This window comes from Telmatherina bonti (assembly GCF_933228915.1).
Source record: "Telmatherina bonti genome assembly, chromosome: 19".
In the NCBI taxonomy this organism is placed as follows: Eukaryota; Metazoa; Chordata; class Actinopteri; order Atheriniformes; family Telmatherinidae; genus Telmatherina; species Telmatherina bonti.
In genome coordinates, this window is record NC_136617.1 from 28,711,514 (window position 1) to 28,782,644 (window position 71,131).

General features: G+C 39.3%; 3 protein-coding genes across 3 annotated transcripts; 2 read left to right on the forward strand and 1 right to left on the reverse strand.

The window, feature by feature from the left end:
• Nucleotides 1–11,801: 11,801 nt before the first annotated feature.
• On the reverse strand, nt 11,802–14,584 carry srfbp1 (serum response factor binding protein 1; the record flags this gene model as incomplete). Its single annotated transcript, XM_079258769.1, has 3 exons — nt 11,802–13,496; nt 13,612–14,031; nt 14,576–14,584. The coding sequence occupies 3 exons, from the start codon at nt 14,582–14,584 to the stop codon at nt 12,276–12,278; spliced, it is 1,650 nt and encodes a 549-aa protein (XP_079114895.1). The 3' UTR covers nt 11,802–12,275.
• A 316-nt stretch (nt 14,585–14,900) lies between these two features.
• On the forward strand, nt 14,901–30,812 carry maco1a (macoilin 1a). Its single transcript, XM_079259316.1, has 11 exons — nt 14,901–15,033; nt 16,487–16,628; nt 16,752–16,878; nt 17,044–17,167; nt 17,347–17,525; nt 20,265–20,802; nt 21,015–21,173; nt 24,243–24,425; nt 24,517–24,637; nt 24,839–25,013; nt 28,776–30,812. The coding sequence occupies exons 1-11, from the start codon at nt 14,954–14,956 to the stop codon at nt 28,976–28,978; spliced, it is 2,031 nt and encodes a 676-aa protein (XP_079115442.1). The 5' UTR covers nt 14,901–14,953; the 3' UTR covers nt 28,979–30,812.
• A 1,271-nt stretch (nt 30,813–32,083) lies between these two features.
• On the forward strand, nt 32,084–50,367 carry ldlrap1a (low density lipoprotein receptor adaptor protein 1a; the record flags this gene model as incomplete). Its single annotated transcript, XM_079258349.1, has 9 exons — nt 32,084–32,168; nt 40,957–41,099; nt 44,336–44,448; nt 44,579–44,693; nt 47,567–47,639; nt 47,777–47,872; nt 48,100–48,227; nt 48,382–48,416; nt 50,223–50,367. The coding sequence occupies 9 exons, from the start codon at nt 32,084–32,086 to the stop codon at nt 50,365–50,367; spliced, it is 933 nt and encodes a 310-aa protein (XP_079114475.1).
• Nucleotides 50,368–71,131: the final 20,764 nt, after the last annotated feature.

Below are 71,131 nucleotides of genomic sequence, written 5' to 3' on the forward strand. Positions count from 1 at the left end.
ATTTGATTGGCCCCTTAACTCCCTGTGGCCCTGGGCTTCAACCCAGGTAAACCTGGTGGTGTGTGCAAAAGTACAGTTATTCAGAGTGTGATGGGTCAAGCAGTGAAGAACAGTCAGGCACAGATTTAGAGTTCAGTTTTTTTTGGGGGGGTTTTTTGTTATGACCCAAAAAAAGAAAGTTATTTTCACATAAGTGAATAAATCAGGCCTATAAATGAGGTCAACTTAACAAAACTATAATTAAAAAAACTTGTAACAGAAGTAACTCAAGCAACAAAATGAAACCAACTGACTTACAAGGCAAGTTGAAACTTGAGAAGGCGAAACTTGAATAGTAGCTGATCAGCCCAAACAAAATCAGACAAAGGGGATGACACACAAGAATCTAACTAAACAAACAAAAGAAAACCCTAAATTCCCCCTTCCCATCTGCCACTGGTCTGGTCCACTTCGCTGGTTCCACCCCCTGGCCACCAGCTGAAAAAATCATACCATCACAACATAAACTAAAGTGTGCATTATTTCAGAATTGTTGTGATCCTAAATAAAACTATTAATTTCTCTATAATCCTGGTGAAACAAAATAAAGTGCATGTGTGATGCATTTTAATATCACCCATGTGTGGCTGTAGGCACAGCCATCACAAGAGGAACAGGATGCCATTGGTCAATTTACTATTCATTTGTTTTTTTAATTGACATCATTCATTACCTGCTGTCATACAGTCAGTATTTATAGACACGCGTCTGCATGTCTCTTCTCTTTTATATGCAAAAGAGCCTGAATCCCACAGGTTTCTATGCATCCCTGGTCCAGCACATCCGATTAAAACCAAATAGATCCAACAGCTCATCAAGATCTGCACATTGATACAAATATATATCATAAATCTGGTGTGTTGGAACAGTGAGGCATCAAAAGTTTTCAGGAAAAGGATTCACCACCCCTGCTATGCAGCATACTGTGGGTGTGTCTACCTGTAAAATCTGTTCACAGCCCCTTCCTTATACTCGTTAGGACCTTTGCTGTTACCTGAGGTGCTAATAGAAGCTTGCATTGGTTTCCCTTTCCTGTGTCTCAAACACATGAAGTACATCATACTGTAGATGTGTCTATACAGTTGTTGGGACTAGTTGTGTGTGTAAGAATGGAATCATACACTGTCATGATGTGGTTTCATTCGGTGCCTTAGTTTCTGGTTTCCTGTTTTATTTTGTAGTTTTTTCTGTTTAGTTCTCTTGGTTCTTGTTTAGCTTCCTGGATTTTCTGTTGTAGTTCACCTGGGTTCATTTACTAGATTTGTTTCACCTGTTTCTTGTTTGGTTTTCCAGTGTATTTATACCCCTCTGTTTCATTCCTTGGTTGCTGGATCATTTTGTTGCACTACTTTGTTGTACTTGTTGTTAGTCTCCCTGAGTACCTCTGTTAATGAAACCTTCTGGAATCTACATCCCTGTTTCCCTGATCTCTGCATTTGGGTCCACACCCTCACCTTCCTCACCGCCACCCCATAACATGCACACAGCTCCCCAGATACAGTAATACAGAGTAATTAAAAGAAAAAATGTTACATTTAATGATCAGTCCATTGTCTTATTCGGTCTAGAATGGATATCAGCAATTAAGTGCAGTCACATAGGGATGCACATGTCTGTATATCTTCACTAACTGTGTGTTGCCAATGTACTCTCCAAGAAAAACTGCATGTAAATGCATTAAAAGTAATTAATCACTCAAATATTGGTAGAAACAGTAGAAAATTGGAAAATAATTTTGGTCAGTGATGCAAATCCCTACACTGCAAAAACTCAGCCTTAAAAAACAAGAAAAAAAATATACAAAAATTAGGTAAATGTTGCTTAAAATAAGAAATTATTCGCCAAGAGAACAGAAAGTTTGGCTTGTCAAGACTTCCCAAAACAAGTAAAAATACTCTTAAAACAAGAGGAATTCTCTGGCACAAAAACTAAGAATTATCTTACCTTTAAAAATATAAGCATATGTGTACTCAATTTAAGATTTTTAATCTTACTTAGATTTCAGTTTTTGCAGTGTAGCTGTATTACCTCAACCAGTTCTGAAGTAGCCTCAGTCTTTGAACTATGAAGCCCACTTCCCACAGGGTGCGGAGCGCCACTGCCACAGAGCTACTCAAAGTCTGAGCCGCCAGGAAGACCTTGATTGATTTTTTATAAAAGAAGATAGTTCAAATGAAAAGCACATTGGCACTGCAAGACACAAACATCCAACAAGTATAAAAACATAACCGCCCATTTGCATTGTTGCTCTTTACATATAAATCTTCACACACACACACACCTTCATCATCTGATTAGCGAATATTCACATGCATATCTGCAACTCAGACGGCAGCATGTAGTTCACTTTTCTTTCGGACATGGGCAGAGTGACAGACAGGGGAATGTGTAGAGCATCTCTCATGCAGATGCAGCTTAACGGCGAAAACACCCCGAGCCTTGGTTGTACTCAATGTCCTGCATGGACAGGAGATGAATGGGAAGATCTGAAATTCAACTAGCAAAAGTGATTATGAAGTTTTTTTTTTAAATAGTAACTAGGAATGCAACAGAGCACATCAGACACCAAATGTTTCATGTAATATTTTTTTTTTTCACGAGTAGCGTTCAAGCTCGTCTATCTCTTCGTATCTATCTCCTGCAGAAGTGCCTGCAATTTTTTTCTTTGCCCTCTTTTCTCTCCTCGAGGTGTTACTCTTCTCCAGTAAGGCTGGGCGATGAATCGGATTTTAATCTCAACTACAATCTGGGTTTTCAATGATCATAAAAATAAAAGGGCGGGATTATTTTTTGCCATTACAGTTTCCTCTCCTGCTGTCTTCATTTGCCAATCGAGTGTCTCTGGCATTGCAGCGCTGTGCTGTAAACTCCTCCCACAGCCGCTTTGCTTTCATTCAGACACTGTTCTGGCTAAATCTGGTAACTTTTTTTGTTAAAAGCGACAAATCTGGCAGCTTTTACTGGAGTTATTAGAGACTTTTCTGGTGTTTTGGCGACTGACTTGAAGGCACATATTGTTCTGCAGTTACTGTAAGGAAGGAGCAGCGGGAGCCTCTCCCGTCCTAAAGCACTCCCAGGCGGCCAGTCTCAGTCGGCTCCGGCTGCAGGTCGATGTAAAATAACTGCAGTAGGTTGTGGAAGTTCACCTAAACATAGTTTATACCGTTGTCAGTGACAACTGGCTGCATTATTTTCGTATAAACGCACACATAGTTCGGTGAGGTAAACACAGTAATATCCCTCCGTTACGGGGCGTTACCATAGCAACACGTTAATCAGCTGGTTCAGATCAGCTGACTTTTAACAGGTGAATGAGAGAAACGCGCTGCAGCCTGACAGCGGTTGTTTGGCATAAAACGTACATCGAGGCCAACGTAAAATAGTTCCTATATAAGCGGTAAAAGCAGATTAAACAACTTGGAAGCGTACATTAGACGGTTATAATGCACGACACTGAGTCTAGAACACCACGACGTGCAGCGTTGTTTAAAAATACTGGATAATTGTGTTAAATAAACGAGATCTCAATTTCAGTCAGAATAATTGTGATTATAATTTTTGTCATAATTGAGCCACCCTACCCTCCAGCTGCAGTTTTCTCACTCTCCAGTTTGGGGATTCTTCCAGTTTGGCCTTTATAACCTTCAGACCAGCAGGCAATGCGTGCAAGTGGTCAGTGGCTTGTTGCCTGCAACTCTTTCTGCTCTCTCCAGAGGCTCCATGTTGCTTTGGCATATATACCAATATATATTAATATGGAAATTAATCAGTAAACTTTTTAACAATACAGTGTTCACCTTTCAATCCTAAATGCAGGCCAGTCCTCTTATAGGGCAAAAATAAGTTTTGGCTCCTTTTTATTTTAAGTGTTTATTAAACCTGGATGTGGTTTTAATTTTCCCTCATGTTTATTCATTAAAGTGTTAGAGTAACAGAGCAAGTGTAACAGCCAAACGTTTTATTGATTACCATCTCATATGGGGATACGCGTACCCCTGGGGGAACTTCAAGGCATTCCAGGGGGTACGTGAAATTTTTGAAAACATATACCTTTTTGTGTTTAAAAAAAAAAATCCTTAAATAAAAAAAAATATAAATATAATATAAATATTTTACATATTTCAATAAATGTAAGTGTACATTCATAAATTGAATTTACATTTAGATTTACACTTCCTCCCAAAATCCCACATTCCAACATGAATTGAACCCCACAAGACAAATCATATCCTTTAGTCGCTGTCTCCTTGACAACGCAAACAATGGAGCCTTGGCTGAAGCGTAGTAGAGATGCGCAAAACAATGGCAAACGTTTTGCACTGTTAAAGTTTAATAAACCAAACACAAATGACAAAATGCTGTATTTTATGTTCCTTCTTTGCAATGGTTAGGGGGGGACTTGGCTGAAAAAATATTTGACAAAGGGTACTGTGTTGCAAAAGGGTTAAGAATCACCATTTTATAGGCAACCATACTTTAACACACCTGAATGAAATAAAGGGCTCATTAAGAGTCTGCAAAGAACTTAAGGAAGTTCAATAATCTGACTCAGGTGCTTTAGAGGAGGAAAATGTCTAAAACATGCAGGGCAGGGGGGGCTGAGGACCGGAACAGAGAAACACTGGACTAGTAACACCATCATAGACCTTTCTGAGTGTCACAAAGACAAGTATTTAATATGACAAGCCGCATACATACTCTCATTTGTTTGTGACATTACAAATACTCACATTAGGCTGAGGTGCATCTTGGAGACACGTCAGTTGACACGTTGTCTTTTGCTCTTCCAGAAGTGGCTGCACTTCTTGTTGCTCCAGACTGAAATAACACAAGTTTAGTCCAGCTTTATTTGTATGGTGCCACTTCATAGAAATACGTCAATGATGACAATACTGTCATGTGTTTCTACATGGAAGAGAAGGAGCAAAGAGATGAAATGAAAGTGCATCATGGAACGTCCCTCAGCAGCCGAGGCCGATAGCAGGATAACTAAGGGATGGTGAGACTATCAGTAACTATAAGATTTATCTAAAAGAAAGGTCTTAAGCTTGATCCTAAAAGGTAGAGAGGGTGTATGCCTCCCAAACCCAGACTGGGGGCTGATTCCATATGAGAGGGGCCTGGTAGCTGAAGGCCTTTCCTTCCGTTGTCCTCTGAGAGACCCTGGAACCACAAGTAAACCTACAGTCTGAGAGCAAAGTGCTCCATTTGGAATCTATGGAACTATTAGATCTTGATGTACAATAGAGCTTGGTCATGGAGAGCTTTATATGTGAGGAGAGTTTTAAACTCTATCCTGGATTTAACAGGGAGCCAGTGTATACAGTTGTGCTCATATGTATTCGTCCCCTTTCATTAAAGAAACGACTGAATTTACAACAATCACTCAAATAACTGGAGACTTAAAAAAGGAACAATAACTAAAAATTTGCAAAAATATAATTTAGTAATATAAGACACTGTTTTTTCATTTAATTTAGTTTAAGAAAAAAAAGAAAAAACAAACAAATTGGTTCTGGACAAATTAGAGCACTTTCCTGTATAACATAAAAATACCTGTCAACAGGTGCAGAAGTCTGACTGAGAGGAACAGAAAACACCTGACTGGAGCGGAAACATTGCTCAACTAAATATTAGTTTATGAGTGATGTAATATGTAATAAATTATCTTATTTGTTTGCTTTTTATAAAAAAAAAAAAAAAAAAAATTCTATTTAAACAGAATCAGAAAATAATGTAATGATTTTAATAAAAATTTTTATTTATTATAACTTTAGTCAATTTCAGCTTATTTTACAGGCAGCTGTTTTTTTCCTTCTTTAATGAAAAGGTATGAATAAATATGAGCACAACTGTAGAGGCTAAAACTGGGGAAATATGACCTCTCCAGCTAGTCCTCATCAGAACCTTCGCTGCAGCATTTTGGATCATGAAGTTTTGGGCGTCTAAAATGTGTTGTGATACACACCACATTTAATAACACACAGAAATAAAAACTGTGTGACATTTAATCTCATACGTGTATATTAAGATATCAAACTTTTACAGCTTGAATTGTTGTTCCCGTGCAGAAAGAGGAACATTTCCTTCCTTCTGCTACGATACAGCTGCCGTCACGTCAACAGCATGAGGCGGCCAGCCTATAAAAGGAGATGGCTGCTGCAGGTTCAGTGTGCAGACGACCACAAGTCTCCGTCGGCTTCCTGGTTTGCATCCCCTGAAAGTGCTGCAGCTTCATGTGTGATGGACTCTCTCTGGGAGACATGCTACCTCCTCCACCAGAAGCGAGAACTCTCGAGGCCGCAAGAGCAAGAAAAGAAAATCTTTTTCATCGGGTCCGCTCATATTCCACGAGAAGCTTTGTCTGCAACGGGCCGGGATCGCTGCAGGCAGGGATGTCTGCTTTTATGTGCAACGAACACGGTTATTTCATACTTACAGAGAGGCTTTGTCCGTGGCAGGGCGGGTTTTGGACACGGCAGGGTCAGTATGTTTCAATGCAACATGTAAAAATGTTCATACTTTCTCACCACCTTCATCAGATGTTTTAGCAAAACAATCTGTTTTACTTGCATGCATCAGCAAAAATGCGGAAGCGGCAACCATAGACTGTATATGAAGAGATGGACAGAGTCTCCGTGACGTCACCATAGGTTTCTGAAAAGCTGAATTGAAGTGCGGTGGGCGGTTCCTACTAGGGCTGGGCGATATGACCTTTTAGTAATATCCCGATATTTTTATGCCATGTCACGATATACGATATATATCTCGATATTTACCTTCGCCTTGAATGAATGCTTTGGTGCATACAATCACATCAGTAAGATGATTTTGTGTCTCCATTAAAACATAATTGTTCATACTGCATTAAGATATGCTGATTTTAAACATTCATGCCAAAAGGATGAAATTCTAACAAAGCAAACTGATCAAAACCGTATTTATTGAAAAGTTAAAGCAGTTGCACAAACATGTCATTTTAAAACAAAATAAAGTGCCTTTCCATGATGTAATAAATGCAACGTATGAAAATAGGTGCTCTAGGGGGGGACTTTTCAAATGATGAACTATTATAAGGCTTTGCTTTATGGATACGTTTTTGAGTTGCCGTGTATTTTTTTTTTATCGCAGAGTTTAGCATAGAAATCAGTCTAATAATACAGGCAGAATGTCCTCGTATCGTCTCCAATAAACGGCTTCAGACAGTTTTTAATTCAGGATTTGATTCCCACTGCTTTCTGTACTTTCTAGAGACATGACGAGCTAGGTAAATATGCTTGTGTCACACACACAGTGGATGAGGCGAGTAAGTGACAGAGGTTGTGAATGTAATCAAATATAATGAATTATTTTTGTGTAACGTGAAAAACTTTGCAATTTACATCCCACTCTGTAATCCGGAGCGGGATCAGTGGCGGATTTGGCTGTTCATTGTGACTGTAGGTGGAGTCGTGCAGGTGTCCTCTCTGCTCCTCTGACTGGCTGCAGCTGCAGCCGGAGCGACTGAGTGCTTTAGGACGGGAAGAGACTCTCTTTCTGACAATAACTTTACAATATGCGCTTTAAAGTCAGGAAAACACCAGGAAAGTTTCTAATAACTCTAGTAAAAATCGCTAGATTTGTCGCTTGTCGCTTTTCACAAAAAGTCGCCAGATTTAGCGTGTAAGTCACCAAGTTGGCAACAGTGGCTACACGCTGCCTCTCATGACGTAGCACGTAGCTCACGTTATGTATGTAACTAGATGCACTTGCTTTAACTCTCGAGTCGAGGAGGAGTGAGAAAACCCCGCCCACAGCTAAAAACACCTGTGTGACAACAGGATACTCGAATATGAGGAATATAGGCATTTTCTATATTCGCACAGGGGACTAGCAACGATATATCGAGTATATTCGATATATCGCCCAGCCCTAGTTCCTACCATCGCCATCTTGGCAGAGGCATGTGTGTCGTCTCGCCTGGAAAATACAAATATGGGCAAAGAGGTGGAGCTGAGAGGGGGGCTGTGAGCGTCATGGTGGATGATTGACATCGCGTGAACTCCGAGCTTTCTGTAGCTAACCAGCTAACGGAGGTAAGCGGGCTAAAGCTAAGTCGTGTTGTCAACCTGCTATAAATCGCGGTTGTTCTACGTTCCTCTGGCTTAAAGCCAGAGATTGGTACCTGTCAATCAAAAGGACACGCCCCTAAATATGCCGAACTTTGAGATTAAATTACTTTTAAACGGGAGAGTTAGAAATAAAAATTCACTCCCCCCACAGTTGTCATGAAGGTAAACCTGACCTATTAACCAAAAATGGATTTTTGAACCAGGCTGTAAACATGTTTATTTCTGCTGTTAAGTTGGTCTTTTTAACATGGGAGTCTATGGGGATTTGCTCTGTTTTGCAGCCCCTAGTGGATGAAGGGGGAACTGCAGTTTTATGCACTTCCACATAGGCTTTACTTTTAACCGCCATAGGCTCCGTCCATCTTTCACATACGGTCTATGGCGGCAACTTTTACGCTTTCTGCTTTTCCATGTTAACCACACCCCCCGCTAATGTCCAGCCAATCACACAATACTTCTTAGAGCCCAACAAGAAAAAAAACTTCTGCCACCCCGATGTGTTGAGAACTGTCTTCAACCATGTCAGCAAGAACAACATGATGTCATTTTCTTCTCGGGGCCACAAAAACGAGGAAAAAGTTCTCATTTCTTGTGGAGTATGTAGTAGATTTAAATGCTGGGAGAGGTTAGCTGAAGATCTCAAGCTGGTCATCTCTGTGTGGACACCATGAATGTTGACTGGGCCTGAAATAGACTTTCCCTGCCACCTTCCAAAAGCAGCTTACTGCTGCTACCGTGGCTAAGGCCTCGACAAATTCTGCTGTTTGTTTCAATTTGCCAGAATTTGAAATGAATCTTTTTGTTTTCTGCAGCTCTGCAGGAAGAAGTAGTTTAGCTCCCAAGCTGGACCTGGTTTGTAAGGAGCTGGTTTTAAATTGAGATTTTTAACTTTTGTCCTGAACTCATCCTGTTCGTGACAAACTTACAAATTATTGTTTAGAGAATCAGTTTTATTTTTAAAAATCATTTGTTTCTTTTTTTCTTCAGGTGCTGGAGGAGTGAGACAGTGGTGGCCCGGACCCTTAGTTGGTGGAATCCCTCCTTTTTGTGTAAATGTGCAGCGTAATCCTGCACTACTGAGCATGGGTTTTCCCCTTCTGTGTGCACATGGGTCTGAAACTTGTTGTGTGCTGGGGATGGCGCTCCTGACCTGCCAGTCTCCCCGTCGGTATGACTGCCAGCACTGAAGACATTGTTTTAATTTATTGGTTTCCTTTTATTTAATTTTTTGTAAATAAACCTTTTTAACCTGGATCCTGTCTCTTGCCATTTAAAGTTAACTGAACCAGAGTGTCTTTTTAAAGTCAATACTTCTTTGAGTTTAACTCCCAATGTGGCGTCGTCAGTTGGGATTAACTATCCACCCCACACTTGCCACAAATGACACACATACCTTTTGAAGATGAGCTGGAAAATTGATGGCACAACACCATCTTTAAGCCAGACAGTCCCTCCTGAGGTGCTCGCTGCAGAGCGGAGTCATGTCTGCGGCAACACCACCTTCCCTACTTAGGGCCACTTCCTCCACCTCGCTTTCGTTTTGGGAAACCTGAAAAATGTGGAGAAATGTAACCAGATATATTCCTTTTGTTTTTAGTTTGCAGAATACACACTGTAAATGTATTTAGAAATTATGTTCATCAATCGTGTTTCCAGAGGCGCCATATGGGGGGGAAGAGTTAGGAAGAGTCTAAGGGCCCCATGACTTGTTAGGGGCCCGAAAAGATGTACAAACTACACAAGAAAATCATTAAACCTTCATTTAAAATAATAAATACTTTTTTCAAAGGTTGCAGTAAAATATAAAAGTAATATAAACTGATAAACCATTTATATTAAAATAACCTAGTTAGATGTATGCACTGTGATTTAACCCTTCATAGGGCACTCCATGAAATGCCTTCAAATTAGAAATCTTAACCTAAAATTGTACTTCTGGTATGAACCAAGACCTCTGTTCTGTTGTTACATTCACAAAAAAAAAAAAAAAAAAAAAGTTTCATACTGTATATGAAAGAAAACAAAGTGATCAAAAATAGTCACTTGCCCCATAAAGGCTTAAACTCAGCCCTAGATCTTTATTATTCCAATGAAAAGTTTTTAGTTTTTTCAGCTTGAAGCAATTGAAGCAAAACCAAAAATCTAAAATTTGCGATCAAGTGGTGGGGTCTATGCCATTGTCTTTCATAGGGCCCAAAATTCCTGGCGACGCCCCTGCGCGTTTCTAAGTAAAACCCCTCTCAAGATAAAACATTTGAGGTGCCCAGTTATACCACTCAAGATTTGATCATTATAATCCACCTCGACCAAAGGTAACTAATGATTATCCTGACAAAAATCATAACATTGTCACACAAGGCCGGATTATCCAATGGGCATTATGAGCACGGGCCCACACCCATTGGGAGCCCATGTGGGAAAAACACCCGCAGTTTGAAAATTAAACAAAATGTATATAAAAGCCAGATAGTTACACCACAGTGTCTAGTGTATTGCTACTGGTACCAGTGGCTGAGAGATACACTTCACAGTGTGTCATTCACAAATTTTTACAATGTTATGGTGTGGAACGGGGCCCCTGGAACACTCTGGGCCCAGGGGCCTCTGCACTTTTAATCCGGCCCTGTTGTCACATTTTGCAAGTGAAAGTTATTCCCACGAGCGATTTGAGCATCAAGGCTGCACAGATGTCCTGCAACTTCAGCGGTCTTCTGTCAATGGGAAATAACATTACTATAACTGCATGCACAAAGACTGTAATTTAGACAAAAACATTACTTCATCAAATCATTATTGGTGTCAGTAAAATCTAACCTGAACAGTTGACATTGTGGTCTCAGACTTGATAACTTCTGTAAGGACGCTCGCTGTAGTAGTGCTGATACACAACTTTGCAGCAGGATTTATGTAGTTTTTCCAGAGACAAAAGCTTCAAATCCATCATGTTCCAGTGTCCTGAATTATAGCCACGTTAATAACTTTTATAGGAAGCAAGTCGTTTGTAAATCCTTCTGGATTTCAGCGAAATTTGAGTGTTTGCGTTTGTGACACTCACCGGATGTAACAACCTGCCTTTCAAAATAAAGTACGCAGTAAAATATTCTGTTCTGTTGTTGCGTTTCCCCCTTTCATATTCAGTTTATGTCTTTTTCTAAGTCTTTTTGCCCAGTTTCGAAAATTAATTGACATTGAAGTAGCGACCTTTTTTAAAGTCATAAATATTTCAACACTATCCTATCTAAAGTGGTAAAGAAATTATACAGAACAAAGTAGCAGTCTATTACGATATGCATGTATGGCCTATTACAATTTCCTTTAAAAACAATAAAAGAAAGTTGTGCTGATTTAGAACAGCAACCCTACATTACATGCTGCATTCACTTACACAAGTACCCGAGGTTTTCTCTAGCAAGAGTAACTTTACTCTTATTTGTCAGAATTTGGTTGTCAATTCTTGGGGTGGCTCCTCCAACACCACCTCGCCAACCCAAGTCTCCTGGAGAATTTCCATCATCATACTCAGTAAGAGTTACACCTTAAATTTTGAAAGAATGTTTATAACTTTTTAAAATCTGTACACATCACATGGCATCTGTAAATATAAATTCTGTTATTATTAAAATCACAATTACAAGGAAACTAAATAGGGAATGTTCGGTCACACTAGTTTTACATGCACTGAGTTATCTCTGGAAGCAAAAGTGTATAAAAGTAATGACAAACAAGCATTACACAATCTGGAAAAATTGTTTACAGGTCATATTAAAAAGAGAAAAAATAGATTATACCTTCCAAAGTTTAACTTACAAAGCTGTGAGGACATACTGGTACTTGCAAACAGAAGCCGTACTTGCCTTACTTATTAGTTATTAAATGAGTCATTTCTAAATGTGAATAACAGATTTCTGTGGGTATTTTGTAAATAAATAAAAAAAAAAAAAAATCAGGTTGATTAATCAATCCATTTTCTGTACAGTTTACTCCAGTTTGGGATTGCGAGGAAGCCGCAGCATGTCCCACCAACAAGTCACCAGTCTATTGCAGTTAACACATATATACACATATATATATATATATATACTTTACTGCAATGTAATACAAGATATGACACAAAAAGACATGCCTTCAGTCATCATCATCAAATTTAATCTTCTTCCCCTGGAAGGCCATGATCTGTCCTTGCTGCTCCTTCCTTCTCTTACTGGCCTCCCAGGATGGATGGAGAGCAGATTCACGGGAGATGAAACCTCCACCGGAGTGGCTCCGTTGAACCTTCCCTCGGCCATGTCCCCTCCCCCTCTCAGCGAATGCAGCGCCCCTCTCGTCAGACTGAGGACCTGTGGCCTCAGGAAATGGTTTGCTGTACTTGGACCCAAATTTTGAAGCTGCTTGCTCTTTGTTTTGAAACTTAACTTGTTTGCTAAAATCTCCGTCGAGACCAGTCTCACCTTTTGGTTTCCCGTGGTCCATAAATTTACCCCCACCTCTCCCTTTGCTGGAGCCCCTTCCCACCTTCGTCCCAGTCAGGGATGAACAGAAAACGGACTGAAGTGAGGTTGCTCTGGACTTCAGCCGGGACTCAAGCTCGTCGAGTTCACTCTGGAGTTTGTCAGAAGTTTTCAAATTGTCAGTCGAGTCCTTTTTCACTTCCTGTCCTTTCTCTTCCTTCTCCTTTTCGGCGCCTTTCTGTTTCTTCTTCTTGAATTTGCTCACTTTCCCTACAAAGAAGTCATCTCCGTCATCGCTCTCCTCGGACTGAGACGACTGCTTGTGGAACCGTTCCTCGGTGCTGTCATCAAAGTACTCTTTCTCTTCATCATCTGATGCCTCCACATCACTCTCATCCTCTGCTGCTCTTTCCCGGAGCGCCGCAGAGGCAGGCGGGAGAACTGGAATCTTCTCTGCCGCGTTACTTTCAGGTTTATTTTGCACAGCCTCCGTTACGCCGCTTCTTTTACCGCTTGCAGAATCTGGCTTTGCTTGCTTGTGAATATCGGCTGCAGCCTGAGAGCTTTCACTAACATGTGACCCCTCATCGTCCGCTGTTTCTTTCAAGTCCAAAGCACCATCTTTCTTTTTTTTCTCATTCTCCGTTTTCCTCTTCTTGTCTTTAGAAGGCGGCGTTTGCTTTTCAACCTGCTTTTGGACTTTTGCCTTTCCTTCCTGCTTTAAACCTGTCACACGCTCCTCTTTAAAGGCTTTTATAGCAGCTTTGATGCTTTCAATCTTCTTATTAAACTGTGGATGGGTGGCAATGCGTGCAACAGCGCGGTCAGATATGGTGGACTTGGGGTTTTTGCACACTTGCTCAAAATTAAGATTCTTTTGCAAGGCTGTTTTGGTCACCTGTAAACACAAAATAAATAAATTAGAGGACTTACAGGAAGACTACACATGAAAAGTTCAAAATCTTTTACTTTGAAATGACTGCATAGATTGTGGTTTGTTAGAAGAACCCTACCAGGTCTGGAGTGAGGTTCTTCATGCAGTGGACCTCCTCTAGCAGTCTCGCAGCTCTCCGCTGGTTCCGCTCAACCTCCTCCTCTTTGCCTTTCTTCTTCTTCAGTGAAGCAATGTTTCGTGTGAGTTTCCTGATTATCAAAACCCGAATTCTTTTCACCTCCTTCCTCATATTCACCACCTCGTTGTTGAGATTCAGGACGTTGGTCTGCAGATGTTTCTTCGTAGCTTCAGCAGGTACTGGAAGTTTTTCAGCTTGTGGCGTCACTTTTACTTTTCTTTCTGCGTCATCTCCGCCTTCCCCTTCTTCATCACTATCGCAGCTTTTTTCGTCTCTCTCATCATCATCATCTTCTTCTTCTTCTATCTCTTCCACTTGCTCCTCAAAAGATGGCACAATTTCTTCCTTTGTACTCATCATCTGTTTAAGAAAACATGTTTGCATCAGAAAATCAAAAACTGCACCCTTAACATAACTTTGTAAACAGAATAAATAAATAAATAAACAAATAAATGTTTTTTTTATTCATAAGAAAACACTGTTACATTAAAGAAAACATTAAACATTTTTCTCAGTAAAAAATTTAGATCATTCTGCTTTTTCTAAATTGAATATCTTTATACTCATGTTTAAGAAAACATGTTTGTATCAGAAAATCAAAAACTGCCCCATTAACATAACTTTGTAAACAGAATAAATAAATAACTTATTGGCATTTTGTTCTTAAGAAAATACTGCTACATTAAAGAAAACGTTAAATGTCGCCCTGATGCATTTTTCTCAGTAAAAATTCAGATCATTCTGCTTTTTCTAAATGGAATAATATATGAAATTGTGTTTTCATAGCTGATTAAAGCTGAAAACAGGAATTATGTGCTGTAACTAACTAAGAGAGCAAAAACAAACGTGGTTTGGGAAGCATGGGTACATTTGTCTGAATAAATTAGAGCTTAAATGTTCGTACCTTACGCATGTAGCGAAAACTGCAGCCCAGATTAGGAGAAAAAAAAACCTGTAGTGTGACAGTTTTCAATCACACTTATTGTTCAAGCGGGATTATAAATATAAACTGCTAAAAGTTAAAAGAAATGCCTCGACTAGCAGGGAGCAGCCATGCTTTCTGCGTCTAGAACGTGATTACGTCAGACGTTGGCAGGACGACGCAGCATGTCGTGAAAAGGGGAGGGCCTTCGGTGGACTGTTTTTATTTATTTCTTTGTTTCATGTGCATAAAACAACAACAACGATGGATAATTGAAGAAGTGCGAGTACAAGGATGAGCGGACGACATTCGCAGTTGCCGTAACCAGACCGATATTCCAGGTGAATCAACAGGGGGAGGATGAAGCGGCGCAATGCGGACTGCAGCAAACTCCGACGGCCGCTAAAACGGAACCGAATCACCGAGGGTATTTATAGCAGGTACAAGGGAAAAAAAAAAAAAAAAGAAGAGGGGCTGGAGGGTCGTTATTGTGTAACAATGGCTCCTTTGTGCATATGTCAAAACGCGGCTGCCTGGCTCTGTTGCATTCACATTGAAGCACGCTTTGGTTTTGAATGAACGTGCTGCTTATTGTCACATTTACAGGCCCAGGTTAACGGGACCACCGTGGCTTTTCCACACCGTCGTTTCCTCGTTTGCTTGGGAAATTAAAATTACGTCCAAATTTCAATTACAGCCGCTGTTTACACTGCCTACGTTAGCAATAACCCACATTACATACATACATACATATATATATATATATATATATATATATATATATATATATATCACAGTTGTGCTCATACCCTTTCATTGAAGAAGGAAAAAACAGCTGCCTGTAAAATAAGCTGAAATTGACTAAAGTAATAATAAATTAAAAAAAATTATGAAAATCATTACATTATTTTATAATTCGGGTTCAATGGAAATATTCTTTTTTTTTTTTTTTTTTTAAAAAGCAAACACATAAGATGATTTATTACGTATTACATCACTCATAAACTAATATTCAGTTGAACAATCCTTTAATGTTTCCGCTCCAGTCAGGTGTTTTCTGTTCCTCTCAGTCAGACTTCTGCACCTGTTGACAGGTATTTGTCCCACTGTTCAACAGAAAAGTGCTCTAATTTGTCCAGGACCAATTTGTTTGTTTGTTTTTTCTTTCTTTCTTCAACTCAATTAAATGAAAAAACAGTGTCTTAAATTACTAAATTATATTTTTGCAAATTTTTAGTTATTGTTCCTTTTTTAAGTCTCCAGTTATTTGAGTGACTGTTGTAAATTCAGCCTTTTCTTTGTAAACTAAATTTACACGTTTGCATGAAACAATGCAAGGCCCTTTTCTTTTTTTTTTTTTTTAAATTTAACTTGTTGCAACATGAACATCTGTTCCCAGTATTGATTGATGGGTAGCCAGAAAATGAAAACCAGCTGTGCTGGGCAACATGTCCAGACATGACACACTGTGCTGCACTGGACCCTTTTACTTTACTTTGTAAGAGTATTAACATGAATCTGTACTACAGACTCCTGTCGTAGAAACAGATGGTAGTTGCTTGGTATATCTTACATTTGCGGTCAATTTGTGTGATGATTATCTGATGAAAACCTGATTATTTCCAATATCCACTGGAATTAGTTTAAACTACTATTAAAATAAATAATTATCATGATTATCTGCCTTCAAATCTAGAGGTAACTTTATAAACAACACGTGTACACGCTGGAAATGAGGATTTTCTAAACACACGAAACCTGTTGTGTAAACTTGATGTCCAGATGATTGTCAGTCAACCACCTAATCTACAAAAGCCCTTTGTTGTGACTCTTTTTGGACTCAATGTGTTGGTTATTTTTCATTTTTTTATAATCTCTGTCTGCTCTTTGCAGTACGTTCCTGTACCTGAAGTTCCTGGTAGTGTGGGTGTTAGTTCTGCTGGCCGACTTTGTGCTGGAGTTCAGGTTTGAGTACCTGTGGCCCTTCTGGCTCTTCATTCGAAGCGTCTACGACTCCTTTAGATATCAGGGGCTGGTGAGAGCTTACCTACATAACCATCCCTTATCCCGTTCCATCTTTTATTAACCTGCACTGAGGATGGTTTGAAGCATCGGAGATCAAAAGTTGAAATCTGTGTCTCTTTTCTCTTCCACTTAGGCATTCTCTGTCTTCTTTGTATGTGTGGCGTTTACATCAGATATCATATGCCTCCTTTTTATCCCTGTCCAATGGCTGTTTTTCGCTGCCAGCACCTACGTATGGGTCCAGTATGTGTGGCACACAGGTTAGTATCATTTTTTCAGCGCCTTCTTCGCTGTATTATTTTTTTCTCTGGCAGAAAAACGGCTACTTTCATCTCAAAGAAAGCAGCAGTTCACAAGGCATAAATTGCTCCTTATTCCCTTCAGTGGTACACCTAAGAGTACTTTTCCTTTTCACTGTCGTGCAGAGAGGGGGGTTTGTCTACCCACTGTATCGCTGTGGATCCTGTTTGTGTACATTGAAGCTGCCATTCGCTTCAAAGATTTGAAGAATTTTCACGTTGATCTCTGTAGACCTTTTGCTGCTCACTGGTATGAACTGTTCATTCTCATATATTTTTATTACTATCCTAACAGTGTTTATTATGCAGTATTATAAGAGAGAAATAAACAACCTTGTATTTGGAAAAGCGGGTTTGATGTCCCTGCCTGAATATAAGCCTACATGGTGCAACGATGGTTTACTTCTAACACTTCTCCTCACCTCCTAGTATTGGCTATCCAGTGGTGACGCTAGGCTTCGGCTTCAAGAGCTACGTTAGCTATAAGATGCGACTGAGGAAGCAGAAGGAAGTACAAAAGGAGAATGAGTTCTACATGCAGCTTCTACAGCAAGCTTTACCGCCAGAGCAGCAGATGCTGCAAAGACAAGAGCGAGAAGCAGAAGAGGGTGAGAACAAAACTTTTCTTAAACACACAAGCAGACACAGAAATTTAGGCGGAACAGGAAAAACTGAAAAGTGTGTCTAGTTATTGGAAAATAACCCTATTCTTCAGTAAACACTTTGCTCGGATTGACTTCTTTTAATAATTTTTATTATTTATTTAAATGATGCTTCGATTAAAAGATTAACAAAAGATGTTTTGACGATTTTTTTTAGCGATACGACCGCTATCAATGGCTAATTTAGCCTCCAGTTTGCATCCTACCTTTACTCTGAGCTCCCACCAGACAGTAAAACACACTCTTATCTTGACTCTTGTCTTATTTCTTGTTCCCTTTCTGACTTTCTTTTCCTCCAAGATCGTTTTCTTGCATTTCTTAGCTAAATCCGCCACATTGTGTTTAAAACGGTGGGTGTGTTCATATCTGGGTGCTTGCGTGTGACGCAGCACTTTAAATGAAAGTCAGCTGTCGTGTCGCAGGATGGTGGAAGAAACGTTGTGAAGTGTGGTTTCTCAGGACTAAGATGCTGTTGGGCAACCACTGCTCTACCAATGCACATATTAAATGTCACTGTGACGTCATGTTAGTCGGTAACAGAGTTTAAAGTTTGGAAAGTTACATATGCACTACATAAGTGTCGTTGAAAGTAAAACAGAGTTGTGATGATCTTGCTAGCATAGTGATGCGTCATTTGGAATAGATGTGATCCAGTGTTTACTCTCATACTCTCTTTGTTTAAGTATTTCCACGCTTACATTTAGTTTTAAGTAAGTTTTAACAACTCAAACTTCGAGAAGCACTTCTGAACTTTGCTTTCCTCAGCAAGGCGCCCCCTATTGATGGCTAATTTGGCGTGCATCCTACCTGTACTCCGAGCTATTTCCTGTCAGTAAAAGTCAGTCTAGTGTTGACTCATGTCGTGTTCTGTTTAGTTTTCTCAGTTCATCTTTTTACCTTGCATCCTCCCATAATGTCACTTTCTGTTTCTTTACTAAGTCAGCCACAAACTGCATCCATAAAAGTTTTTTTGTTTTCGTTCCTTTTTTTTTTCTAACTTCATCCAAATATGTTCACCTTTATCTAATAATGATGAATAAAATGTCAAAATAATGCCTACAGAACAGCAGTTAATGATTGAACGGTTGACATTGTAGCATTTTTCTGTACTTTTACCTGTAAAAAACAGGATTGGCAACAGGATTTTTTCGCATTCTGAATTCAGATCGGATCAGTCCAACAGCCTGGAAGTTATGCACAATGCCTCATTAATTTGAACGAGGCTTGTTGAAGCAGGGACACAATGAAAACCTGCAGGACACTCGTCCAAGAAGTCCAGATTTTCGTGTTTGTTGTCTCACTTCTACTGGCTTGTCTGAATTAAGAATGAGGATATCTAACTTTTAAAAATGGGGCAATGCCTAAATGACAGAATACATTTGTTTTTTGACAGACTAACTTCATATGTGTTTAACAATCCTTTTGATAAATTAGTTTCTTTTTTTATGTTCTTCAAGAGCGCCGCTGTTTTTATAATTTCTCCTGGCTATTTTTTATCATTTCAACTGATAAAGCTAGAAAACCGAAGCATTGGACTTCAACAGGAAGAAGTTTTACAGGGAAGAAAAAAGCTTCTGCTCAGGGAGGCCAACGCAAGATCTTATGACTTTGTTCCACCCACCTGTTAGCAACAAAATAAATAAAATCCCTGGTTTATATTGTGATGTCACCTCCTCTGCTCAGTAATCAGTCAGAAAGATCCATTTTTCAGTCACTTAAAGAAATAAACCGAATCCACACATTAAAAAGATTAAACAAAGTGATGTGTAGTAGTGGTGGGAAAATCGAATGGAAAATTGGGATTTTTTTTTTGCTTCACAATTTTTATTTTTATTTTTTGTTTAAAAATTTTTTTTTCAAATGAATGAAAACAATCCCTTATCAAATTTTTGTCATTTTTATTGTTTTTAGTGATCTTTTTGCTTGTTTTCTCGGGCATTATAGCAACAGAATGATCATCTGGCTACTGTGTTGTTTTGTCCTCATTGAAATCAAGAAAAATGACGTGCAAAAAGAAAAGTTTTATACATTTATTTTGTTTTTAAATATTTGTAGATTAAAAACAAAAAAAATGTATCAAACTTTTTTCAAACTTTGATTTCAATTTAGGAAAAAACAAAACAATAAGCCAGACCATCATTCTGTTGCTATAATGCCCAAGAAGACGAGTGAAAAGATCACTAAAAAACAATAAAAATGACAAAAAAATTTATTTATTTGAAAAAAAATTTGCTTTTTTTTTTTTAACAAAAAGTCGATTTTAAAATTGTGAAGCAAAACAAATCCAGATTTTTGATTTTTCAATTTGATTGACCCACCCTATACATTGAACATAATAACATTGAACTGAGTTGTTTGACTCAAGTATAAGAGAAAATTCATGCAGCTTTTTGCCACCAGGAAGCTACGTGAGCCTTGTTTTTCTATCAACCAATCAAGTCAATTCAATTCAACTTTATTTATATAGCATCAAATCACGGCAATGTCATTTCAAGACGCTTTACAGACAGGGAATAAAACATAATGAAAGCCGATTCATAATAGCCTATATAAGGAAACCAACAGATCAAGGTCATCGTCCCGCCGGTGTTTATAGCTAAATATGTTTCCAGTTGTCTCTAACTTTAATCTGTTAAGTATGTTTTTGTGCGTGCGTTAACACTACATGTGCTTACTTTCATCCAGCTGCCTTAGCTAAAGGGATCTCAGAGGTTGAGCCAACAGTCGTATCCCAAAACGGAGCACCGCCTGGAAAGAAAAGCACTGCAGTCTCCTTACCGGAACTGGAGTACCGTGAAAAAGGGAAGGACAGCGCTGCAAAAGAGCGCGAGGGCAAAAAGCAAAACACAGTAGGAATCAATAACAACAGTATTATACACGCACTGGACTCCAAACTGCAGGAGGCAGAGTATATTGAGAACTACGTCGGGACAAAGAGACTGAACAACGACCTGGCAGGAGAGAATACACACACTGACAGCAACACACACACCGCTTCCAAAGAGGAAATGGGGGGCACGGGGAAGAACTACAAAAATGCCAGCGGAGGCGGGGGCAGCAACTCTTCTCCGAGGAACCACAGCTCCACAAACGGCAGCCTCCCGCCAGGCTCATCAGCCAATAGGAATGAGAAGAAACAGAAGGGGGCGGGGAAAGGGCAGAAAGATCCAGTAGAGAACTGCATCCCCAATAACCAGCTTGGCAAGCCAGACGCTCTGCTGCGGTAAGATTTCATAGCACCCAACATCCATCCCTGCTGTTTTCCACACTCTGTTTTCATTTTAGCGTCTTAGACTTTCATTGTCCCAAAATATCAAAAGCAACGCTTGCTTTGCGGGTAAATCATGAATCATCGCAGCTTTACTTTTTTTATTAGAAAACCTAGCTGTGTATTAAAGTTGTCTGCTAATGTTGCGATGCTAACTTTTCTTAAAGGTTGGAGCAGGACGTGAAGCGCCTGAAGGCAGATCTTCAGGCCAACAGGCAGCTGGAGTCAGAGCTACGCAGTCAGGTTTCCTCTCTGAGCAGCCAAGACCGAAGCCTTCGCTCTGAACTGGGCCAGCTGCGCCAGGACAACGAGCTGCTGCAGAACAAGTGGGTGAACACGGCTTCCAGTTTCTGCCGAAGCAACACAAGTGGTTGCTCTACAGAGGTGGTGGATGCTATCTGGATGTTTTGCATCATTTTTCTTTTTTTTTTTCTCTCGTTTTTCTGTTTGTTTTGTTTTGCAAGTAGTTCTACAAAACAAACTACATGCAGTTTGTGTTTGTTGTTTGTACATTTTGTACCATGTATAAAAGGTGCAAAAGTGATGTGTTCACATCTGGATTAGGCTTCATCATCAGGCGTGTGTCACACACAAGCGGAAACCTCCGGCGGTTAAAAGTAAACCCTATGCATAAGTACATAAAACTGCAGTTCCTCCTTCATCCACTAGGTGCAAAACAGAGCAAATCCCCATAATTCAATTTTTTCAATTCAGCTTTATTTGTGTAGCGATACTTCACAACAATGTTGCCACAGGGCACTTTACATACACGAATCAACATACACATCATTTCAAGCCAATTCATACATATCCTGTAATAGAAACCAACTGATTGCCACGAGTCATGACTTTGATCCAATCCCCCATCCTGAACATGCACGTGGCGACAGTGGGAAGGAAAAAACTCCCCTTTAACAGTAAGAAAACCTCCAGCAGAACCCGGCTCCGGGAGGGCAGCCATCTGCCTCGACTGGTTGGGGTGGAGACGACAGGAAAGACAGATCAACATGTACAACTGCACTTATTTAGGAAGACGTGCGGAAAAAAGGAGAAATAAGTTAGAGACGGCAATATTGTCATATATTTATACATTAATATATTAGAAAAATAGAGTGAGGTACTTCTCAGTGCATCAGGTAACATCGCCATTGCTACATAAGTAATGGATGGCTAGACTACCCATAACTATAAGAGCAAAGAGCATAACCTGGACAGTTGGGTCCCGTACACGCAGGCTCCAGCTCAGGAGATGCTCATATCCTAACTATAAGAATCATGACAAAGGAAGACTCCCATGTTAAAAAGGCCAACTTCACAGCAGAAATAAACATGTTTACAGCCTGGTACAAAAATCTATTTTTGGTTTAATAGGTCAGGTTTACGTTCAAGACAACTCCTGGGGGAGTGAATTTTTTTCTAACTCACTGTTTACAAGTAATTTAATCTAAAAACTCAGCATATTTAGGGGCGTGTCTTTTTTTATTGACAGGTACCCAATCTCCCGCTTCAAGTAAGAAGAACGTAGAACAACTGTGGTTTTTAGCAGGTTAACGACGTGACTTAGCTTCAGCCCACTTACCTCCGTTAGCGGGCTAGTTCTTGTTATATCCAGGTTAGCTCGGTTAGCTTTTAGATGTCAATCATCCACCATGACGCTCACAGCCCCCCCCCCTCAGCTCCACCTCTTTGCCCATATTTGTATTTTCTGGGCAAAACGACACACATGCCCTGCCAAGATGGTGATGCCAAGCTTCAATTTAGCTCTTCAGAAACCTATGGGTGACGTCACGGAGGCTCCATCCATCTTTTTATACAGTCTATGGTGACCAGGCGTGTCAGTCTCTCTTTGTTTTGATACCAGCTCAAACCTCCACTGCTGAAACGATGAAGGAACCATGCTTTGAGTCTCCAAATGGGTCTTAGTAACGGACCGTAGGTCTGATAAGAAGTCCTAGGGTTAGCTAGGGTTGGCTGTCGCCGCCTGAAGGCTTCGCTTCTTCTTCCACTGCAGCTTCCCGATGTCCTTTCTTGTTCCTCGTTGTTGCCTTAATCCATGTTCACCTTTGCCTTTCGTGTCTGCCGTCCTCTTTTATCGTTGTTGTGATCTACCAGCCAATAATACGCCGTGCAGCACACAATACCAGATGTTCAAATAATAAATAGAAGTCAGCATTATTTAAAATGAAGTCAGACTATGAAATTAGTTCAGCTTTGATTTCCACGTCGATGTGAGCCAGCGAAGTCTGGCACAGCCTGGCATCGAGGGCTTTGCGCTCAACAAGCTTATAAAAGCATAAATGGCTTTTCTTTTGGACTGGAAAAAGGTTCAACTTCGGCCAGGAGACAAAACTGAAAGCAGCTTACTCTGAAAACAGAAATAACCTTTTTGTCACATTTCAAGCAGCTTCTTAAGGAGCTTTGTTTCTCTTTGTTTTGCAGATGGTGGCGCAAAACAAATAAAAACAGGTGCTGCATCTTCTATCAGACTTTTGCTGTTTATTTATCCTTTGTTGTTGTTTTTTATTGGTAGAAAAAAAATAACAGATGCCATAAATTTGACCAGAGGCCACATTTGACAGAAGCCTTCATTCCCCTTTTTGTGTGTTTTTACCAAGCGGCAACCTCCAGCGGTTAAAAGTGAAGCCTATGAGGAAGTGCATAAAACTGCAGTTCCCCCTTCATCCACTAGGGGCTGCAAAACAGAGCAAATCCTCATTCCCATGTTAAAAAGACCAACTTCACAGCAGAAATAAACATGTTTACAGCCTGGTTCAAAAATCCATTTTCGGTTTAATAGGTCAGGTTTACCTTCATGACAACTGTGGGGGGAGTGAATTTTTTTCTTACTCGCCCATTTTAAAGTAATTTAATCTCAAAGTTCGGCATATTTAGGGGTGCGTCCTTTTGATTGACAGGTACCAATCTCTGGCTTTAAGTAAGAAGAACGTAGAACAACTGCGGTTTTTAGCCGGTTAACAACGTGACTTAGCTTTAGCCCGCTTACTTCCGTTAGCTGGGTAGCTCCCGTTATCTCGCTGTTAGCTTGGTTAGCTTTTAGCTACAGAAAGCTCGGAGTTCGCTCGATGTCAATCATCCACCATGACACTCACGGCTCCCCTCTCAGCTCCACCTCTTTGCCCATATTTGTATTTTCCGGGCGAGACGACACGCATGACGCTGCCAACATGGCAACGGTAGGAACCGCCCACCGAGCTTCAATTCAGCTCTCCAGAAACCTATGGGTGACGTCACGGAGGCTCCGTCCATCTCTTTATATACAGTCTATGGTTTTTACTTAAAGCGTTTTAAAACCTGTGGAACCGCTAAAAGCCCACAGATGTGAAAACTCCACGTCGCCAAGGATGCATTTTCATTCAGCTTTCATTGCTCTTAAGGCTCCACAGTGCAGTCCAGGCCAAACAGAAGGACAAGCAAACCATTTCCCAGCTGGAGAAGAGGCTGAAGGCCGAGCAGGAGGCGCGAGTTCTGGCTGAGAAACAGCTGGCTGAGGAGAGGAAGAGGAAGAAGATGGAGGAAGCCACTGCTGCACGAGCGGTTGCTTTAGCCGCTGCGACAAGGTATTGACGTTTGCAACTTTAGTTTGCTGCTCATGGTCTTGTTGTCAGTTGTTTTCCAGTCTTTCATAAAGTTTTCTCGTCTGGAAAACAGAGTGGAGTCCACCGATTCCCTCCGTGGTCGTATCAGAGACCTGGAGACGGAGTGTAAGAAGCTCAGCATGGACATGAAGCTGAAAGAAGAACAGATTAGAGATCTAGAGGGCAAGTGTCAGGTAAGACTGAAAAAAAAAGTATTCCTACTTTTTATGCATAAAAACACTTTTATATAACTTTTTAAAATGATTAAACATGGTGATCCTGTTTTCTGATTGCATCAAATCCTCATTTTTGTGTATTTTACTCTCGCTGAGTGTAAAATATTTGTCAGCATGTTTCATGTTTCTTCTCTCCGGTTTCATTCCTGTCACACGAAGGAGCTGCGCAAGTATAAAGAGAACGAGAAGGACACGGAGGTGTTGATGTCAGCGCTGTCAGCCATGCAGGAGAAGACCCAGCACCTGGAGAACAGCCTCAGCGCTGAGACCAGGATCAAACTGGACCTCTTCTCTGCTCTGGGGGACGCTAAGAGGCAGCTGGAGATCGCACAAGGTAGATGCTGGCTGTTTCAATGCAGCTACACACTCTCAGACCGCCACTTCGGAGATTACTTGTATTGATCTTATGCCTAAACAAATCTGTTGTCATCCGCTGGAGAAGATGATCAATAACGATCACACCACAGTGTCGTACCTGCATCTTCGCTCCATCAGAGAATATCACCGTGTCAGGCTGCCGTGCATCTTTCTTAGGTTTTACCCTTTTTTATTTATTATTTTGTGTCACTGTGTTTCTGGATCTGCACAACGAGATCTGGTGCAGAGATCAGATGTGTTTGATGACATGCTTCGGACGCGTTTTAAAAGAAATAAATGCCTTGAATGTTAAAATGTGACATTTTTTGTTACACTAAAAGCCAAATATTTGTTTCAAAACCACACATTTATAGTTGTATTAAGGTAAAATGTGCCAAATCAAAATAAAACTTGTTGAAATTGTTAGATCTGTAATGTTATTATATTTGTATTGGTTACACAGTTATAACAGCAATAATAACCAGAGTCACAATAATGTTTGGAATTGGCAAATATCGGTATCTGCAGATAGTCAAGTTTCAGATATCTGTATCGGATCAGAACTCCCAAAAGTGGATCAGTGCATCTCTAGACAAAACAGAGCATGTGCAGAACGACTGAAACGAACTTAGAGCGGAATTAAGGTTAACATGATGGAGGAATTAATCGGTTCGGATTTAAAATGTGAACAAACCAGCCATTTACTACGGAATTAGGTGTTTACATTGGCATTTTTCAGCAGTTTAAAGCAGAATTAACTTTTATTCAGAATTAAAACTTCCATGTAAACATGGCTACAAACATAACAAATAACAGAACATATATCAGACATTTTCTTAAAAGATTCAAAGTAACTAGAGAGTGAAATTTCCTTAACAAACATCACAAATCTCATGGATCAGTACAAAGAATCTTGTAATAAAAAGGACTACAGGTGATAATGCATTCTGCATTCTTAGTCTCTCTAATAGACTCACCTGGTTTTATATCTTTACTGTAAAGTCCGCTTTCAATACTCCTCACAACCTCATTAGTTGAAAACTAGATCTTAGTACCGAGACTTTTCCACTGCAGGATCTGTAGTTATTTATCTGACTGCTAGCTTCCATCTGCAGCAGCGTTAAAACCCATCCCTATGAGATCCACATCCGGTCCATTCAGACCCACAGCACACCTGTTCCACTACAGCCGTCCAGTAGGTTCTCCTGAACTTTGATCCCTGAAAGTCCAACTTGGCTTCAGTTTTAGTCGTGTTTCTTTTGGTGTCAGATGCTGTTGCTCCTGCGTGACATTGTTCAGTTTACCTTGAACACATTGAGACAACAATGTACAGTACCAGTCAAAAGTTTGGACTCACTTTCTGATTGGATTTAATGGGATTTCAGTGTGTCCAAACTTTTGACTGGTAGTGTACATGGAAGCTAGACAGAGGTACAGCGTTGCACCATAACTAGTGCTGAGACTATATGCTTTTGTCCCGATTCGATTCCGATTTTTTGGGTACCGATTCAATTTAAATTGCGATTCTCACAATTCTTTGATATTGTTAATATTTGTTGATTAAAAACAAAACAAAATGTATCAAACGTCATTTTTCTTGAATTCAATTAGGAAAAATCAACACAATAAGCCAGACCATCATTCTGCTGCTATAATGCCAAAGAAGACGAGTGAAAAGATCAATAAAAACAATAAAAAAAATACAAAAAAATTTTGTGGATTTTATTTATTTATTTGAAAAAAAAAAAAAAACCAACAATTTTTTTTTAACAAAAAAATGGATTTTGAAATTGTGAGGCAAAAAAATCCAGATTTTCGATTTTTAGATTCGATTTTCCCACCCCAACAGAGGTCTATCTAAGAGGGACGACCTTAAGAAACGATAATAATCCAGCAAAGACCTGAAATAGGAGCTGAGGTGCATCTGGACCTTCATATACTGGTCACTGAAGCTTCATTAGAAATGTCAAGAAGACATTCTTAACACTGCAAAATAAGGAGAAAAAGTTCTGGTCGGCCAAATGAGTCAAGAACTGGTCCTAAAGTCAGCGATTATTCCTCCCCACAGTTCAGATCTCCACACTGTGGAAACAGAGGGAGATCACCTGAACAGAGCAAATGACCGTCAACATCCATAGAAGAGCTTTAAGAAGCCTGGAAAGCTAAAAAGACAACCTAAAGACATTTTAAGTTTGGTTTTAGACTATGCTGAAGAAAAAAGGTGTTCATAGCAAATCTTTTGAGCTTGTTGCACAGTTCAGGAAATCACAGAACTGGTTCCATGTTTTATTGACAGTGTGGGAAGAAATAGTAGCCCATGTTTTTATTTTAAGTGTGTTTAAAACCACTTAGATCCACGTACTGATCCTTGCAGATTTGCGATGTTTGTTAAGGATATTTCAGTCTCTAGTTACTTTGAAAACTTTTGTCGAAACTTTTCCTTCATTAGAAAATGTCTGATATATGTTCTGTTATTTGTTGTGTTTGTAGCCATGTTTACATGGGAGTTTTAATTCTGAATAAAAGTTATTTCCACTTTAAACTGGTGAAAAATGCCGATCTAAACACCTAATTCCGAAGTAAGTGGCTGGTTTATTTGCATTTTAAGTCCGAACCGATTAATTCCTCCATCATGTAAATCTTAATTCCGCTCTAAGTTCATTTCAGTCGTTGTTTTGTACATGCTCTGTTTTGTCCCGTCCCGATGCATATTCCACGCGTTGTGTTACCACTGTAAAAAAATCGGGGAAAAAATCGAAAACAGGGATTTTTTTGTTTCAAAATTTTGTATTTTAAAAAAAAAAAAAAAAAAGGCTTTTTTTTTCAATTAAAAAAAAAAAATCATTCTAAAATATTTAGTCATTTTTCTTGTTTATATGGATCTTCTTACTTGTTTTCTTGGGCATTATAGCAGCAGAATGACAGTCTGGCTACTGTGTTGTCTTTTTTCTAATTGAAATTCAGAAAAATGACGAACAAAAAAGGTTATTAACATGTCGCAATATGAATCGAATCGGCCTGAATAATTTCTCAGTTCTTTCTAGCATATAGACAAATGAAGTTACTTGGGAAATTAGCCCCTTTAGTTACTTAAGTGTTACAATTATGAGTCAAAAATCAGCTTTAATCGAGAATCTATTCTGAACTAAATCGCCACCCGAAAAAATCAGAACTGAATTAAATTGAGTTTTAGTTAGATTCACATCCGTATTGCTCGTGTTGAGCTGCTACTTCAAAATTATAATCAAAATAACAGCAAAACTGGTACTTATTATGTAGTTTTCCATGTTACGACTGAAAAAACGAGAAGCAGGAAGTGAACTTAACTTTCGTTAGACATAAGTACTTCACGCCCCGCCCCCTGTCCAATCAGGACCCTTCCCAACCCGCCGATCTAAAGCGGAATTAAGTAAAGACGTGTTTCATGTAAACCTCCATTTGGAATTATTATTTCCACGTAAACTTGTAGGATAATTCTTGTAATTCGGAATTTATTTCATACTTAATTATTAATTCTGACTTAAAAAACATCACCTCGCCTCACCATACCATGATGATTCTTCTGGTGCTTTTTTTGTTTGTTTTATCTTAAACGGTTCTACCTTTTTGTGGATCATATTTATATGATTGTAAAGAAAGGAGACACACACACACACACACACACACACACAACGTTTGATATCGACAGAGCGGTCCAGTCCTCTGACCAGACCATCTTGGTGTCCCGTGTCTCCTCCAGGCCAGATCCACCAGAGGGAGCAGGAGATCGCCGAGCTGAAGCAGAAGATAGCGGAGGTGATGGCAGTGATGCCCAGCCTGTCGTACTCGTCAGATGGCAGCAACCTCAGCTCCGTTGCCCCGCACTACTCCTCCAAGTTCATGGACAATAGTCCGTCCTCCCTGGACCCCAACGCCTCGGTCTACCAGCCCCTGAAGAAGTGACTCTGACGTCCCGCTCTCTGCCAGACAGAACTTTTCCTCCTTACTTTGCTCTCAGTTCCAGTTTGGGTTATTTCTAAGTTTACCAGCCCCTGACAAGTTTTTGCACTTAACACACAGACACACAACTCCTCCATGCACATGCATTTCCACCCCTCTTTTTTGGGGGGTGTTCTGTTGTTTTGTTTTTTTTTCCTTTGTGCTTTTTAGGGGTGGTGTAAAATAGGACTGGTTGGGCAAAATGTCTCCTGAAAAGTCGTTTCGCGTCGCTTTCATGTCAGTCCTCTTTACAACGTTGGACGCCCTGCCACAGCTAATTCTCAACAGTAAACAGAAACCCTTTTTTTTCCACCATGGTCTGAAGAAGACACGAGGTATGTTTTTCAGTTTTCGATGCGATTTAGAAGCTCGCCTGTGAAGTAAAAACCCTGTGAGAGATACATGAATGTAAAACTGTTCATGTCTTGATATCCGCGTTAACTTAAAACCAGTGATTGTTTTTGTAACATTTCCATTTCAGTTCAACAACGTGCATTACGCCGAAGGTAGTGGTATCGAGCAGATCATTGTTTGCTGTGTTCCTCAGATACAGTTGAGCCTCGTGATGCTGGGATAGCAAATTCTCCAGGATTATCCGTAAAGTGGGATGAAGCTGATTTGTCCTCAAGATTATTACTGCTAGATTGGACTTGGCACTGCCAAACGGATACATTAACGTTCACTTGATTGCTGCAGACACCTTTCCTCTCCTTTCTGGACCAAATTGGAACCCCGTGCGCTCCCCTCCTTCCTTCCCGTGGCCATATTTCTCACAGGATTTAATGATGTCGAGGTAACCAGATGTTACCGCAATCTGCAGATTTTTTACAGTGCCTTGCAGTTTTGATTTTGTTTTTTACTTCGCAATCCTGGAATCGTAAAATGCTTCAAAAGCCACTGATCTCTCTCTCTTTTCCGCTCAGTGCTCAAGTCAGTATTAAAAGGCAAGAAGAATTAAAGCGTTGCATCGGAGCCGCTGCATCGCTGTGCGGCTGGTCGTCCACAACACTGCAGGTTTAAAGGGAAAACTGAACACTGGATGTGGTTCAAGTCATTTCATAGTGACACAGTCTTGGTATGCCAAACACCAACCAAACTGATTGTCTATTATCATGCCCTGTTGCTGGCATTTTGTTGTTTACAACAATGTACATTAACTTACTGGGGAATGTTTTATTTGCTTGTTTCATTTCAGTTCTAAAGTGCCAAGTGTGTAGCTAGCAAAATGTTTGCAGAAGCGTGCTGTTATTTTTGTTTATTTTTATTTTTTATTTGTCATTAGATCATATTCAGATGGTGTTGTGTTTACATGGTTCTGGGCTGATCACATGAAGCAGCAAATGGTCAGTTGGACTGATCGTGTTTTTTCGCACATTTATTTATTTGTTAAAGACTTGTATCGAGTGGCACTTCTTTGATATTTCCCATCAGATTTTGTTGGTTTCCTGTATTTCTTTTTAAAACCAGGAAGGATTCTGTGACTGTGTTGTGTTGGGAAAAGGTGACCCTTGAACCATTTGATCATGTTGTGCTGTCATGTCACCTACCTGGGGGGGGGGAAGGAAAAAAAAACACAAAAACAAAACGTACTGTTTGTGGATCGCTCTGGCGTTGTGAATTGAGTTCTCAAGTTGCTTTTACGGTTTGTTTAGAAGGAAGAAAAGGTTAAAAAAAAAAAGTGCTTTGTTTTATCTTTTTATTGTTCCACCATGTTTATTTCCTTTACTCGAAGTGATGGTGGCTGTGTCACACGTTTCACTTTGATCTTCACCATTAAAGAAAGTCTTGCTGGTGGCAACTTGTTGAGTCTCTTTGTTATGATTTGTGCACCTGCTGTTTCATTGTTTTCATTGTAAAATTTACCACAAGAGGGTGACAGAGAGGTTCATAAAATTTGGGAAAGATAACAAATATGTACTAGTCCATACAAAAACAAAACATTTAGATCTTAAATGTGTGTTTTTCAAGATTTTTATTTTATTTATTTATTTTAAGTAAAAACTTTATATTTACAGTCAGTCATTTCTTTTTTTTTTTATCCTTTTCTTTACTTTAAAGACTTGTTACAATTAAATCAAGCAGAATAATGGTCAAGCTGCTGTGTTTTGCTGAGAAAATTTGCTCTGTCAGTACTGTTGACGGTTCTGCTGGACCTGACTGGAGAAAACAGAACAAGGATAGAAAAAGAACAGAAAGTAAAAGGAAAGTAAACAAAAAACAAACGGGAGACAGAACAACACTGAAAAGGAAACTCCAATCCAATCACCGATTCTGAACAATGTGCAACACCTTTATGGAAACATAAAAGGCATCTTATGGTCCTGTCTGCAGGAAGATCAAGTCAGCAACTGTAAGGAGCACCTCCTGGACAAACTACATTTAAAGTCATTTCAACACATTAAATAACTTGTACTGTTCCGGATCTTAAAACCAGCTTTATTTGGTTATGTGTTAGTTGTTTTATTTTTTTTTTCTGTGTTTGAGATTGTCTACTTATTGTCTACCTATTTCTTAGATAAAACCAGAAACGACTAAATGAACTCAGGTGCCTTGTCTATGCTGCATTCAACTAGAGTAGGAAAAACGAGAGCTGCTAACTTCCCTGTTAGAATCAGCTGTGTCCAGTTCCGTTTTGTTTTTTTGTGTATGTCTACTGTAGTGGACAAAATAAATGTGAGCTGCTTACTTTCAGGAAGGTTTTTTTTTCTTCTTTAAACAAGCTTTATTTAATATTTATAAAATTGTCAAATAAAAAGATAAAGTCTTCAAAGAAGACAAAGGCAAACCAACTTCATTGAGTTAGACTGTCGACTCTTTTCCCAGCTTTAAAATCGATTCGGAAACTACACAGTTTGATCAGCACGAGTTATTTATACAACTTTTAATTCCACATGATGTCCAATAGGCTAAAACTAAACCAAACCGCAACTGTCAAGTTTAATCGTGGGATTTCTGATTGCCCTGGAAGGCACCAGCAGTCTACATCTCCGCCCCCCCATCAGCGGTCAACATTTCTCCTGGAAGAGTCTCCGTAAACTTCGCCGGCTCTCTGCACCGCGAAACACTGACATGGATGCCTTCAAGTCAGCGGGGAGAGCTATTATCCGGAGCCCAAGTATGGCAAAACAGTCGTGGACTGCCGGCAGGCATAGAAGTAAGATTTTGTTTTATAAATAAAGTTAACTTGAGAGGAAAATGTACCCGTTTAAATACGTCATGTTTGACAGTAAACTATTATTGTCTACTTTTTACTTTGCTGAGTTCATTTCAACTTTCTGCTACACGCTTTTTATTTTCATTGCTAAATAATAGTAATGATGATAAATAAAAAAAAAAAAAGTATAATTGATGTTTCAAAAGTAAAAAATGATACCTCATCCTATCATAATATCTTAACGTAACGAAGGTATGACATGTTTATAACCTGTAAGACGCCCAGCTTGACGCCCTGACTTCCTTTTTTCTCTTAATTTATTTATTAATTGGTCTCTCAAAACCTGCACGGTTGTTGTCATTGTTTCTATTTTGTTTATTTTTTTAAGGTCTTTCTGGGAATAAAAAATATTATTGACCCAACAGGGTCGCCTATTTATTTGTTTATTATTGGTCTTGCAAAAACTGCACGGTTGTTGTCATTATTGTTTCTATTTTGTTTTTGTTTTTCTTTAAAGGTCTTTGTGGGCATAAAATATATCATGGCCCCAACAGGGTAGCCTGTTTATTCATTTATTTATTTATTATTGGTCTCACGAAAACTGCACTGTTGTTGTCATTATTGTTTCTATATCTTTTGTTTGTTTATTTTTATTTAAAGATCTTTCTGGGCATAATAATTATTATAGACCCAACAAAGGAGCCAATGTATTTATTTATTTAATTATTTTGGTAGTTAGTTATTTGTTTGTTTGTTTAACTGTGGAGTGTGGAAGCTGGTAGTTGCTTTCTTCTTGTTACATACTTGAGCAGCTTCACGCAAAGGATTTTCAGATTTAGTGATGTGCCGTGTACAATAACTTTCTTTCTTGCCTTGTTGATTCACAGCAGTGTTTTGGGATTTGTTTATAATCCCAAATCCTCAAAACAGTCCAGTCTTTCCACCTCCCCACCAGGGGAATTGCAGAGGTCACACTCTGAACTCCCTACTTAGCACAATTTAGTTATTTAGTTTTTGGCTTTCCTTCTGGTAGGAGCTGTCCTGCACTGCAGCACTAATGTGAACCCCCTCTTTTTTTTGTTTTGTTTAATTCTAAAGAGTGCTCTGGTTGCCATTGTTGGACTTGAGGGCCACTTGGTAAGCTAAAGCTCACTTGATCCAGGCTGTAAAGTTGTGGAAGGGATTGACCAGTCCCTTGCCTGTAACCAAGAGGACAAGTCAGGAATGCTGTGGGTCAGTCGATGCTCGGCCTATTGGCATGAATTCAAGCTGGGCTATTTTAAAGCCATGACAAATCTGTGTTTGCATTAGAAAATACAGAATAGATGAGATAAATGTACGTATTGCTTTGTGGAACTTTAGCAGCTTGTTTGTGGGGGAAATGGCAGCCTTTCAAGACAAAAAAAAAACCTCTTGTCATCCAGCAGATGCTTCCTTCAAAAGTGGAAACTTTTGTAAAGAACAACACTTGAGATATGTTGTATATTTCCTTGTAAATTCACCATTTTTACTGTTTTGTTTCCTGTATTTCAAACCGCTACGTTTTAAAGACAATCCGATTTCTCAAAATGAGCTCTGGCTCATAAAATCTTCCATCTAAATGCACCATTAACCTCATTAATAGTGGAATTGCGTGAAGTGCAGCTACTGAGCCATTTGGAAGAGAAGTGGAGTATTGTGGTTTATATTAACAGGTCTTCTACTGGCTGAAGGGTACGCATTCCTCACCAGTGCTGACCTGTATCATTCATGCCAGACTTTCAGGTATGACTCTGGTCCTGAAATCCAGTCGGGAAAGCCCGACGTTTCCTTCTTCTTGGGGACTGATCTCAGTAGTGATGTCATGGGAATGCAGGAGACTGATTTAAATGGACTCTATGATGCTATTTGTAGTTTTCAGAGCTTTCTACTGTGTTGTAGTGTTGAATACTCATCAGACATATAAACAGTGCTGTTTTTTTTTTCATCACCATGTTTGAGTTTTCCAGCAGTCTCTACATTCAATTGGTTGTATAGAGTTTTATATGGGGGGGGTTTCTCTGCAGTTAGATCTTGTATGACTAGGATTTTTCTCCTTTAACAACTGGTCTAACATATTACATTTTATTGTTCTGAAAACCAACTCAGCATAACTCTTCTGTGGTCCGATTCTATCTTTAGTTTCGAGAGACTGACAAGTCAGAAACATTCACCGCAAGGTTGGCTTACAGGTTGGCGTGCACTGGTGTTAAGTATTGAAAGATGTGCAGCTAAGTCCGTAACGCTTCGACTCCATGGACCTTGCAGCCATAAAACCAGGATTATGCTATATTATTATAATCCTCCATGTAAAGCCTTAACCTACTGCGCTATGCAGTTCTGTGCAGGATGTATTACCTTAATAACAACTTGTGCCTCTTTCTAGCGTTCAGATTATTACAAAAGTTTACCGCTTGATCCCTGCATGTCAAGCTGGTTTCTTTCAGTGAGCAGTTGTGAAGCATACCAGCTTCTGCAGCGCTGGAATATGTGGAGAATTTGTGTTTAGAGCTGTGGTTTAGTACTTTTTACAGCCTGACAGAAAATAACTGAAAAGCTCAACAAACATCTGACAATGATGGGAATTCATTTGAACTAGAAAACTAATTTGATATCTACAACTAAGTCAAGAGTTTTGGTAACACTGGAACACAGGTTGAAGCTGCGCCTCCTTAAAATCTGCTGTTTATTTGGCTGATTGGGGGAGAAATTCCTCTCAAATGTTTTGCTGAGATTCCTAAACTAACATGTAATCTCTGAAGTGTTTTTTTTATATTTTCCTGCATCATTTCGATCTCCCCAGCAACTTGTTAAGAACTTTTTTACACTTTTAAATAAAGATGTGAAATGGCTACAGAGGTTTGGAGCGGTCCTTAGTTGTAATCCAACATTAGGTGGTTTCCGTAGCGATCCAGTGTTTGGTGTAGACACACAAATCAGACAGAAAGGGTATTGCCTGTCAGCTAGGCCTTGTTGGATCAGCACCATTGTTGTCAAAGGGCTCTACAAAGACTTTCTATCAGTGTGAGGGTGACATAAAGAACTAGCAGCAATTTCAGGACCCCATGCTGTGTCTCCCCACACATTGCCAGTCTGGTTGGAAAAAAAAAAGCAACAAAAAAAAGCACTTGAACACACCACAAAGATGCCCAGCAACTGTTGCACAACATAAGATCTACATCTGCCTGCATGTTTATTTGTAAGGTAAAAGTTAAGATATCTTTTTAACTCTCACTTTTCTGTATTACTTTCTATTTTTTTTAAATTGACAAGTATAAGTAATATTTTTGTGGCATTTGGGTTAACCCAAGTTTAGCCCACAGATGACGTCACAATTCACAAAGAAGAACCACTATTTTTCTGTGACCGTAGAGAACCAATTTTTCAGGTTCTGAACTAACCTTTATTTTTGGTCTGAATGCTCTGGCTGGTTTGAACTGGCACCGACACCATTCCCCGCCAGTCTGAAAGGCCTGTGTAAGGTCTGTTTCCATGACAGACCCAAATCAAATTTGATTTATGAAGAACTTTTCATACAAAAGCAGAACAAAGCGATTTATGTTATTAAACCTACTTATGATTAACTATCACACACTCAAGTATAAAACATCAGAGTCCACGAATATACACTCCATGCTCTCTTCTTCACACACATCAACAAACTCATACCCATTCCCCACAGCACATATACACCCCCATCCCACCCCTCTTTGCACCATCATAAACTCTGACTTCTAGTCTCTTTAAGTAAAACATCAGTTTAAATATAACTGGAGATAAACGTATGAAGATAAATATTTTAGAAAAGTTAAACTCAAGCAGATGTGAGAACCACTGTTGTTTTTCACATTGAAAGGAGAAGAAAGGCAAAATATGACCAGCGAGCCGATTGCCGGCTTGGTGTAAAAACACAAAAAACTCTTAGATTTAACGGATTCTTCTGAGTCTGAAGACTGGTTATGTACTGGTTTACCTGTATGGTTACACTCCCTGTCTAACTAGATCACCACATTCATAGAAGCACATAAAATAGAAAGTTACAACATCTCAATGGATTACATTGAACATATCAGGACGCCATAAAACCCAGTCTTTATTTATATAACAATATCTTAACTAAAATATAAAAATAGTTTATTACTAATTGTGAGAACCTCTACATCCAGTGCTTTACATCTTTAAGGTGTGTTAACATAATGCAAGGAGGAAAGACATCAGCAACTATCTAGAGAGGCCATGGTTGTTGTTCATCCTGCTGTATAAGGGAATGCTTATGTAATGAAATACATGTTGAAAATTGGATAAAAGCATCTGCTAAATGACTGCATAATAGAATAGAAAATGCTGAAGTTCGTCACCAACCTTGCCAGGAGTGGACACCAGCAAGTTTACTCCAGTATTAGACTGTGTGATGCTCAGACAAACAACAAAACAGCCAACAGCTACACCTCAGACTGTACAGGCCTCAGTTAGCGTGTTATATGCTAAAGTCTCTGACAGTTTAACTGAAGAAAAAAAACATGGAAGTGAGACTCAGCTTTGAATAAACTTATAAAATTGTCCTTCCAACAACTCGAACCAAAGTGTGGATGTTTGGTTAAAATGTACGACGAAGCATTTGGTCAAACTCTATATCACTGCAAACATCTCAAAGCACGGTGGTGTAGGGAGGATGATTTGGGCTTGCTCTACATCCTCAGGGCTAGAACACCTTGCAGACACTGAGCCCACCATTAATTTCTCTGTACACCAAATTATTACACAGTTAAATGTGGAACATCTGCCGGATAAATTAGGTCAATACAGCTGGATGAAAAGTGCTATATAAATAAAGTTTTAATTTGATTTGAACTGAAAAAAAAGAAGAATAAAGCTGTTGCAGTGGTCCAATCAAAGTCCAGACCTGGACCCGACTGAAAAGACGTGGCGGGACGAGAGACTTTTGTGTAAACGAATTGCCCGTAAACCTCAATGAACCCAACCAGTAAAGACGAGGCCAACATTCCTCCCCAACAAAGTGACAATCTGATGTCGTCATACAGAAGGAGAATGTTTCAAGTTGTTGCTGCTCCAAGTTTTCCAGACTTAGATGATTTTACTTGGAATAAATTGAGTCTCCATCTGAGATTGTATTTAACCCATTCTAAGGCATGTTAAGGACCAGTTGTCTTTTTAATAATGAATGTCCCAAAATGGTGACAAAGTTGAAAGTGGTTGATCAAGTTCTTGGTCGTTTTAAAAATGTTCTGAAATGAATGAACGTAACAGAAAGTTGGATTAGTGAACAAATGACGAGTTAAGTGTGGTCTTATTGCTGCTCTATGATATAAGGAAATGATGTCTTTCTGTCTTCATACATAATAATTGACTGCAGTACAGTTGACATATGGTGAGCAGGGTTGTGCATGAACAAATTCAATTGAACAAGTTGGTTTTTCTGTGACAGCTGAACTGAACAAAGAACTTCAACATGAGCTCATTCAGATTTGTGTGTCTCACAAAACATTGCCTGCATTTTCCTGGTGCTAATATGCCTGAATTTCACTTTGGGGATTCATAAAGTATTTTTCATACCTCAAACTACGTTACCCACGATGCATTGTGCACAGTCTATAACTTTAGCATAACTAGCTAGTAATGCTCCATAGCAACGCTGGTGCAGAGAAGCTGCAGATGGAGTGTGTACCTCAGATTATTATTATGTTTATGATTATGATTATTTATGCATTTTGTGTTATATTAAAATGAAACTGTATAAATTTGAACATTTCTGTGCATAATATGTCTGCCTGCACTGAAAAAAAGTCATAACTTCATCAACTTTTTATTTAATAAGACATGGTGTTGAAGCATCTGTCTAGTCTGAGAAGATATTCAGGCTATTTATAATATTTCTAAACTTTATGACTTATTTTTCTTTCTTTAATATTTAGAGAAGAAGTAAGCAGAAAATAGCTGTTTGAGTAAACAAACACAATCTGGATACGGTTACATTATATATTTTCATTTGGAATTAATAATTCGGAATTAAAGAGGCTTAAAAACTCCCATGTAAACGCACCTCTGTTACAATCAAAATAGTCATTTAGACAATAAAAACAAACAAACCTACAATTAACTTTTCTTGTGTGATGTATGTTAAGGTCTACTATAATTGATTTTTACAACAAGACACAATATTAAAACAACACTGAAAACACAAAAAAAATCAATAAACTAAACTTAGATTAAGTTCAAAATAAAATGGTGATCATTAACTGTTCACTTTAACCTGTGAGAACCAAACTTTGTACTGGTTCATGAGAAGCATGAATTTGCACAACACTGATGGCGAGCTTTTCTTGTAGTTTGGGTAGAGGTCACTAGGTCTCAGTTCACACATGTACACAGCTGTTTCCTCTCACGTGTTGTCGTTGTTGACCTCTGAGCCCACATTCTCAGGCTGAGTGGTGCCTGGTATTTGCTCCGTTGTTATTGTGTTATCATGATTAGCAATACCGCAACCTAATGCTAGCACTTCATGAAAACAATGAAAACTACTTGTGATTGTATTTGACAGGGATTATATAGGTTTAAGAGGAGAATCCTGTATTATATATATATATATATATATATATATATATATATACATATATATATATATATATATACATATATATATATATATATATATATATATATATATATATATATATATATATATATATATATATATATATATATATACATATATATATATTTATATATATATATATATGAGAATGAGAGAGATATTTTGGCTTAATTTTACACATCTATGCTTGTTCACATTTTGAATGAAATGTCTTTAAGAGTTTTTGTTTTGTTTTAATATGATTTGGTGCAGATGTGAATTTTGGTTCTAATACTGTGACCAAATACCAGCAAAACCCCATCATCATCATCAGGTTTACCATACCAGCATGGTTTTCTACAATGTAGATTATGGTCGTTTGAGTACTTGCTGAATATCAGCATGCTAGCTCTGTCGCAGTGAGCATGTTAGCAGCATGTCAGCAGCATGTTAGCAGCATATTAGCAGCATGTTAGCAGCATGTTAGCAGCATGTTAGCAGAATGCTGACGTTCCCAATGATGCAAAAAGCACCAGAGTGTGAAAGCACATCTGATAGTTCTACCAGCAGGATTATAGTTTTAGAACCAATCCGAGTTCTTCCTTTGACTATGCCAATCTGTTTTCCAAAGGTAAGCTATTATTTTACCCTTTCTTTTAGCATCAAGCATTTTCAGCCAGGGCATTGGAAGCCACTGGGATGACAAGATGACCAATTCATTATCCTTAAAAGAAAAAAGGCTACTAATCTTTTCTATACTGATGAAGATGGCCAAAGAAGGCTGAGATGGGATTTGGTCTTTGGCTGCAAACATACTTACTTTTACACTGTTTATCATGGCTCTCTCATGTATTTTGTGTTTATTTAAAGCATTGTTTGTACAACTCTTCAGAAATGGGTAAGAGTTAACAAGCTGCAATATGTGTGTAACGAGTAGAGCATTGGGGCCAATTTGACCAGATTAAAGGTTTGAGGACTTACAGTGATAGGTTATGAAGACATAGTGTACTTGTTTAGGGACCCCAAAGTGGAATCCTCCAGTAACAAGCAAGCACATGAACAATTACGCTGACGAGCTGGTTGTCTCCATGAACTTGAAGTTAAAAAGCAGATATCTTCTTGGCATGTCCGTAAATTGACTGAGGTCATCATTGAAACCTGTTTTAAACCCACAGATTTCAATATCTGCCTTTAATAATCTAGAGTTTTATCCTAAAAGTGGGAACAGTGAGCAAACTGAATCTCTGCTGTAATAAATTCCTCAGTCTTCAGAAACCATCTTGCTGCCCTGACAGAATGCAGCCTTCCCTTTGTATCTGTGTGTATGTGTGTGCGTGTGTGAGTGTGTGTGTGTGTGTGTGTGTGTGTGTGTGTGTGTGTAAACATGTGCCTGCATGAGTTTGTGGAATGCACCGTATCCCAGAGGAGGATGAATTTCAAGGTAATGGTGATGTTTTTCTGCTCTCCCCTTTCCCTCACCACCCCCTCCCCCTCCATCTTTTTCTTCTCTGAGGAAATCTATGTAAACACCGGCACGGGGTCAGAGCCGGCCGGCCGGCCGGCACCACGTTAAATACCTGATAAGAAACCACATGAAGGTCCCAGCTGTTCCTTCAGCAGTTTCAGATTTAACGCTCCTGGTTCGTGTTTCTTCCAAACACATCTGCGTGCCGTTGTTTTTCTCTCCGTGAAGGTTCAGAAGGCTGACTCAGCAGTTTACTTGTAGAACAATGTTGTCTGGTCTCGTTTTAGATATCACTCGTGTTATTGTCAGAAAATCTGAGAAAGCCTCACCATCCTCTTATCATGGCATGTCAGAGTCCATGTATACTTGCTTCCAACTCTTCCCTTTATTATTGTCAAGCCCTATAAGTTGTTTTCATGATGAAATGTTTACTTTAAATCAATAGAACCTCTGACCTACATACCCTCTTTCCGCTCCCCGCTTCAGGGAAAAAGTAGATGAAATGGCTCCACGTAAAGTTCAGCACGGGTTGTTTACACTTCCTCTAACTTATGACTTTCCTCAAACTCTGAGTCTCTCGTCAATCTTATATATTTGGAGCACAAATTGAGGGTTTCAGGAACAAGTTTCTGAATACTTAATGCTTTGAATCTCCGATCGCCAGCACCACTGATCTGCACGTTAACCTGCATGTCTTTTAAAATGTGCCTTAGAGCTTCCAGAGAACTGGACCGATACACGAGAGACTATCTTAGAGGGGATGACCTTTAACCTTCGTCACCTCGGCATGACACTGGTGGACCAGCCCAAAGGAGAGGAGCTGTCAGCAGCTGCTGTGAAGAGGATTGTTGCCACGGTCAGAGCTCAAGTAACACGTATCTGCTGAGGTTTCAGCCACAAAACATCTCTCTTAAACAAAGACGGTCATGCTGGCAAAATCTTTCAATGCTTAAGCTTGTTTTTTTTTCCTTAACCATATTAAAGGTGCATTTCTCAAAGTTGTAGGAGTTTTTACTGATAATATATTTGGAGAAATGTATTTTTATTGATATTTTTGGCACTACTGTTAAAACATGATTATTGATTTCCTCCAGCTTCATCCAGTTCTTTACAGTTTAGTTATTGTAGGTACCATCCATTTCCCATACCTGATTAATCCAAGTCAACCTAGAGCCTATCCCAGTTGCTGTTAGTTTAGAGGCAGGGAACACCCAGTACAGGTCACCAGTCCATCCCAGTGCCAGTACAGACAGATACATACAAGACAAACAACCATGCATGCTCACACTCACTGTTAGGGTGGATCTAGAAGCACCAGTTACAGCCCACTAGGGGAAGTCAGTGATCAAAGGGTCAGAACAACATTAGGAAAACATGTGTTATGCCGTGTTGTCGAACACTGCAGTAACAAAATGACTTATGATGAATAATCTCTTCATGTGGTGGAAATCTCAGATGTCCTGATGAGAGCTGCCTTTTACTTCTGAGACTGCATGTTAGTTGTCAGAACATAAAAAAGTAGAATTTCCTAAGACGAATGCCGTCCGAGTTAATACGGCTGGTCCTGTTTTGAGTTAAAATGTCTTCGCAATTTGAATATTCTGCATTAATAAAATGTTAACAACATGTTGTTATATTGCATCAGTCTGGTCTAAACATATAATTTTAACTTCTTTTTTAAATTTTATTTAAACAAAAGCATTTTTAGATGTTTAAGTGTTTTGCTGCCACTGGAGGACAGTATCATAAATGTCACTGGTGTGGTGGAGGTGTGGACCCAAAATACAGAGAGAGGGGAGACAGAGATGCAGAAACTTAGATGTTTTAATTAAAGATCACTGAACTGAAGGCAAGCAGACAAAGGAGGGAAACTGAACTAATGAACCAGCAAACAGAACTGAAAACAAAGACTATAAATACTGGCAGAAACAGAGCAAAACACAGGTGTTATAAATCCACTTCGTCCAGGTGAAAACTAAAAAACAGAAAAGCAGAACAGGAAACAAGTGACAACACTACAAAATAAAACAGGAAATCAGAACTAAAAACACCTGAAATATGACAATAAATTTGTGGAACAGTCTGAGCACTGGGCCGCTCTTGCTTGTGTTGTACTTTTTTTTTTGTTTGTTTTAGCTTCGCTTGGCAAAAAAAAAATCAACAGTCAAAGTGGACAGAGAAACTCAGCGTTAAACCATGAAGTCCAGCTCTTTCCTGAACTTCTTCACCTGTGCTTTTATGCTATTTCTCTTTTTTTTTTGGTCCATTCCCAGTTATTGCCAGCACTTCCAAGCTTTAGCTAACTTTTAGCCAATCACGATTCAACCTCTGCAGAGTGTTACCTTGAAGATGTTACTTGTCTGTTTTATGTTAAAACCGTTTTGTCTTCGGGGCCTGGGAATGATATAATCTGATACCTCAGTGAAGGTAGAAAACTGCTTTTATGTCACTTGTCAGCTCAGAGATGTATCAACAGTGCATCAGTTTTGATGAGCTCACCCACCGTTTTTCCTTCTGTACAAACACAATGCTAATGTCCCAGAAAAGCACATCAGTCCTGCCTTAAAAGGGTCAATCCTGGTTTTGGTCAAACTTGGTTCAGATTAAGACTGGAACCAACAAGCACATGGAAACCTTCACTGCTCTTTGTCAGTCCTAAACTTCCATCAACTAGTAATCACTTTTCTGATTTGGCTAGCTATGGATAGCTTAGCTTAGCTTAGCTTAGCTTAGCTTGGCTTAGCTTAGAACTCAGAAAGATGCTTTGTCTTGTAATTATATTCTTGCTTATGTAATGAAAATCCAGCATTTTTTCAAGGTGAAAGAAAGAAAGAAAGCTTGCTAAGGTTTTAGAGAGGAGGTGTTTCTGAAGATAAAGAGGGAGACCCCTGCTTTGATGGCATTTGTCAGCTCATTTTACCATCGTGAAACCATAAATCAGAACAGTCAGCTGAGACTTCCTCGTAAGTAAGGATGGCAGAACCAGATGTCGTTCCTTACAGGAGAACAGAGCTTGAGAACGAGCATAACCCTGGATGCACGTGTCACAGCCACGCTAAGCCCTGAGCAGCATTGATGATCTGAATTAGGTTTGGGAACCATGCGTAGATGACCCCCCTCTACTGCCGAGTTGTGGATGATTTATGGGGATTTTCCCTTCATGTGCCAGTAAAAAGCCTCGCTGTTGTCATGGTGTGAGATAGCCATGCCCAGTCGCCGTAACTGGAAGGTATTCTGAGTCAGACACAGTTTTAGCTAATGGTCAAACAAAAACTTTGAAGTTCACAGCCAATTTGTGCATTAGTTTTGCAAGTGGAAGTCACATGGGAAATGTGATAACATGCCCATGGGCGGACTTACCATTAGGCAAAACTAGGCGGTTGCCTAGGGCCCCCAGTTCTTTAGGGCCCCATAAAACTTGTCATACACTTATGGTTATTTATTACCAAGGTAATTATTACTAACAAAAATGATGTTTTTGATTAAAATGCATTCACTAAACTGTCAGCAGGATGATTATTATATTATGTGTGTCTCTTTGTCGGCAACACAAATAATATACAGTAGTGGAGTAGAAAGTGCAATATTTACCATCGGGCCCCATGTCTGCCTTTGCCTGGGGTCCCAAATCTCTTAAATCTGCCACTGAACATACCTATATGGATATAAAAAGATCTGTTTTGTTTTATCCATTCTTCTTTCAGTGTTAAAAAAAAGTAAATTACACAGATGGGCCCCTACCAGCCCGGCTCCTGAAGTAGTTTAGGGTGAAATATCATCTACGGTGCTGATCCATGTTCTATCCTTGCATTAGCCTGTTGATCACCAAACACATGTCCTACACACAGCCGTTCATAGAGTGCAGATATTTACAAGATATATTTTTAGTTAAACATTTCTTGGCAATAACAGGAAAAACTTCCTTGGATAACAGTTAATCTTCAGCCGAAATCTCCCAATCATTGCAGCTGTTAAGTAGAAGCAGACAGTCCCCCCCTTGGTATCTCTGTAGCCAATGATCTGTTTCAGTTTTCTAGACATAAAGCCACCATGTTGTTGATCAAACCATCTCTTTATAAATGTCCCTTACAGGCCAAAGCCAGCGGGAAGAAGCCCCAGAAAGTTGCTCTCAAGATTTCTCCTCAAGGAATCCTCCTGTTGGACAGATCTACCAATAAAATCCTGGAAAATGTCTCCATATACAGGTATGTGCAGACTAGAGCAGCATTTTGCAGTGCTGGTGCATTTCTGAAGCTGCCTCCCTTAAGTATACTGTGAACTCTGCTTGATGTCTTTGTGCATTGCTTGCCTAACCTTTCACCCCCTGGCCTGCAGAATATCCTACTGCACAGTGGACAAACTGCATGATAAAGTGTTTGCTTATATCGCTCAAAACACCCTGAACGGGACCCTGGAGTGCCACGCCTACCTCTGCTGCAAGAGAAAAGTGGTGAGTTTAGAGTATCAGTGTTTGTAAGTTTTCAGATGAACTTTCTCGGAGGTTTTCGGGGGATTTAAATCCGTCAGCGTGGCTGCACAAAGGGTCTGTTTTTGCTCTGCCAGAAACCTTAGAAGTCCTCCTCCTGTGGTCTTCTAGTGTGTTAAAGAACAAAAAGGGCACTCTCCCTCTCGTCTTACCTGCTCCCACACTTGTTCCTTTTTCTTCCAGCAGAACATGGCAGCACTTCCTTTCCTTAATCTTTGCCGTTGACAGGACCTGGCGTTCCAGTGTCTCTCACACTGTTATTCTTTCCAGAAAACACACTCTTGTGTCTGTGTGTGTGTGTGTGTGTTTGTGTCTCCTTTTGTATAGCAAAAACAGCCAATCACATAAGTCATTGTACGGCACTAATTAGTAAGTTAGTCGCAACTAGATTTAGTTAAAGTTACAACTGATAAATACATGAAGTTGCAGCTTCATTATTGGAGCTGTGCATCCATGCACTTCCCCCATATTGATCAGGTGCACTGCAAAAACTGAAATCTAAGTCAGATTAAAAATCTTAAATTAAGTACACATACTGTATGCTTTTTTTTTTGTTTTAAAGGTAAGATAATTCTTAGTTTTTATGCCAGAAAATTCCTCTTGTTTTAAGAGTATTTTTACTTGTTTTGGGAAGTCTTGACAAGCCAAATTTTCTTGTTCTGTTGACAGATAATTTATCTTTTTTTAAGCAACATTTACCTAATTTTTGTATATTTTTTTCTTGTTTTTTAAGGCTGAGTTTTTGCAGTGTGAAGCCCCAGTCCCCTCATGCATGAAAGTCTGTGATGGCATCTCTTTATTAACGATTAAAATCAATATATTCTTCTAAATTTTACAAAGATTTTGCAAATACTAGACATTATTTATAAAGGCTCCTGTTTGAAATATTCTTATATGTTATTATGTTGTATATTTTTATATCTATAACAAAACCAGTTCAGTCACTTTTAAAAGTGTAATAGGCAAGTAAGTAATGCATTTTGATTTTTATGTGATCTAAAGTTGTTTCATTTATTTTTTTATGTACGATTAAAGTTAAATTTAGGAAATCTAAACTTACTGCTACTTGTGCTGCATTTATCAAGGACACTAAAAAACTATAACCTGCAGAGACTGTTGTAGATAAATATGATTTTTCTTCTTCTGTGGTTTCTGATATCATGTGTGACCTTCTGTCTGTGAACGGAGGAATCTGCTTTCCTTTACAGCTGTCAAAACAAAGAACCCTTTAAGCCACTCATACTGCCTATCATATAAAACACTTCTAATATCTTTGACATTATAAGACTTAGAGAGGGAAATTCATCGGATTAGATCACAAACAATTTTGGGCAATTATTTGATATTTTTAATTGTGATTATTCACTTTGTTACATTTAACTAGAGAAGTGTTGCGTCTGAAATTCAACAACCATTTACAATCATTTAGTCACTTTTGTTTGCAAACATTTTAAACGGCGAAGCCGCTTTTCGCCAGCAGTGAAACAGGTGTGTGCAGGCTGACGGTTTTTTTTTTTTTTACTGTTTATAGCAGCTGTTTCAGAACAAACTAGTAGTAGTATTGTGAAACAAGCACAGTATGTCGGAAGTTCATTTTCAGCGAGCGTCTGCTTCTTTTCTGGTGTGGACGAGCAGAGGTGCAGCTGATGTGGAGGTTAATATGCCTGGATGCAACGCAGCCCACCTCTACATGCTGTAGATGAAATACAATACAATACAACTTTATTCATAAGGCACTTTAAAAACAACATTGTTGACCAAAGTGCCACATTGTGGGAGGTTAAGAAAAAAAACCCAGAATAAACAACATACATTAGGACAACTTAAAAAATAAAAAATAAAAGCAATCAAATTAAAACAATCAAAATAAAGTTGGCTGTCCAAGACGCTCCTTCCATTCTGCACTTTGTCATGTTCATCTGAAGGAGCTTTATTATGCTTCATTTCAGGGAACTCTTCCCAGCTGTGTTCCTTCTGAACGCCCTGCTGTGTGTGTTCGTAGCAGATCAGGTCAAATCTTGGTGAATGATTGATGTTGTTTGACATGAACCATCTTCGCCCAGCGGATTAGGAACTTAGGAGCAAGCGATGGAGTGGTCGTCATTGTCTCTGTTGGAACAACTGCAGGCCAGACAGTTTCCTCAGCTCACAGCAGAATGCACATCCGAGTGGGAGCATCCGTTCTCACCTGCTCACCTTCATTATTTCATTTATTCCATTTCTTGCTGTCACATTAGTGAAGAGTGACTTAAAAAGTCCAAATCTTTGAATTTTAGTGATGGAGTTTGTAGATGCTTGAGCCTCCCTGCCTCTAAAAGCTTCTCACAGTGGGGAAGTGGGTGGGATTTCACTAGACTTTATGCTGTGAAGTGTTGAGCAGATGATATAAAGTATGATGATGTGACGAGGATTGGATTTGAAGATGATATTCTTCTGCTTTTCTTGCTGTAAGTTGTCACCGGGGTTGCTAAGTACTGACAGGTCTTCCTGAATAAGTGCAGTTGTACATGTTGTTCTGTCTTTCCTGTCGTCTCCACCCCAACCAGTCGAGGCAGATGGCTGCCCTCCCTGAGCCGGGTTCTGCCGGAGGTTTTCTTCCCGTTAAAACAGAGTTTTTTCCTTCCCACTGTCGCCGCGTGCATGCTCAGGATGGGGGATTGGATTGAAGTCATGACTCGATGAAATCAGTTGGTTTCTATTATAGGATATGTATGAACTGGCTTGAAATGATGTGTATGTAAAGTGCCCTGTGACAACATTGTTGTGAAGTGGCGCTATACAAATAACGTTGAACTGAATTGAATTGAAGTACCCTTGTGTTTTCTTCTTTCTTCCAGGCCCATGCAGTGGCTCTGACTGTTGCCCAGGCCTTCACAGTAGCTTTTGAGCTCTGGCAAGAGGCCAAAGAAGGTAGGCAGCACTTTCTTCCTCCTGCATGTCCAGGAAATGACAGTCAGCGCTGGCTCCATCTGCTGGGGTCTCAGGGTGGGGATGTCTGTGGCACAAAACAGGTTTTTACCGGCTTGTGTTTGGTGTCTTTTATGCAGAGAAAGGGAAAAGAGTGAAGTCTGGTTCTGCTGGAGATGCCAGCAGCAGTTCACACTCGGAGAGATCAAACAGCTTTGGGAGTCTGAAGGGAACAGGTCAGCTTTTCTTTTTTGTTTTGTTGTTTATAACCAGCTGTGTGTAGCTACTGTTTCCGTCAGGTTCATGCATTTACACATCATCCATCCATCCTGCACTTATTTCCTGCATATGTGCAAAAATCATTGCAGTAGATGGAAAAAAACTGCATTACCTTTTTGATACGGTTGGACATTCAGTACGTAGCGACACCAGTCCTCATGTCTCACTGTCTCCTCTCATCCAGATGTTGCCACTGAAAACCTTCTGGACTTGGAGGATGCTGTGAATGTGGTGGTGGAGAGAAACGGGAATGTAGGCGAGGATCTGCTGGATAACCACAGAGCCTCTGAGACCAATAACAATCCTGCCCTGGTACGATCTGATCCCTCTCTGTTGCTTCTGGGTCAAACATGCTGAGAAATGAGGCTTATTGTGTTTTCTAAGTCAAGTTTATTCTCATTCTGACTTTAGAAAAACTTTCCCTTTGTGTGTGTGTGTGTGTGTATAATGTTCCATTTTCTTCCAGGAAACAGAAGATACTTTGGATGAAGCCTTTTCCAGGTGAGAAAGATTCATTAACTGTGTTTCATACTGTTAAATCAATCTTAGTTGATTCTGTTCTCTGCTTTTTAGCAATAAAAAACCAACAATCAGCCTTCAGATCACGCAGCTCGCAGCCTCTCAGCGCCACCCACTGATGATTTCTGTGTACTGCGGCACACAAACCTTCCAAGCTCTGATTGTATAGATACAGTTGTGCTCATATTTATTCATACCCTTTCATTAAAGAAGGAAAAAAACATCTGCCTGTTAAATAAGTTGAAATTGACTAAAGTAATGATAAATAAAAATTTTATGAAAATAATTACATTATTTTCTAATTCTAGTTCAATAGAAATAATTTAAAAAAAAAAACAAATAAATAAGATAACTTATTACATATTACGTCACTCATAAAGTAATATTTTGTTGAACAATCCTTTAATGTTTCCGCTCCAGTCAGGTGTTTTCTGTTCCTCTCAGTCAGACTTCTGCACCTGTTGACAGGTATTTTGTCCCACTGTTCAACAGAAAAGTGCTCTAATTTGTCCAGGACCAATTTGTTTGTTTTTTTTTTTCTTCAACTCAATTAAATGAAAAAACAGTTTCTTATATTACTAAATTATATTTTTGCAAATTTTTAGTTATTGTTCCTTTTTTTAAGTCTCCAGTTATTTGAGCGACTGTTGTAAATTCAGCCTTTTCTTTAATGAAAGGGGATGAATACATATGAACACAACTGTAGAACCTGAAAACCCAAAGAGATACGGGTAACGTCATAGCCGAGCTTGAAATTGTCCTCAATCTGCTGTGTTTGTGTCTCTAGCTGTGCTCTGGATAGCTTTGGTTCATTTCCAGGTAAAGTTGAGCTTTACTGTCAACAGTAACTTAGTGTGATAGTCTAAATCTTTAACCTAACACCAGTCTGTTCCTTTCAATCATTGTCAAACCCATTAACACTGTTTACAGCTCAGTCCTTCCAGCCCATAGTTAGAAGTAGCTTCATCTGCCCTGAATTGTTTAAACTGCTGACGAGCTTCAGAAAATAAAAAAACGCCTGGTTCAAAGTATTACATTCCTCTTCCCCATCTCCTCATTACTTGGGAAAAAAAAGTTGTTTTCCCCGTAATGACCCTTCTCTGTGATGTCTAGTGTGTCTGAATGTAGTGAAACTGGGGAAATGTGTGCAGGTTTGCTGGTGTAAAAGTGGAGCAGTGGGTCACCATATTATCCCTGTGTTCAAGTGACCTGAATGTCTTGCTGTAATCTCGTAACCCAGCCTCCTTAAACATTATTATCCTTGAGAGAAAATGTCTGGAACCAAACTAGGAGATTTAGTTTTATCAACATGTCTTAAACACTTGGCCTTGGTGTTAGTCAGGTCTAGTTGCCTTTTTGCTTCTTTTTTTTTTTTTTTTGCTGGAGCTCCATATTTGCATAAAGAATGCTAAAAAAAAAAAAAAAAAAAAAAGGAAAAAAAAGAAAGAAAGAAAAAAAAATAAACGACACTGTTACACTTGTTTATGTCTCGATCATGAAAAATGCTTAGAGGTTTCTCTTCGCCGCTGCAGTGCATCTGCTCTACTACTATGCTACATATACACCATGAAATCCAGTTTTTAGGGAATTTATTCCATCACTGGAACTTTTAAAATATTTTTTTTTAAGTATTCATTTATTTATTTTAAAATTAAGGTGCAGCTTATCACAGCAATCACTGGACAAAAGGCTAATGTTTTTTTTTTTTTTAAGTATTCAGAGGCAAATTGTAGAGTTCTAGCTTCATGTCAAAGTTTTAATGTCTCCCCCCCCCCTTTGCTTTTTCAGACTGGCAGTGTCGCGTAGTAACCCCCAGGTCCTGGACTCTGGGCTGATGCCCCAAGACTGGCTCACTGAACCCAACTGGGACAACACCAACGGAAACACTCCCAACAGTTTCAGCTCGTACGCGGACGATTTCTTGAGCTTCTGACCGACTCTGCAGAGCAGGCGGTGTGGGGGGGGGGGGGGGGGGGGGGGGACGCCATCACAGAAGGAGGGGGAGCTCTTTTCCTGAGAAGGAACATGAGATCAACAGCAGCAGTAAAAGCACAACTGAATAAATGAGCTTTTGTTTTTATTTTTTCGGTGTGCCCGATCTGCCCACCAAAGCTGTAACAACTTCCTGAAAGGTTCCTTCACCTCTTCTGCTGTTACACTGCAAACATTAGTTCAGACTGTTTCCCCCTTCTGTCAGCATTTCTCGTTGGTTTGACCACTTAAATCTGACAGCATAATCAGCAGAAGACCTCTTCTATGTATTTAGTTGTAATTTATGGTTGCAAATATGTTTTTTTTTTTTTATAGATAAAGCAAAAGTTTCAGACTGAGACGCAGACTTCCAACAGGCCTTAATACCAGAAGGATAATCAGCTGCGGACATATTTACTTGCATTCATGTTGGATGTTGTGCAGCTGATGTTAAACCTCGATGATATACATCTTTATATTTTATCCAGGGATAATTTAAATCTTGGAATTAGAGAAATACTCATCATTTCAGCCCACTGATATAAATGATAGTTCTTTAGCATAACATCTGTTCAGCAAAGCAGGGGAAAGCAAGAGGAACTTGGAAGTCTACAACTTCTGCAAGTGTGGATGGTGGAAAGGATTTCCTTTATGATTTTGCTGTTTTTATAGTAAAGTTGTTCAATTTAAAAAAGAAAGAAGCAGCGAACTGTTTTTATCAAGGCCCAGAATTTCCCCAGGAGTCGAGCAAAACTACAGAAGCTGTGTGTAAAATCTGGATTTCATAAGAAATGTCTGATTCGCACACAAGTGTCAAAATCATCATATATGTAACTATTTATTCATTCATTCATTTTCCGAACTGCTTACTCCGATTAAAGTTTTGCGGAGAAGCTGGAGCCTATCCCAGCAGTCTTCGGGCGAAAGGCAGGGTACACCCTGGTCACCAGTCCATCACAGATATTTAACTGTGTCAGAGTAAATTCACCTGCAGCTCATTTACTTAGTTATCTCCTCCTCAAACAAAAGTACATAAAAACCAGAGGAAAGCAGTCCAGTTTGTCTTTGGATTGTTAACGTAACATCTCACGAGAAGCTCTGCAGATGTAGAAACCGTTTCATAGACGTTTTTATAGACGTGTCTCAGGAACCCATTCGCTGATGTTGATAATCAACACGGCTAAAGGAATAAACCTCAAACTGACCTGAGAAACACCACAAGAAACCAGAAAGAGTGAACACTTTGCTGTAAAATCCTCTTCGTCGTCGTCGTAGAAACTACCTGCGCCGCCCTGAATGCTCCTGAACAAAGGCAGAGCCATAGCAGGATGTTTTCTGATTTTTGGCTGCGAGCTCCTGGAGTTTGTCCCGATGAGACAGACACGCTCATGTTCAGCAGAGTCTCTGCTTTCATACAACATGTTTCGTAATGCTTGTTTAAGGTGCAGAAATAAGCAGAAGCTCTAAAATCAACAGAGATTTCCTTATGTTTTTGTTAAATTCTCATATAATTGCTTGGGGATTTTCCTTTTTGTTTCATGTGAGGAGAAACGATCGGTGGTGTCTTTCAGCCCACGGTCTCCTTGTCATGTTGAGAAGCTACATGTTAGGATTAGTGCTTCCTAATGTGGGTAAAGAGCATCCATGCTGGCTGTATCTAGTGCTACTGCGCAGCTAAACAGCAGACGCTAACACAGAAGGCTCCTAACTATGAATTAAAATGATAAATAAACCCGTAACAAAGTGACTTCAAACTCTTACCTGACTCGACTCGGCTTCTTTCGATCCAAACTAAAGGTACACGAGCCAATCGGTGGCTCGATAACCTTTTTCAGGCCTGACAAGGAAGCTCAAAGTAACTTTCATCAGTTTCATGATTCCAGCAAATGACATTTTGTGAATACAAGCGATGCCATGTCAGCTCTACAATGAGAAGATTGCTTCAGTGCACTTAGTGGTGGCCTTCCTCTGCCTCGGACGCAAGCTGAAAATTGTTTTTATGTGTATAATCTGCAAATCAGTGCTCTTATTGTATTTATATGGAATCAGTCCTCGGCTCACTGCAGCCATAATGTTACAGGCATTATTTTTCCACCGCTACAGTGTGACACTTGTCTTGACTGAAGCTCAGATATGTGTAAAATCCACTGTGGACATATCAATGTATTTCTGTAATCTACCAGCTTTGTATAGAAATAAAAATATATCTATGAACGTAAAACAAACCTTTGGGGATAGTTCTGTTCTGTGATGTTGATGCTGAATTTACATGACAGAATGTTTTTTTTTCTTGTTTAGTTTTTGGCTTTTGTCTTATTTCTTTCTTTCTTTGGTATTTTCTCCCTTTGCGTTAATCTTTATTTAGAATAAATGTGCTTTTCTGTATTCTGTGATTTGTCCACACACTAAAATGAGATCTCTGAACTGCTAACTGTTCCATATCTTGCAGACAACTAAACCGATCATAAAATAGAAGACCCCCACAACTCAGACCAGGCAATAAGGCTGAATGGAACCAGACTGATTGGACCCTGGCAGAGAAGTGTGATGTAATGGAGGCTAGTTGTGGGTTCAGGAGGTGGCAGCATCGAGCTGCATGGTGGCGTAGTGGTTAGCACTGCAGCCTCACAGCAGAAAAGTCACAGGTTTAAGCCAGCTAGGAGGAATGGGGTTTGAACAGTGGTCTTTCTGTGAGAAGTTTGCATGTTCTCCCCATGCGGTGGTGTTGTAGCCTTAAAGAAGTAGGCATACAATCAAATTTTGCTCTTTTTTTTTTTTTAAACAGCAAAAAACAGTTTCAGAAAGTGACATGTAAGACTACTCTAGTTTACCCCAAACATCCATCTGGATATTTGCTCATTGTCACATAATTTCTGCTCTTTGGTTTCAGGGAGGAAGAGTTACTAAATGACCAAATACTGGCACACAGATTGGCTCATAGACATACTGTATATGCATATATCTTTATTGTGTCTATGTTGAGGCTAAAGCTAACACAGCTGATGGCTAAAGGCACCAGTGTAGCATAGGTAACCTTTAGCCGAGCTCCTGGTTGACATAGGAACATGTGTAAGGATGTTTGTAATAGTCAAAGCAGCATCACAGGGGGTTTATAAATGGGTATACTCAATGCTGACTGAAAAAGAAGTGGTATACCCATGCATACCCTGGACGACACCACTGTCACCATGTATGGATGTGTTCTACAGTTGTGCTCATATGTATTCATACCCTTTTATTAAAGAAAAGGCTGAATTTACAACAGTCACTCAAATAACTGGCGACTTAAAAAAGGAACAATAACTAAAAATTTGCAAAAATATAATTTAGTAATTTAAGACACGCGTTTTTTCATTTAATTGAGTTGAAGAAAGAAAAAAAAACAAACAAACAAATTGGTCCTGGACAAATTAGAGCACTTTTCTGTTGAACAGTGGGACAAAATACCTGTCAACAGGTGCAGAAGTCTGACTGAGAGGAACAGTAAACACCTGACTGGAGCGGAAACATTAAAGGATTGTTCAACTAAATATTAGTGTATGAGTGATTTAATATGTAGTAAATTATCTTATTTGCTTTTTATTTGTTTATTTGTTTGCTTTTTAAAAAATATTTCTATTGAACCAGAATTATAAAATAATATAATGATTTTCATAAAATTTTTATTTATTATTACTTCAGTCAATTTCAGCTTATTTTACAGGCAGCAGATTTGTTCCTTCTTTAATAAAAGGGTATAAATAAATATGAACACAACTGTATCCGGCTACTCAGGCTTCCTCACACCCACAACATACGCATGTTAGGTTAATGGCTATGGTTAACTGATCACTTCTCACATGTACATCTGCTAAATGAGAATAGAATAGAATAGAATAGAATAGAATAGAATAGAATAGAATAGAATAGAACAGTCCTGGAACCATTGGCATCATGTAGGTCGTCCTGAGGTTTAGAAACTGCACTTGATAGCCTTTTTTCTTATTTTTTTCCAGGCTTCAGGAAATCACAGGAGAGCTGTGTTTGGCTTTGCAGCACCACATCACACACTGGCAACTGGATATCAAGACACTGGCCATTTCGGACACCAAACCATGGCTGCTTCAGAGAAGAAACACCAGAGGACATCTACCAGATGAAGAAATGAAACAACAAAGAGAAAGTGTTCATAATAATAATAAATATAATAATGATACATTTTATTTATAAGCACCTTTTATGATATTTGATGCCACTTCAGAGGAAATGAATGAAATCCAGTCACTTCCATTAAAACAGGACAATTAAGACTGACGACCTACAGAGCAGCTGAACGCAGGGTGTTAAAATGATGAGTTCTGATTTAAAAAGCTGGAATCAACCAATGTTCATTTCAGACTGAAGTGAGTTCCATATTTGGGGAGCAGGGTGGATGAATGCTGTGCTCCACAAACCCCCGTGTGGTAAGGAGGGCGAGCGGGGGGAGCAAAGAAGAGCAGGAATGAAAATGTTGAAGAGGCCACAAACGTAAGGAGGGGCAACGTGTGGGTAAGAAGTCATATTTAGAAGTGAATGTGGGACGTGATGGGAAGCCAGTGGAGCTGCTCCAGGGCAGGTGTAATGTAATGGGGTGATGGGGTTCAGGTGATGACGATGAAAGCTGATGAATTCTGTACCAGCTGAAGTTTATGGAAGATTTTCGGAGGGAAACCAAACAGAAGGGAGGTGAAGTCCTCGAGTTGAGCAATGACAAGGTTGTGAACCAAAATATAGATGGTGTGAGGGAATGATGTTAACGTTGCAACAGGGTTACATTGTTAATATGAGATGTGAAAGAAAACACGCTATGGAGGACGACACCAAGACTCTTGACCTGAAGGGAGGGAAAGATGACAGAATTGTGAAGGAAAGCTTCAGTCTCATTCAGTTCACCTGGTCTTCTGCCCATTTTGTCGGGACTCACAGCCTACTTAAACACTCTCCAGTCTATTCCTCTCTGCCAGATTATCAGCAGACCAATGTCCAGTCGTTGTCCAGTGTTCTACAGATTGTCTCCTGTTGCCGATCCACCTCTTCATGTCCCTGGATTACTTTCCTTGCCTTGCCCACAATGGACACCTTTAGCCTCTTGAATGTTTCTGGACACAGACCTTTGCCTTGTCTTTGGACCCCCGAGTCTTGTCTATCGTCCTGGCTAAGTTCTTCATCTGCTATAATCCTGACCTCTTGCCCAAGGTGTCCCGACCTTGTCTCTAGAACCTGGACTCTCACAGCAGCTCATTTTCCTGGATTGATCCTTGTCCGTCATTCCTCATCCTCAAACTGGTTCCTTTTGTGTGTGGCTAAACTTCTGTGTCCTCACAGTAACCCATTACAGAAAGCTGTGGGGTTTGGCAAAAGAGGATGTGGTACCTACAAGTAACATTCATTCATTCATTCATTTTCCGAACCGCTTATTCCAATTCAAGCTGGAGCCTATCCCAGCTGGCTTTGGGTGACAGGCAGGGTACACCCTGGACAGCTTGCCAGTCCATCGCAGGGCCACACAGAGAAGAACAACCAAACTCATGCTCACACTCACTCCTAGGGGCAATTTGGAGTGACCAATTAACCTATCATGCATGTCTTTGGATGGTGGGAGGAAGCTGGAGTACCCGGAGAGAACCCATGCATACACGGGGAGAACATGCAAACTCCACACAGAAAGGCCACTAACCAAACCAGCCAAGGATCGAACCAGTGACCTTCTTGCTGTGAGGCCACAGTGCTAACCACTGCGCCACCATGCAGCCTACAAGTAACATGTCTGTTTTTAATCACTATTCATGTAGTGGTACGTAAAAGACCGACAGCAGGAGCCCTAGGACAGAAGGCAGATGGGGGGGGAAAAAAAATACAAAAAACGCATTCAGTCTTTTAAAGATGCATCATCCTAATGTTTTAGATCTTTCTGAGTGATAACTCCTTGAACTTTTAATATGGGAGCGCAACAAACTGGAACATTTATCATTTATGAGTAACATTAGTTCTGATATGTTTAGATTGCCACAAAACCAGTGGATACGTAACTAAATTCCTTACCTGGAATGAAACTGAACTTGTCAAACTGTCTCATAAAATATCCCACTGAGTTCTTTGCACTCCACTGTTTAATACTAATGTTTTCATCCCTTTATTTGCTTTCTTTGTGCATAATTTCACACATTTCTGTGGTGAAGCTGCAGCTTGATGAGCCGTCAGCAGGGGGCAGTCTAGAGCTGTCGCACATCTTCTCAAAACCATGATGGTCATTTGCACTCTGCTTGACAATGATGCCATAACATGCCCACTTCTGTCTATTAAAGCCATTCTCCTCCTGCTCTATTGTGCTGAATCCAAAGTGACTGTGTAGGTCAATAAACACAAGTTTATTACCTCTGTGAGAGCTTCTCATGAGGTGGGGAGGTGAATCTGTAACCCATCAGCAAAGCGGACACATGACAGCAGGGGAAGATGACTTCCTCGTCGCACACGTTTCTTGCCACGTTCTGTATTCGACCCATGCGTGTGAGCAGGACTCTGGAGGCCTGAAAGTCACGCAGTCTCCCCTTTTTTCTCTCTGTAACAGGCTTTGGCTCAGTGAAGCAGGGGCTTTTTTACAATTCGTCCTGACAAGCTTACTTAACCACCTGCATTATTTAGCAGTCTTTCCTCAAAGAGGAGCTTCAACCCTCTGTCTTCACTGTAAGATTGATGAAAGCACGTGTAGGGAGGCACAGCCAGGCTGAAGTCTTTCCCTCTTGTCAGGAAAGGGACAGATATAGTGGGTGTGCACTTAACAGGCAATCAGGACTAAACTGTGAGCCTTTGGGCATTAAGGTCAAGTGCCGGCAGTTGAATACAAGGTATATATCTCTATTTAGACAGTCAGATGTTGCTAGGGTTTGTCTATATTTATTTATCTACATTACAAGGCCTTTCTGTGGGATTTTTAAAGGCCTTTGCAATAGACTCCTTATCAAATGGTAGAGAAAAAAACAAGCAAAAGAATATCTATGTACAATTAAAAGATTAGCTTGACATTTTGGGAAATGTGCTTTTTTTTTGTCAAGCATTACATCAGACATTTGATATAACTTTTATGTCTGTGTTTGATTCAAAGAGAAGCCAGCTGCTGAGTTTGGCAAAAAAAAACAAAAAAAAAAACAGCTGCTAATCAGAGCTGAATGTATCACAAAATCTTGTGGTTAGCAGGTTCTAACAAAGACTGTTATCTTGCAAAGACATAAGATGCTATGTTTTTAATATGAAAGTGTTTTATAAATAAAGTTTGATTTGATAACAGATATGAAAATGAATTAGTTGGTGGACAGCTGACAATTTACCACTTCTTTTAACACCTTTTCACTGACCTGATCCAAAATCTTTTTCTATGTGGCAAAAATCTGAGGTCGTCCTCAGAATACTGAAAAATGGTGTTGAAAAATCCACCAGTGTGCCTTGTCATATTTGCTTTGGTATAAATACTCCTTTGTGACCCTTAATTATGCAATTATATTTAGAAACAAGGACATGTGAAAAGAAAATTCTTGCAAAACGGTGTAGTAGTCCAAAATCACGAAATATACAATCACTTTGTCTCAGAAATACAATCCTTTTAAAGAAATAAATTTTTATGCTATAATGATAGCAAGATGGACCTTAACTTAACATAAAACCACATACCTGTTGTATTTAATCCACTGAAACTTTGTCTTCTTTCTAAAATGAAAAATAAAATCACTCATGGAGTTAACATTACTTTGGTGTGGGAGCTAGGCAATATCTCTCTTTTCTTTTTTTTATTTATTTTTTTTTTTTTTTATGAATATACTAATCTGACCTGGTCCAGCCCATCCGATGCAGGCAGAGTAGTGCCTGATCTCTTAGCTGGGCCACTTCCAGGAGGTTGACATTGGCAGCTTAACCTCATAGCTTGCCCTAGCTTCAATTTACATTTTATTGGATGCAAAATAGCTGCACACCCTCTCTTTTAAACCATTATGTAGTCACATAAACGGTCCCCTCTGACTCTGTATGAGTCACAGATTCAAAGCAGAAATCTGCTACAATGATGTATCTCAACACAGTACAAGTACCTTGACAATAAGTTGATTCTCAGCAGTGTTTTAAACTGGCTGAAATTTGCAATCTCTATCAATAAAAAAACTGAAAATCATCTACTAGCTCCATAAAAGACATATGTTGTTTGCTTAATGTAAGGTTTTCTATACTGAGCTCAGATAAATATTGAATCAGGCTAACTTAGCTAAGCTAAGTTAAGGCTAACTTACCTAAGCTAACTTATCCTGCCCATTTTTCTAAGCCAGATAACACAAAAACTATATAATGATGGAAGTAAGACACAAATGTATCTCATTTACCTAGCTAACTGTTTTAGTTAAGCTAACTTGTGAAGAGTTGTTTTCAAATTCTTAATTTGTGTCTCAAATATGAATATTAGCATATTAACTAGCCAACAGTAGCCTATAGTTCAAACAATCATGTGACTTATGTTCAACATCTGAACTAGTGCTTTCTGTCTAGCTGATTTAGTTTTTTTGCTTATGATTTTATCTATGCTTGGCTAATCTCTGGCCTTGGCTTCATCGTTAGCATGGAGGCATAAGCATTGATCTTCTCATCCATCTAACAGTATGTATGCAATTTGTTCACCTGAATATCTTACTATTATTTATTAGTCAGCTTTCTTCAGGAAACATAATAAGGGAAAATGAGATGCAAGGAGCAAGAAATGTATGCTTTAAATAGAAAAGAAAACTCAAACACATGCATTATGTACACAGTTTAATGGATATGAGTCTGGCTTTCATTCAACTGCCAAATCTCCTGTGTAAACAGACGCTGCAGCGGTCATGGAGGGTATACAGTGGTTATGTCACAGAATAACTACAGCATGTGTTCAGGGTCATTGTATAGCTGAGACAAGCACTGCAGTACAGCTACTCTGCTTTAGATACACTTTTAATCCATAACTTTAGCTTTAGAGAAAGTCATTTGCAGTGACTATGATGAATTTTCCCTTAATTGCAACTAATGAATTTTGTAACCTGCAATTAGTGAAGTGCTGCGACTGTTGGGGACAGTTATGACTTTTGCATTTCTGTCTAGATATTCAGAAAAAATCGGGAAGGGAAGAAGTGTTTCATAAGACTTAAAGGATTTGGACAGGTTTAAAAGAGTTAATGTTGCATAATGATTGTCCTTCTGTCTTTATTGTTGCCATCCAAGTCACATCAGACAATAAGCATCAAGCGTCCTGTCATGCGTGATAAGCAACATTGTTTTAATCATTAAGCTCCATCAGAGTTCTTTGACAATCTACACAGTCATTATCTGCCCGTTCTGTTTACCTCATTCATTACAAAACTAGCATCAGCCTTTTTATTTGATACAACACTATTAGCTTTCATGTGCACGCAAGCACCAATATGTGAACACCTGCAGTCATCCACTCTCTGGAGCCCCACTCTAATTTATGTTTTTGGTTCCACAGGATACCCAGGATGGGTGGGAGCGAGTCTGGATGTGTGTGTTTGTGTGCGTGTTGGGGTTGTTATATTGATACACAGTGGGTGCAGATCCAGCCTCATAAACCAGCCTTGAGTTCTGCAGGCCTGGGCTACATTTATTGCAATCTAACCTTGTCACACTCCATATGCTGGAGGCCAACACTGACCCGCCACCCTTCATTAGTATTCAGAAAGACAACATTTGTTGCCGATGAGCTCAGAAGTGATCTGAAATGTTTGATCCGTTCGGACTTTTTAATCAAGATCACACTTGTGCAAACATGAACTAATGCCTGCTAATTGAAACAAGCCTGAAACAAGCATATTAACCAGGAAAATGGCATCATATTCTTCAGTCATAGTTATTCATGAATTATAGTTTTATCCTTAAATATCATACAATAATACTAGGAGCAACATTGAATTGGTGATGAAGTCAATTGGTGGCTTCAATGCATCTCATGTGGCCCTGCCTAAACTATAGTTTTTGGTACAGAATTGGTGCAGATATATTTAAGTCCTTAATGGGACTGTCCCAAACTATTCTGATGCACAACAAACTGACGTCCAGGTGCAGTGACAGCTGGTGGTTTTAGTGCTGCTTGTTTGTCTTCCCATTTCTGTCAGTAAAAAAAACCCCAAAAAAACATGGTGACTGATGGAGTGAAGACAAATACTGGACTAAACTTAGATAAACTGGCAGATTTATTGGAAAAATAGCGAGGGAAAAAAACAGATGATCAATTAGAAAGATGTGACATACAAAGATGTGGCAAAAGCAAAATGCAGAAACGGGCAATGCAAAAAGCAGAAACCAAAAAGCAAAAAGCAAAAACCAGAGAAAAAAAACACTGGCGAAGACAACAAGAAACTGGTCAGTCACAAAATTATGATCCCTGACAGGTGAAGTAAATAACACCAATTTTCTCTCCATCCTGGCTTCTTCAAGTGGATAGAATTTATGAGGCAGCAAGTAGCTATTTTTCCTTCAAAATTGATGTTTCATAAGCAGGAAACATAACGATTTAAGCGAGTTTCACCATGGCCAGGTTTGCTCCTGGTCTCCAGTGGTCGGTATCTGTCAAATATGGAGTGATGATGGAGCATCAAGGCTTATATATGCAAATTGGGAGTGAAAGCTGGCCTGTGTTCAAATTATGGGGAAGTTAATACTGGTCCTGATAGAAAGGAGTGCGAATACAGAGTGCAGTTCAGTTTGTTTTGTATGGGGGGAATACATGATCACAGACCAGTCTGGTCTGGTCTGTTAAACTGTTTTCTTGGATGGCCAATTGGGTGTGTGTTGCAAACCAGTGGAACATGTGGCACCAGGGATGCAATACTCGAAAGAAAGGAAATTGGTGGAGATGTTTTGGGGTAATGTTCTGCTGGGAAATCTCAGGTCCTGCCATCCATCTGGATGTTAAGAAATGGTTTTTCAGCAGGATACTGGGTCCTGCCACGAAGCCAAAATGGTTCAGGAATGGTTGAAGGAACTGACTGACTTAGTGCTTGATCCTACAGCACTTCTTCATGGTTCTAATGGAGTCCATGACCCCAGGTAGGACAAAAACATTGCTAAATTTATTCAGATTTTTTTTTACTCAAATATATAAGAGTAGGGTTTTGTTGGGATCACATTTCACCACAATACTCATCTTTTAGGGTGTATTCACATCAGGATAGTCCGCTTGACTCTGTCCGATTGAGGACTTGGCTCAGTTGTAGGGAGTGTATCCATTCAGATCGTTACACATGGAATCTATTGCTGTTTTGGGTTTTTTATGTTGTCTTATGCAAGTATACTCCAGAAATACACTGCAACAATGGATGCAGTATGAACAACAGAAGAGGCAGAGGACTCTTAACACGATTGCTATGTATTTACCCACAATGCAATGCTACATCAAATGCAGGAAGGGACTTTTTTGTAGTCCGCTTCCTGTATTTGGTCTTCTTAAAACGGGCTGAGACTTGCGTTTGTAGGCAGACCGGGTCCGCTTCTTTGATCCATTCAGAATTCATTTGGCGCATTCACATTTCCCCAAACAAAGCGGACTTTCCAAGCAAACAGACTCGGATTCGAATCAATAAAGCCGATAGCAGTTCGGATCATAGCACAACACTCAATTTCTGAGTGAATTACAAGGAGTACAATCCGTCTTCTTTTCCTTCTTTATTTCACCATCTCTTCCATTTGATTTTTTTAAAAAGAAAAACTAACCAGGTAAGAACTATTGTAAAATAAGATAACGGTGGAGCATTTTACATGCATGGTACAGCACTGGGAAAACACAAACCACGCCACCACTCAGTAGAATCCTACATAAGATGGTGGAGAGGTGTAACTCATTGCTTTATTGCTTTTACTCCGAGGCTGGAGTTCCTACAGCTCAGTAAAATCCTCTTATGGCTCCTTGGCACTGGCTCCAAAGCAAGCAGACTCATGTTATCCTGTGTTTCTCAGTCCTGGTCCTCAGGACCCCCTGCCCAGCATGCTTTAAAGGCAACCCTAGTGTAACACACCTGAATTAAAGTAATGGCTCGTTAACAGGATGAACTATATGAAAAGATTCATTAATCTGATTCAGGTGTGTTGGAATAAGAAGACATGAAGGGCAGTGAAGACGTGGATTAAGAATGCTTCATATTTTTAGAAAGAATATATAAAATTCAAAATAAACACAGTAAAAAATAAGTTAAAAAACCATTGGAATAAAACAAAATGAAAAGGATATTGCACCCTAAATATATTTGTTGAGCTGTAAACACGACACTATTACTTAGTTGTGATGAAAACCACAGTTAAAATGCGTATTTATTTTTTAAAAATTTTTTTTAAAAATGTGAATTTTATAGTAAAAAATATGTCAAAATGCCAGCCATAATGCCAGCAAAAACCAGGCTTTTTTTTTGTTATGTAGAAGTAAACTTGGTGCTCTTCTACATCATGAGAAAATAATAATAAATTTTTTTTTAAAAACTCACAGCCCCCCTCTCCAAATGCAAAAAGGACAGGTCTTGTAGGCATGGAAACAGCCCTCACCGACACGAATGTGCAGATGTGAACTTGTTATCCCACATATATTCAATAGTTTCAGAATTGTAAAGTTACAGCACCTTTAGGAAAATGATTTGTGTTTTTGAGGGGTGTAAATGTAACACAGAACTATATTCTTTCTCAGCAGATCCTCATCTGGCGTCAGACAGTAGCTCGGGTCATAGCACAACAAATTGCCGCAGTGCTTCAACCTCCAGCGAGCCGCCACCGCTGGCCAGAGGATGCCAGAGCCTCTGCCCCCCCCCCACAGCCCAGCGCAACAACGCCTACGGCTCACACTGATACGGTTCAGGACCATCTTGTTCTTCCATCACAGCTTTGTGCAGCTGAGAGGATTCTGGAGGAGGAAAGTCTTGCTGTGTGTTGTGGAAGCTTTGTGAAGATCTGCATCACTTTCCATCTTACTACTGGTCACTGACCTGCTGTCTGTCATATAATAATTTCTGCCTGTGAATTCACAACCCTCTGTCTCTCCGCTCCCTAGATGACGATTGTCAGTTTAACTCCTTTGTGAGTGTTGAAGAGTTCTTGGTTAGTACGTGACATTAAACCTCTCTTAAACCTCACATGATTTTTAGAATTTAGGTAAATCGTGGCAAATTTCTTAAAGACAAAAAAGTCCCGACAACAAGAAATGTTTCTGCTTCTAGATTCAGAGAAGACTGAGGTTGTTGTCTTTGGACCTGACTGCCTCAGGAAAACACTGTCCAGCTGGGAAGTTACTCTGGATGACATTGTCTTGGCTTTCAGTGCTGCAGTTAACAACCTGGGAGTTATTTTTCACCAGTATTTATGCTTTGACTCACATAGAAATCAGGTTTCCAGGACTATCTTACTTTTTTTACAATACTTCCAAACAATATGACCAAAACATATATTGCAGGGAGGCTTCTGTCATCATCCTGAAGATGCCCAACCCTGGCAGCGCTGGCCACTGGGTGGGCTGGTCCTGCTGGGTCCTGGTCGGGGTGCGGTATGGTCGGTCCTCTGGCCTGAAGGGTGCTGGCTCTCCATGCAGCCTACACTTTGGTACCCAGTGTTTTTGTGAATACTGAAATTAGACAATTTCAGACAATAGACAATTTTTCTTTTCACACTCTAACTCTACTATTCTCTCCTTTCTTTCTTACACCTTGTGTTCTTTTCCCCTGTCAGGTTCAGTATTGCCATATCAGGACTGATGATTACAAAGAAATAACAATAAAAATATTCAGAATATCAAGGGCAGCCATATATATGACGCGTCTCACTTGGCAGAGCAAATCTGTGGGGCAAACTATAGCACACAGACTGCCGTTCTGTGTGTTATGATGCTGAACAGGGTAGTGACAAAAGAAAAAGAGACATCATATTTCTGTGGTTTGAGCTTCTTTTTATTGGCCTCTTGTTAAATCACAGAGAGACTTTAAAATTCTTCTCCTCACATACAGGTTCTTCGTGACCGAGCTTCATTGTATTCTAAATATCTTGCCTTTTCATAATTTCCCTACTGAGGACTTCATTCTCAGGCTGCAGGTTTTGTTGTGGTTCCCAGTTTCTACCAGTAGACTGGGAGGCAGGACCTCCAGTTAACGGACTTTGTGTTCAGGAAGGAGACACTTTCTCTACTTTTAGGATCAGGCTTGAAACTTTTCCTTTGATAAAGCTTAATGTTAAAGTAAGTGGGTGTAGATGCAGGCTGTGGGGGGAGGTCCCTTACATTCAGCGGTTCTCCCCATTTTTCATTTTGAAGGACTTTGTCATTAATTTGTACCTTTTTTGTCCACAACAGGGAGTTTTGGCTCAAAGTTGTGATGCTGTTTCATAAAAGTGATGAATTGTCTCCAAAAAGTCTTTCTTTCCTTTGAGGAAATAGGTCACTCGTTCCAACTGGAAGACCATTTGTTCCACCAAGCCTTTGATACTTGGTCCTTTCATTTGATTCCACAGCAGTGCAATTAGCTTCTCTAAGCAACCAACATATATCTATCAGTTCTTTCTTTTTTATCATGTGCTTTTGCAGGGAATAGACTGAAAATTAGAAACTGAGGGTTTAACGGAGTATCCTTTTTAATAAACACTGGTAATAAGTAATTAATGTCTGGTTTGAAGGCGTATGATCGTATTCTGAGAGTGTTTTTAATGTATGTTCTAAGTTTCATCGTGTTTGGTGTGTTTGATAAAAGTAAAAACTAAAAATTATGTCAGAAAAAAAAAAATCTGACAACGGTGAATTGAACAGAGTGTGTTAAAAGAATTGGTGCTAGAAATACAGCTGATTTTACTGGAATTGAATAGCTGTATTTACCCCTTTTTAACTGGTGTGTTGGTGGCATTTTTTTTTTAAATTAATTAAAAATGTAAACACAATACATCTAAAATGAAATTAAAAATTTTCCAGTTTCTGTCCAAATATAGTTATCCCTGGTTCTAAGTCCATGGTGAGGCGAGAGAAGCTGAAAGAAAGTCATGGGCTAGTCACGTGCAGATAGTGAGCGTTGTATTCAAGTTACGAAGAGGTTAAAATAAATCTTAGGTGCTTAATTTGTCTGACAAACACTACATAAACTAAAGATTTCAATGCAGAAGCCAGAAGTTTTCTTTATATTTAGATATGACATGTTATATAAGAGATATTATATAGTATATTATATCATATGTATATTCATCTATTTAGAAAATGTAATTTAGCCACTGCTACATCCTTCACCATCCATTTACTTACAGTATTCTTATATAAACTGCAACAATTAATGAAGATCTACAGATTTATAAGTTATTTAACATGTGGGAAAAGGTGAACCATAGGCCATATCTTACTAGGCAACATAAATATTAAATAAATGCTTAAATCTGTGTCATAAAATGGCCCACCAACAAGTAATGATAATCCAAAGAACAGCCACTAAACTAAAGTTATATTCAGTGTGTAGTAGTGTAAAACTGAAACATGGAGTTTTACCAGTAAATGATAATAACCATTATTGTTCTTGTATTAATGTTCACACACATACACTCACAAACTCCTTCCTCATTCATACTGTTGTAAAAAAAAAAAAAAGAAGACATCAGTGGTGCATTGAAAATATTATTTCTTTTCAGTGTTAATACATAATTAAACATTTATATTTTCATAGAAACATTATATATATATATATATATTTATACATGTATACCATGGGTGTGAACAATAGCAGAGTCATGCTAGCCCTCATGAACAGGTTTTATCCCATGAACATCAACATGGTTCAACACAGACATTGTGATTGTACATAAAACACTGACTCCGTTATTCTGCAGTAAATCATGCTTCTTGGTTATTTGCTTCGACATAAAGTACAAATATATGCCATAAATAAATGGCCCCTTTCTTTACTATTCTATGCAGGGCCTTACAGGGGATTAAGTCATAGTTCTCAGTATTTGCTCAGCCATTCTTCTACAGTACCTGTGGGGATTCAGCCGTGTTGTAGGCCTCAGCTGGTACATGAACAAAATGACAGCTGAAGTTTAGTTTGTTGCTGGGATTATAGGGAAGCCTGTGATGTTGAATTTATCACTGCACTACTGGGACATACAGTAGAATGACTTAAATCACATAGCTGTAATAGCACTGAGGGCTTAAAACATTCATACAAACATCTTACTTAGGAGATATGTGATGGTGGGAAAGCACTTGATTAAGTCTCCTTAAGCAGAGCGTTAATGGACACAAAGCTGAGCATTTATTAAAGAACAATAAGATACAATCAAACCATCATATGTCGTAGCTTGTCGGCTCCTCATACTGGAATGGCTTCGGTCAGTATTTTCCTCACATTTGCGGTAAACACCACACGTTCATGCCACATCGAACATGTTAACTTTCAGACATCACAGTGTGACTGGACTGAACTTAAAGCTTTGGCACCGCAAACCTTCCCAAGGTGCAATGATCTTCTCTGTCACTCTGTCTGTCACTCGCAACGTTATTCCCTCCGATTCCCTGATGTCTTCCCCTCAGTGTGTGTCCGTCTCGCTCTCTCTATCTATCCGTCTTTATGTCTCTCCACCAGTCCCAGGCTCCATATTTGCACATGCTTCACTGGATGTTCACCTTGAGCAGCTGTTCAGCCGCCTCCTGCAGCTTCGGATAGACAGAGACTGAGCTGTCTGGGCCAAACCTGCCTTCTGCTGCTTCCCCCAACTGTGGCACTTTGGACTGCTGCCAGATGGAGAATGGACTTGGTGGGTGAGTGAGTGTTAAAGTGTGTGCGTGGACTGGATGAATATAGAAAAATTACCACTGCAAGCACTCACTAGGTCCATTTGTGCTTTTATCAGCATCAGGTCAACAGTGCGATCTAAGAAGTTGACTGACTGTCTGTGTGTCAAGAAAAGCACCACCACTTGTGTTAACCTCTTTTAAAAAATCACATAACAAACATAATGGAGTCTACAGGGGATGTGATGATTAAAATCCCTCACCTACAAAATAAAAAAAATTTCATCAAATTGAAAAGCCACTTGATTTTTTTGTTAATTGAACAAATAAATTTCTCTTTGTCTTCATTAATCAAGTATCATACAACATAAAGAGCTGGACATTTGAATAGAATCCAATTAAAAGCAATTAGTAGCTCTTCTGGTCACAAAAACATTGTCTATATTGAATTTATTGCTTTACTGCAAAGTTTATGATGTCAGTCAGAGTACAGCTGCATATATATATTTTCCGAATATTCCAGTTCTTAATCATTTTCTTCAGTTGATTCATCAAGTAATCTGATGACAAATTATTTCAATAAATATATGTAAAATGTTCAAATATTATCATGAAAGTACCTTTTAATATAACATTTTATTTTTGTGGTATTTCCAGTATGTGAGACCCATGACAGATGCAACAGAGATGGAGGAGGAAAGCCATTAGCATCTGCTCAGGTGACAGTCCTGGCACTTAACTGGTTTTTCACCATTTTGCAACACAAAAAGCTTGTTGTTGTTTTGGAAAAAGGTATGCTGACAAGTTGTTACCATTCAGGCCTGCATAGTGACAGACAGATTATTGAATCCCTTGTTCCTTTCCACATTCATGCTTGTTTAAATTTGCTACAATGCTAGCTTAGAAGCATAACGTGTCAGGATATCCAACTTTTTTTTACACTTTTAAAGTTATAGTAGCAGTGTAAAGGAGCAATTTTCCTGCTGTCCTGCTTTTTATTTATCTTTTACTTTTTTGAGGGGGGGTTAAGAAACCACGAATAAGGTTAGCAACCTAGGCTAGTCGTGTGAGATGCTAAGTCTGAAACTTAGGCTAGCTTAGCTTCTCCACACTAAAATTATTCACATTAAACAACTTTTGGTTCCAAAATACTTTTAAAAAAATTGTGTTCTTTTCCATTAAAAAGTAAACTAAGTAAAACTTCTTTAAAATAATGCTAATAATAACCTAAAAGTAAATGTGAACAATAATTTAGCATGTTGCTGACAACCTCTGGACAACATTAGCCTTGCATTAGTCCTGTTCAATCTTCATCTTCATGAAGAGATGATGAAAACTGGACAGTGGACAAGAAACAAAGCGAAAAGTAATCCTAAAATAACAATACATTTGTTGGCTGGAATATTTTGTCAATTTAGATCAGCTCCACATGTGCAGACGGAGCAACAACATTAATTCAAACTCTTTACATTTTTAAAAGTCTGCTTCATACCAGCTACACAGACTTTGGAAAAAGCTTGACATTCACTTCTCAAAAGTCTGAATTGTCAGACATGTTTGTTCTTTAAGGCAGCTGTTTTATTCCTCTTATTACCCCAAACGATGTATGCTTGAAGAGAATTGACAGGTCTGCTATTTGGGTTCCTCTGTTCTGTTTGTGTTCTGGTGGAAAACACCAAAACAAATACACTTAGAGTTTTAACCTTTAATTTCTCCTCTTTACTGAAACAAGCTTCTTAAGCTACCAAGCATGACTTGAAGTACTACTACTACTACTACACGGATATAAGCTTATTCACAGTGTAAAAGGTGCCTCCTTTCCCCTTACTGATTTTATCTTTCTTTTTCCCTTGAGTTCTCTCTTCATTGATTCTTTCATTCACCTCCACCCTCTGATCTATTTTCCCTTACTTGTTTACCAGGTAAAGTGTTCATTCCAGCCAGTCAGAGACAAAGAGGTGATGAATGAGCAGAGAAACGAGGGATAGGCAGTGGGCCGGGGCAGAATAAAAGAGTGAAGAGCTGATGCGGAGCGGGAGAAGGCGGCTAGCGGGAGTCTGAGAGAGGGTATAATGAGAATCAGGGGAGCTTGGTGGGTGTGGGGAGATGCAGACAAGAGTGCTGGGGAGAAACGAGGAAGGAGAGATATACAAGCATTGCTACAGATTGATAGAAAGTGAGGGTAAAGCCATAAATAGGCGAATGTTGGCGGAATGAATGTGGTTGGCGATAGAGGAGGGAAGAGGACGACTGATAAAGGAGGCACAGGGTGAATAGTGAGTGGCATGATAAGTTGTGTTTGCAGACTCTGGTCGTGAAATGGCAAAGAGCGGTATTCTAAAAAGACGAGGCCTTAAATCCAGCATGAATGTGCGGATGAGCGCCTGGACTGATGATTAGCAGTCATCTCAACGAAGCGAGGCATTCAGGCATTCACTCATTATCTCTAACAAGGGAGCATCTCTGCTGAGTTCAGCCTCGGAGCATTTTTCTCTCTGACTTTTTGAGGGAACTCAACTGGTTGTTGGGTGCGGATAACACTACTTAATTGAACAGGAAGCCCGAAAGGAGATAATGAAGCCTTATCTTTAGCTAAGTAATTCCGGTGAAGTCCTTTGCTTCTTCACGTAAAACCTTAGACGAAGTGCTAACTGAAAATGTGGGAAGGTTAAATGTAATCAAGGTTTTCCAGGAGTGAAAAGTGCACAAGCAGTATAGATTTTCCCTCATTTTTAGATAATTTATTCATTCTCCCTTTTGAGGATAGGGGCTGTTTTTCTACATTTTATTTTGGTTAACAAATTAAAAGGAAAAATGAAAATCTCTGGTATTGATTCCCTTAAGACAAAAAAAAATCTAGTTTAATCTATTAGATTTGTTTTTGTGCTTTGGGGATGATATTTTTCAATTTTTTACCAAAAAAAAGAATATATGCATTTATTGGGGCCCTTTTCATTTGTGGATTTATACACATTTGATGCATTTAGATATTTTGGCAGTGGTATAATGATATGGAAATGACCAAGAGTAATGGCAGCTCCTACTAATTTGGTAATGAAGGACCCTGTCACAGTGCAACAATGAGACTCACTGGGGCCTTAATAATAGCTTTTATATAACAATGAAGCACTGTAGCACAGAGAAGGACACAATACACGGCGCAGGATTTGACAGAAATGTAATAATTTGCAGGTGGGACTCCATGCCAATTTTGTGCTAATAAACGAATCATTTCCTGTTTAAAATGACTTAAATACCAGGGAAGCTGACTTCTATATTATATGCTTTGATCATTATAACATTTGACATGGACTGCATAAAAAACAATATTTTACTGTGATTAAAATATTGCTTTGTAAGAGTCATGAATAATTGTACTCTGTTTTTAATTACATTCAACACAGCATCCCAATGTAAAGTTACAAAGAGATTCTGGATGATAACTGACTTCAAACTCTGGTTTTGCCTCTGGCTTTCCTGGCATCCCTGCTGGTAAGCAGCCAAACCACAAAGAAAACCCAGTCAAACTCTGCCCCCTGAATGCATCACAAAATGAATGATCCATATTCCCAGTGCATCCTGCTGCAGACATCAGACAACACATGGCGCTGAAAATGCAGTGATGAACAGTGATATCGAACATGATCCAAACCCAACCATGCCATTCTTCTAAAAGCTGGCACTGATGCTACCTTCTGTATTTTGATATTGTTGTTTTTTATTTTAATTAATTTCATTTGGAGGAAAGATTGCTGGCCAGTCCTTAAACCCAGCAGGATTCATAGCTGTATTCAATCATCATCACTGACACAAAATATGGAGGCTATAAAAAGTGTGTCAGCTTTTATCTCTGAGCTGACACAGGAGTTTAAACTTCCGGTTGGTGAGATGAGACAACAGAGGCATCATTAAATCTGACGACAAATAGAGAGTGAGAGAGAGACAACCACGA

Coding starts and splice junctions, on each gene's coding strand:
- maco1a (XM_079259316.1), top strand. CDS start 14,954: ATGAAGCGGCGCAATGCGGACTGCAGCAAACTCCGACGGCCGCTAAAA. Junction 16,879..17,043: donor CCAGTATGTGTGGCACACAG/GTTAGTATCATT, acceptor ACTGTCGTGCAG/AGAGGGGGGTTTGTCTACCC. Junction 17,526..20,264: donor AGAGCGAGAAGCAGAAGAGG/GTGAGAACAAAA, acceptor ACTTTCATCCAG/CTGCCTTAGCTAAAGGGATC.